The sequence below is a fragment of the Sphaeramia orbicularis genome, chromosome 19 (genome assembly GCF_902148855.1).
Source record: "Sphaeramia orbicularis chromosome 19, fSphaOr1.1, whole genome shotgun sequence".
NCBI lineage: Eukaryota > Metazoa > Chordata > Actinopteri > Kurtiformes > Apogonidae > Sphaeramia > Sphaeramia orbicularis.
The window spans coordinates 3,154,493-3,226,581 of record NC_043975.1 but is presented as its reverse complement, the minus strand read 5'-3'; the positions used below and the strand labels follow the sequence as shown (position 1 = coordinate 3,226,581).

At 37.5% G+C, this 72,089-nt stretch overlaps 3 protein-coding genes across 4 annotated transcripts; 1 reads left to right on the top strand and 2 right to left on the bottom strand.

The window, feature by feature from the left end:
- Nucleotides 1-22,094: 22,094 nt before the first annotated feature.
- LOC115439277 (adhesion G protein-coupled receptor A1-like) lies at nucleotides 22,095-58,114 on the bottom strand. The gene is made up of 9 exons (XM_030163096.1): nucleotides 58,103-58,114; nucleotides 48,532-48,546; nucleotides 47,977-48,195; nucleotides 32,858-32,985; nucleotides 31,962-32,085; nucleotides 27,825-27,976; nucleotides 25,828-25,923; nucleotides 22,995-24,648; nucleotides 22,095-22,572 (listed from the first exon to the last, which is right to left on the bottom strand). Exons 3-8 carry the CDS (start codon nucleotides 47,977-47,979, stop codon nucleotides 23,205-23,207), a joined length of 1,947 nt encoding a protein of 648 aa, XP_030018956.1. The 5' UTR covers nucleotides 47,980-48,195; nucleotides 48,532-48,546; nucleotides 58,103-58,114; the 3' UTR covers nucleotides 22,095-22,572; nucleotides 22,995-23,204.
- Nucleotides 50,514-58,457, bottom strand: LOC115439280 (transmembrane protein 26-like). 2 transcript variants are annotated; one of them, XM_030163103.1, is made up of 7 exons: nucleotides 58,174-58,457; nucleotides 56,912-57,008; nucleotides 56,723-56,806; nucleotides 55,309-55,344; nucleotides 52,657-52,862; nucleotides 52,360-52,439; nucleotides 50,514-51,160 (listed from the first exon to the last, which is right to left on the bottom strand). In XM_030163103.1, the coding sequence occupies exons 1-7, from the start codon at nucleotides 58,359-58,361 to the stop codon at nucleotides 50,901-50,903; spliced, it is 951 nt and encodes a 316-aa protein (XP_030018963.1). In that variant the 5' UTR covers nucleotides 58,362-58,457; the 3' UTR covers nucleotides 50,514-50,900. The 2 variants fall into 2 exon arrangements, with proteins under 2 accessions (XP_030018963.1, XP_030018964.1); XM_030163104.1 differs by lacking the exon at nucleotides 55,309-55,344 and having other exon boundaries at nucleotides 50,515-51,160.
- A 3,246-nt stretch (nucleotides 58,458-61,703) lies between these two features.
- LOC115439286 (uncharacterized) lies at nucleotides 61,704-68,571 on the top strand. Its single transcript, XM_030163111.1, has 6 exons — nucleotides 61,704-61,864; nucleotides 61,979-62,067; nucleotides 64,680-64,849; nucleotides 66,165-66,312; nucleotides 68,293-68,365; nucleotides 68,443-68,571. Exons 1-6 carry the CDS (start codon nucleotides 61,799-61,801, stop codon nucleotides 68,557-68,559), a joined length of 663 nt encoding a protein of 220 aa, XP_030018971.1. The 5' UTR covers nucleotides 61,704-61,798; the 3' UTR covers nucleotides 68,560-68,571.
- The last annotated feature ends 3,518 nt before the right edge of the window (nucleotides 68,572-72,089 follow it).

Below are 72,089 nucleotides of genomic sequence, written 5' to 3'. Positions count from 1 at the left end.
AGACCCTAGCTAACATTAGCTAGTTTAACACACCCTTGCTAGCAAAGAATGAAAAAAATGTCTGAAAGCAATCTTGTCAGTGTTTTATTTTTTAAACAATTTACAATATTTATTCAGCATCAAATGACTCACAAACACCTAACATCAAGTTAACATTATTAACATTAAAAAATAAAAATCCAGCCATCTTTGTTTGCTAGCAATGGATTCTAAACAAGCTAACGTTATTTAGCTTCTTAGAAATATTGATATTTGTAAACTATATGGACATAAATATTGGGACACATCATGTCTACAGCTGTCAGATGTCCTGTTCATGAGGATCTGAGATAAAAACATCAATATTTCCTTAAAGTTTAATGGTAGATTTTTCTTCCTCAGTCAGATGTGATGAAAGTAGATGGTTAGTTGTGGTAGAAAATTATTATTTACAGTCAGAGCAGGAAAAATATTTTAGAAATTTAGAGGTTCAAACATGTAAAATCATAGTCACGGATAAAAAAAAAAACCCTAAGCTAAATCAGCGTTGAGAGAATTTAAGTCCAGACCATCTGTGAAACATTTTAGAAGCAAAGATAATTAAACCAAACTAACCAATGCAGAAATATTTATCCCAGAATATAAAACTATATTCTGACATTAGTCATTATTGTTTTGTATCCCAGATGCCTTTTAGAAAACAAACAGCTGAATTCAACATGTCCACGTACTTTTGTCCACATGGTGTAAATCTGGACTTTAGAACCTGATGCTGGGCCTTTAACGTCTCCCTGTAGGAAGTGTTTTCCTTTGAGCCGCTCAGACTCCGACACCTCTTTGTTATAGAACAATGTGTTTCCTGTTGGTTCAACCTGTTGCTGCTGCTAACACTGCGTAGAAAAGGCTGGGTTTGTTTTCTGTTGGGATGGGGTTGGCTGGATCACCCCACAAATCTCACATTTATCGAAAAAAAAACAAACATTCTTTTGGTGTGAATATCGAATCACCTTCTGGACTTTTGTGGATTTGCTGTTCAACAAAATGGATCAAAAACCCAGGAATGAAAAACCCAGGATCAATATTTCCATGCCAATAAATGTACTTTTTATAATATATTAGTCAGGATAAGACTTTATAATAAAGGTACACTGATTAATATTAGTTAATACAACTATATGGTTAATTAACAGTGAACTAATGTGTTGTCATCATTTACTAAAGGTGTTCATGTTAACTTCAGTATTTATGTATTTAATATTTTATAAAGATGCTGTTAATCCCTTAAAAAGTGCAACAAACACTGGATTTAGTGACAGAAGAGGATTAGGGCCACAGAAAAAAAAACAATTAAGGTCCAATAAGCCTATATTTTTAAATTATTCTAAGAAATAAGTCGGAATTCCGAGAAAAAAGTCAGAATTCAGAGATTAAAGTCAGAATTCTGACTTTAATCTCAGAAAAATAATAATTTTAAATAAATTAATTAATTAAAAAGCCAGAATTCTGAGAAAAAGTCAAATTGTGAGAAAAAAAATCAGAATTCCAGGATTAAAGTCAGAATTCTGAGATTAACGTCAGAATTCAGACTTTTTTTTCCCTCAGAATCTGACTTGAATCTCAGGAAAATAATAATAAAAAAATATTTAAAACAGTCAGAATTCTGAGAAAAAAGCCAGAATTCTAAGATTAAAGTCAAGTTTCTGACTTTTTTTCTCAGAATAATAAAAAAATATATGGGACCTTATTATTTATTTTTTTCCAGCGGCCCTAATTCTCTTCCGTACTTAGTGATGTGTTCATTAACATGTCTATCAAGATTTATTAATATTTATAAAAACTGGTTAATACATAAACCTTTACTTTAAAAATCTGTTACTTTAAAAATGATGTAATATTATATCATTGGATTTAAAGTTGAAAAATATTTGTTTATTTAAAAATCAGAGACTAATGAAATGTATTTAAACTTAAATATTTAATTCAACCAAACTCATTTTGCTAAAAAATAGACTGAGATTTGTGAAATATTTGTCACATATTTAATTGGAATCACTAAATATTAAAATTAACACCTGGATTTTTAGGTTTTTGACAAACGGAAGCTCTACATTTAATCATTTTACCAAAAAAAAAAATTAGATCTGTTCAATATTAAGTGTCACTTTGTTGTTCTAGTTGATTCAATCATATTTCATTATTGATAAAGTTTAAATGAATGGTGTGAATAGTTTTTAAAAATGAAGATAAACTTTATTTACTTAGCAAATATTTTCTAAATTAAAGGTATTTTGATTGAAGTTGGTTGATTTAGGGACACTTAATCTGTTTTTAAAGTGAAGTATCATTTATGGTTCTTAACAGTAAATGTTTATTCATGTTAGTGTACTGTAGTAAGTGTCTTTAGAAACTGTTAAAGTAGAATTTCCAACCGTAGTGAACATGAACAGTGTTGGTAAATATTTACAACACATTTACTTTAACTGTTCCTGAATAGACTCGTGTACCTTTTTTGTAAAGTTTTTTTTCTTTGTTGATATTAAAAGTGATTTAATATTTACTTTCCGGTTTGTTTTCCATTCTGTCTCCTTTTCAGATTCAGCACAAACCCTAAATAAAACCTGTGTGTTTGTTTTCATGTTCACTTTCACAGTTTGCTGCACCTTTGGTTTACTGTAAAAAACACTCACATCATCTGCAAAGCGTGTGATACTGTAAATACATTTACTTCAATGTTACATTTGACTTTTTCTTTCTTCTCAACGGGTTGGACTTGGATCTCCTCTGTGGGTTGATGATTGTAGAACATGATGATGGAGCCGTGGAAGTGAATGTGTGTTTTTTTGTTTTGTTTTGTTGTTTTTTTTTTCCATTATTCAAATATGACTGAACAATGCAAACCATGCTAATGTTTTTATACTGTGTTTAAGACTCAGTTACTACAGCTCCGTCTAAGGTTATTTTATTAAAATGATTTAAAGAAAAAAAAATACACAGCATGGCAGTTTAATTTACATATGATAAAATTCTGTGGTCATTTTGCTTAAAAAAATCATCATTCATTGATGTTTCGAGTCAAATCTGACATGAAAACTTTATTTAAAAAAGAAGCATCAGTATTAGGAAAAAAAGTTGATATATGGTCAATTCAGTCTCCAAGTCACAGCCTTTGATTTTCAGTCAAAATTTCCAAAAACAAAAATGGAAAAACTAATGGGTTTACAAGAAAGAAAAAAAAAACTGAAAAATTGGAAGCCATGTTTGAATTAAATACAAGTAAATATGAATCCGTTACTTTCACACAAAAAAAAAACACGCAAAGATTTGATCATGAAACAGTGACAAAGGTTAAAATAATTACATAATGTTGAAGTTACTGATCATATACTGACAAGATTACTTTGTGTTTTTAAAAATACAATCATAATAACCTACAAATACTGACAAATACAGGTTATTCTCTTTGTTTTAGTGTAAAACAGTGAAATTACATGAAAATATCGACATTTACAAACTATCCTTTTAACAAAAAATGTGAATAACCTGAACAAATATGAACAACCTGACATGTCTAAAGAAAATTAAGTACAATTTTAACAATATTCTGCCTGTTATGAAATGTTTTGTGTATTTAATGTACATGTGTAAATGAGAATCTGAGATAAAATATTGTTAAAATTGCACTAATGATGTAATTTTACTTTCGCGCACTATAATGAAGACAGAAAAACTGGAGTTGACATTATTATTATTATTATTATTATTATTATTATTATACTTTACTGGTCCGTCCCACTGGAGATCATATTCCCCTGAACTAAAGTAAGTTTTAATAAGTTACATTTTCTCCATCTGATCCAGGAATGAAGCTGTGATGGTAAATGTATCCACTAGGGGGCAGCACAGCACCACATTATAGCACATTTATAACCTGAACTACACTCTAATCTACTTTATTTATAAAACAGTTTTAAACATTTCCAAACAGCTACACATCATAAAAACAATTAAAAGAAATGAAGTAAAAACAATAAGTACATAAAACTACAACAGTGCTACACATAAAACAATACAATCAAATAGTTAAAAGTGGTAATATAAAATAATAAATAAATAAAAAACACAAAGGACCACGTGTTAAAAGCCAGAGAATAAAAGTGGGTCTAAAGATGAGACTTAAAACATTCCACTTTAAGAGATATTTTAACACAAAAAGACTAAATATTACATCATGTTATTAACTGAACCTTAGGAGGTGAAAGTTCACATGTGAAATAACAGATTAGAACCACAAAATTCAACAGACTAACATTAATATTAACCAGAATATTCAGAGTTTGTCATAATTTTGTTAATTCAAGCAGCATTTTAGTATAAAAACCCCACCTCCTATAAAAGAACATGTAAATAACAGTAACCGTTCATACAAATACATGAAAATTAACATTAATGTTAACAGGATTATTGATAATGTCTCATAATAATTTAATTTTGATTAAAAAAAAAAAAAAAGCAGCATTTTATCATTAAAACAAACACCTCCCACACAAGAACAAGAAAACAGTGAAACAATAACAAAGCTACAGATAAATGATTATTCCAGAAACACACACTATCAGCTCAGAACAAACAATCTGAATCTTTTTCAATCACTAAAATAATAATAATTAAATTTTAAAACAGCTAGCATTTTCAACAATTCCCCAAGTAATGAAATGATAATTTGTCTGATTCTCTTCAAAATCCCATAATTCAAGTCTTCTTACATTAAAATTCAGGGTAAATGTGACAAACAGAAGCAGCTAAAACTGAACAAACGTGTGTATTTTTGTGTTCAGATCAATAATAATCAGGAAAATCAACCACAGACTGAACTAGAACCTTCTGTGATTTGATAAATAACAGATTAGAACCACAATATTCAACAAACTAACATTAATATTAACCAGAATATTCAGAATTTGTCATAATTTTGTCAATTCAAGCAACATTTTAGTATAAAAAAAAAAACACCTCCTATAAAAGAACATGAAAATAACAGTAACAGTTCATGCAAATACATGAAAATTAATATTAATATTAACAGGAATGTGGAAAATGTCTCATAATAATTTAATTTTGATTTAAAAAAAAGCAGCAGTTTATCATTAAAATAGATCAAACCAACACCTCCCACACAAGAACAAGAAAAACTACAGATAAATGATTATTCCAGAAACACACACCATCAGCTCAGAACAAACAATCTGAATCATTTCCAATCACTAATATAATAAAAACTAGCATTTTCAACGATTCCCCAAGAAATAAAATGATAATTTGTCTGATTCTCTTCAAAATCCCATAATTCAAGTCTTCTTACATTAAAATTCAGGGTAAATGTGACAAACAAAAGCAGCTAAAACTGAACAAACGTGTGTATTTTTGTGTTCAGATCAATAATAATCAGGAAAATCAACCACAGACTGAACTAGAACCTTCTGTGATTTGATAAATAACAGATTAGAACCACAAAATCCAACAAACTAACATTAATATTAACCAGAATACTCAGAATTTGTCATTTTTTCAATTGAAGCAGCATTTTAGTATAAAAAACCCCCACCTCCTATAAAAGAACATGAAAATAACTAACAGTTCATACAAATACATGAAAATTAATATTAATATTAACAGGAATGTTGAAAATGTCTCAATTTAATTTTGATTAAAAAAAATCAGCATTTTATCATTAAAAATAGATAAAACCAACACCTCCCACACAAGAACAAGAAAAGCTACAGATAAATGATTATTCCAGAAACACACACTATCAGCTCAGAACAAACAATCTGAATCATTTCCAATCACTAATATAATAAAAACTAGCATTTTCAACGATTCCCCAAGAAATAAAATGATAATTTGTCTGATTCTCTTCAAAATCCCATAATTCAAGTCTTCTTACATTAAAATTCAGGGTAAATGTGACAAACAGAAGCAGCTAAAACTGAACAAACGTGTGTATTTTTGTGTTCAGATCAATAATAATCAGGAAAATCAACCACAGACTGAACTAGAACCTTCTGTGATTTGACGCAGATGGATCCAGACGTTGCAGAATCTGACGTAAACATCCGTCGTGTGAATAAATCGGTGTTTCCCTTTGTCATGAACCTTAAATGAAATCGTTCTAAACGGCGTTTGGAGGCTGTGCGGCGTACAGACGCTCCGTCCCGTGGCGGTGCTGTGGATGAACGTGGTCATGTGACTGGTGCACGTCCATGTGCGGTGGGCAGGTGCAGCAGGAAGTGGGCCAGGACTGCAGGCCTGTGTAGGACTTCACAAATAGGTCATGTTCACATCAGGGACGTCTGCCTGATTTTTCTGACTTCTGCTGAAGCGGTGCAGGCCAGCGGCCCGTGGGGGTGGGGGAGGGGACGCCGTCCACCTCAGCGCCGACGCCACGGAGGACGGGTATGCGATGAGGACGGACGGAGAAGAACCCAGGAGGGGTAGGGTTTAGGAGAGGAGATCTGAAGACCAGGACCAGGGTTGTGGGTCTTCATGACATTTAACAAGATCATCTTTAATCTCTTTACTTTTGAAATAATGTCAGGTCCTAACGCTGAGCCCTGGGGTACCCCGAAACATCTGACTGATGCAGTGGTTCCCAAACATGTTCAAGACCCAAATCAACCAAAAGACATGATGACTTAAACCATCAGTTCCATGTTTTTGTCGACTCTTTCATCCTTTATGCATTCATATAGGTTCATTTGTATCTTTTACTCGTTTAATTTTTATTTTGTCGCGTATTCACATGTAGGTCAAGATTTATAACACCTTCCAGAAAACACTTTTTTACTGATTTAATTCACAAAATTATTTCACATATGTTCTTGATGATATTTGCGTCTGTGATGCACATTTAGCCTTCGACTCTTTGGGTAAATTCAGCGCTGAAGGTTTAAAGGGTTCATATTTATTTAAACCCACTTTTCTTAGTCTGTGCTTCATTTCTTTGTGTATTTGGATCCTAATAGTTCCTACAGTTTGAATTTGAACCCTCCAGCTGCTGCTAAACTGTCTTTAGATTCATTTGGAAAAAAAATCCAGTGGATTTCTACGACCTGTTTGAATTCCTGCTTCATTTGTTACGTTTTATAACTAGTTACATCACGACATTTGCACATATAAGGTCCAGACTTCAGACCAACATTTCTCTGAGTATGACATAATTGTTTAGGCAATGTCTGCTGCCACAGTACTGGGCACAACATATGGGTTTGTCTATAGCCACAGAACCAATCAGATGTTAGCATTAGGACTAGAGCCAGTCAGGGGTACTGTCACATGACCTCATTCGCCTCTTCTTTTTTTTTTTTTTAACTCATTCTCCTCTTGTTGCCACAGTACTGTGGTCATATATGACGTATACTTCAGTTCATTATTTTGTGCATTTTGCTACCACAGTACTGTGGCAAATGATGGAAGAAAGGACAAATTAGTGTCAGTGTGTACCACAGGTGTCAAACGTGTCCCTGTTGAGCCGCATTCTGTAATAAATTCCCATTATGTAATAAAAGTTCAAAATGTAATAAGAATGTCACGTCATCTGGTAATAAAGCCGCATTATGTAATAAACCGACACATTTTGTAATAAACTACGTCAACGCATTATGTAGTAAATTTTTTTACATTATGTAGTAGGTTATTACAATTTGAGAAATTTATTACAAAATGCACTTGACACATTTTTATTTTCAGGAAAATGTAATAACATGGTTCATTACGTAATAACGACACAAGTAGATTTTTTTTCCTCTCTTTAACTGAAGGAGCCCTGCAGATTAGTAGTTGTCGTAGTGCTAATGATAACACTGGTCAACAACAAATGTATTGTTTAAGTTTTTGGAGCTGATTTAGGATCATTTTGGTGCTGAATCCAAAATCACAGTAATTTTGCTCAATCAGGTCAACTTTCTGAACTATGCTACATATTGGCTTTTGAACATTTTTGCTTACATTTATGGGCATTTTCACATCATATGATACAAAATTCTTTCATATTTCTTGCAGTAAACGAGTTCTGAAGATTTGACTTTTGCCAATTTATCATTAATGTTTTTTTTAATATTACAGGTGAATGAAATGGCTTCGACTAGAAGATCTTGCAAAAATAAGCCTGACGTATTCTGCTACAGTTTGTAACACTTAATGAATACATCCTGTTAGAAAATGATTTTTTTTTCTCTTAAAACCTATTTTGGGTGAGAACTATATAAAAAATCAACTGATAAAGTCACAAAAATGTAATCAGTTTTGTGAGAAGATCAAATTTTTCAAAATCAAATTAGCAAAAAAAACCTGACCTGATTGAGAAAAACAGACGTCATTTTTGGATTTAGCGGTGCAAAATGGTCCGAATTCAGTTGAAAAAACCTACACAACTTGCAAAAAACATTTTTTTTTGTAAGCCAGTGTAGCCTACCTGTTCCCACTACATTCACAGTTAGTGCACACACTCCAACATGCACACACAAAGTAGAAAATGCTGATGTTGAACAATAAATGGCTTTATTTCTAAACAGAACCTTTTTAAGGCAAATTAAAATATTTTGATCAATATAAGGTGTCTATGCCAGTTGAAAAAAAAAAAAAAAACTCAGGAAAGTGTCTTTAACAATGTAAACAACATTTCTGGATATTAAAAAACAGCTGAACCGTCACACGCCTTTGGTGGCTAACTTGTAACTAAAATGTATTTTGCCGATAAACACACACTAATCAGTGCCAAACACGTGTCTAAATGACTAAATGTGTCAAGTGCATTTTGTAATAAATTTCTTAAATTGTCATAACTTAATACGTAATGCGAAAAAATTTACTACATAATGCACTGAGGTAGTTTATTACAAAATGCGTCAGTTTATTACATAATGCGGCTTTATTACAAGATGACGTGACATTCTTATTACATTTTGAACTTTTATTACATAACGGGAATTTATTACAGAATGCGGCTCAACACTGGCCCGTCATAGGGTCCGGTCTGACCTTTGGGATGAATTTGTGAAAAATTACACTAAGAAATGAACAATCCTTTTAGCTCAGGTTCCACATTCAGACCAGTTCAATCTCCAGTGGGCAGGAGCAGTCAAATACTGTCATAAAAACAGAGAAATAATGACAACTCCAAATGTTTCTCTTTGTAAATGTAAATATTTTCATATTTACACAAAAAAAGTATAATTTCTCCAAAAATGTGAATAACCTGACCAAATATGAACAACCTGAAATGTCTGAAGAGAAGTAAGTACAATTTTAACAATATTCCACCTGTTATTAAATGTTCTGTGTGTTTGTAGATCCACTGTGATCTGTACGTTCTAATGTACATGAATGTAAATGATAAACTGAGGCAGAATAGTGTTAAAATTCCATTTATTTTTTCAGTTTGTTCATGTTCTTCACATCTTTTGAAAGGATAGTTTGTAGATGGAAACCTTTTCACCATGTAAATTTACTCTTTTCGCTCTAAAACAGAGGAAAGTTTGGAGTTGACATTATTTATATATTATTCTGTTATTATTTCAGTGGTTGGGCCCACTGCAGATCAAATTTAGCTGAATATAGAACTGAACTGAAATGAGTCTGACAGCCCTGGTCTGTACTGTAGAACAGGATTGTTGTAAAAACTCTGTTGTTTTCTGGTGTTCTTTGCTCTGGAGGAGGTGGGCGGAGCTACATGTTCGATAGATGCAGTAGTGTGAAAATATTTAGAAAACAAAAGAGAGAGAGAAAAAAAAAAAGCTACTTCGATCAGAAATGGAAGCCGGGTCTTTAACTTTCTAGTCCCATTCATTAAATCCATGTTTAACCCTTTCATGCACAAATTATTAGAACCTGAATCAAAATTTTTTCCTGAGTGTTTTTATTCGTCTTTAGGCATGAAAAAACAATGTGATTGAAAATTTTCTTCAGAAAAATAAAAAATAAATAAAATAAAAATAATTAAAAAATTTAAAAAATAATAAATAAATAATAATGATTTGAAAAATTCTTATGAACCTATTTTTCATGAAGTTGCAAAAATGTCCACTCAGCTGGACACCACACGTTTAATTTTTGACGCACAGAAACATGTATTTACTGATAAACTGTGTGAAAACTATGGGGAGGGCTTATGATTCTGGGGGTTTATGCTCAGGAAAGATCCACACAATGTCACCAATTCATGTCAGAAAAGATATGTAGTGTCTTAAAACTTTAATAAAGATATGTGTAAAAAAAAATAAAAATAAAAACAAAACAAAACGCATGAATATACAAGAGAACAGCTGTAGAAGAGCTGTCCGCTGTTGTGACCAGTATGCATGAAAGGGTTAACGCAGCCTGCAGCGCCCCCTTCTGACCACACGATGCAGCCCAGTTCATCCAGTTCATCCAGTTCATCTAAAACCAGAGCAGCGTCGTCAGATCACAGCCGTTCATATTCAGAATACCAGTGTGAGCTCCATGTAAACACTGAATCAGTATTTACTGTCAGATGTAAATGACAGGAGGACGTGTGTTCAGTTCGGATCAGATGGAAAACATTTACATTTTAGTCACAAACAGCGGTTCTAAAGCAGGACCAGACCTGACCTGGTGGACTAGAACACTCATGGAGTTAAAAGCTGCTGTCTGTGCATTTGTTTCCAGGAGTAAATAGTCTCGGTCCCAGTGCAATGCATTCTGGGTCTATATTTAACCCGTGTCGGATCCGCTGGAGTTTCCGGAGTCGTCCGTTGTAAATAAATAACGAGTGCTGTTGTGTTCCAGGGCTGATAGTTCCTCCAGTAAACAAAGATACTGTCTGTGTTTGTCTGCACTTATGGACCATAGAACGTGTCCAGAGGGTGGAGAGCAAAGGATTGTGGGTCAAATGGAACTCTGTCAAACTGAAGCTGTGGATTAATAGTAGCCCTCCAGTATCCCGTCCACCAAGAGTACCAAAAAGGCACTCATACAGTTTGTTTTGAATTCTTTTACACTTTTTTCTATTTCATCAACTTGAGCTGTAAATAAAAATACCAAATACTCAATAATTGTGACATTTTTTAACCCGTTAAATGCTGTGTTTGTAATGTAAACAAACCATTTTTTTAGATGCAAAAAACTCAAAAAAAATAATTTTTTTCAATATACTCCATAAAAAGTGAATCACATATTATTGGATTTTTTCATCCTGGCATATGTCAGTGATTAACTCGAACATCGGTTAATTTGCATGATTATTTTTGGCGTTTGGTCAAATGTTCAAAAATACGAGCATCTGTCACCAAGTGTGCGTAAAAGGCACACCTATAAATCAAACTATTAAATATTATATATTGATTTATTTTTCTGCTCTAATTTGATTTTATTTTTGTAAATCCAGGTCAGCCCTAATCATACAGATCAAATAATCGTTCATTTTAGATTTTTTTTAACCCTTTAAACCAGGGCAGTCAAACTCTTTTTAGTTCAGTTCCATATTCCGCTAAATTTGAATCTGCAGTGGGCCGGACCAGAAAAATAAGAACAGAATAACCAATAAATAATGACAACTCCCAATTTGTGTCTTTGTTTTAGTGTAAAAAAAAACAAAACAAAACATTAAATTATGAAAATATTTACTTTTATAAACTACCCCTCCACCCCCACCCCCCCAAAAAAAACAAAAACAAAAACTGAAATTTAAATTAAAAAACATAAGAAAATTTAGTGCAGTTTTAACAATATTATTCCTCAGCTTATCATTTCTACATGTGCATTCTGGATCAGATCTACGAAGACACTAAACACTGAGGAACAGGAAGAAAAGAGTTCAAATTGTGCTGAATTTTCTTTAGACATTTCAGGTTGTTCATATTTGTTCAGGTTATTCACATTTTATTGTTACAGGATAGTTGGTAAATGTCAGTATTTTCATAATTTAATATTTTTTGCACTAAAACAAAGAAAAAAAATTAAATTGTTAATTCTAGATTTTTTTGTGGCTTAATTCAAGATTTTTTTACTTAGCTGAAGAATTTTTTTTTTTTTTTTTTTGCTTAATTGAAGATTTTTTTCTACTTAATTGAAGGTTTTTTTCTACTTAATTGAAGTTTTTTTTTTTTTTTTTGGCTTAATTCAAGATTTTTTCCTTAATTCAAGCTAAATATTTTTTGCTTAATTCAATTCAAGACTGGGATTTTTGCACATGGCAAAAACGTCCCAGGGGCCGAACTGGACCCTTTGGGGGCCGCATTTGGCCCCCGGGCCGCATGTTTGACACCCCTGATTTAAACGATCTCTTTTCATCATGATGTCACTACATTATTTGATGCAAAAAACACAAAATATGTTGTTTTTTTTTTTTGTTTTTTTTTCCAAAATACTACATAAAAATTGGATCACATATTATTAGATTTCTGCAGCCTGGCATATGCCAACGATGAACAGCATCATTAACAACGTTAATAAATTCATGTAGACCCTCCCCTCTTAAATGAAGCCCAGATATCAGTGAAAGCAGGATTTCTGCCTTAATGACTTTGGATCAGAAACAGAGGTTCTAATGGAAGAACTAGTGCGTTTTATGCACACTTGGCAGGCAGATGCTAGTCTGGTCATTTTCTTTTGTTTACATTGTGCACATTTGAGTTACTGGACAGAATTTTAAAGATCATGCACAAATGATCAGCTTTTGAATTCTAACTTTATTTAAATCATGAAAAATAATCTGAAGTTTTTTAACATGAAGTGCAAAGTGTGCATAAAAAGCGCACCCGGATACCAGAGGGTTAAAGACAGAAAGCGACCCACTGAAATAATGAATAAAGGGTTAATTCTGGACTCGTTAAAACGCAACACCTGCAGTAATTCTGACATTTGAACATTTCTATGGTACAGGATATTTGCTGGACATATACTTGGACATGTCCATTGGTCTGTTACGCTGAAACACTGACAGTATTTCAAAAACACGTTCACTCCAGGATGGTTTTAACATCGAAGGTTAAATGAAATCTGTCATTAACTGAACATAAACCCCAGGTTCCTACATTATTTTTTCTCTTTTTTTAAAAAAACTTTTCTTAAGTGATTTATCTCTATTTTTTCTAATATTATGTCCAGTGTTTTTGCATTCCTAAGTGAAAATCAGGTATTTTTTGACTGTATATTTAATTTACTGATTATGATGTCCATAAAAGCTCAAATTAAAGTTAAGAGTTATTATATTTAAAACAAAGAAAATGGAAGAAAACTTGACTTTTTCATTAAGATTTCTCTTTAACTGAACATAACAGTGTGTGAATCAACGTTGTAGAAGATGATGGTGTTTCCATGGTAACTACGGAGCCTCTGAACATCCAAATGGGTTACATATCTTGTACATTTTTTATTAATTTTGTTCATTTTTATTCATTTTATTTATTATTTTATTTGCTTTTGTTAATTTTATTACTTATTTTATTTATTTTTCTATATTTTCTTTCCTATTTTGTTATTTTTCTCTTCAGTTTTGTTCAATTTGTGGCTTATTTTGTCAATATCACTCATTACTTTGTTGATTTATTATTCATTTTTGTTCATTTTGTTGCTTATTTTATAAATTTTTCTTCATTTTAGTAATTTTTTGGCTAATTTTTCAAGTTGTTTGCTAGATTGTAATTTCTTATTCTTTTTTCCCCCGTTGTGTTTCTAACTTAATTATTGGTTGATTTATTATTAATTTTGTTCATTTTGTTGATCACTTTGACTTTTTTGTTCATTTTGTTGCTTATTTTGTTCTTTTTAACTCTGTTTTTTGCTCATTTTTTTCCCACCTTCTTTATTATTTTGTTAAGTTTTTAGCCATTGTTGTTAATTTTGTTTATTGTTTAATATATATAAACCCAGTGTGTCATCCACTGTCATTGATCCGACTCCATGGGTTTTACTGGTGAATCAATGTTGTAGAAGATGAAAGTGTTTCCATGGTAACTACGGAGCCTCTGAACGTCCAAATGGGTCATATCTGATGACCATGAAAAGATGAAGAACTGTATTTTACACCAATTATTGACATGGATTGATAGAATTAATGGATCAGCAGGTATTAAACTGTTTAGATCAGTAGATGGTTTGGGTCTCCAGTGGACGTTTGTGTTTTTAAGGGTTAAAAGTGTTGAACTGGTTTTAACTAAAGTGTAAAATACAGAAAGTAACTAAATAGACATAGACTGTAAGCTGGTTTAAGTCTTAAAGCAGAGGTGTTCAGTGGTGTTCAGAAAGAAGACCAGCTGGTCCAGAAGGTCACAGTACATGTTTATTGTAGTGCAGACGACACAGTGCTCCAGTTCTTCCAGTCCTTGGTCTTTACTGGGTGGGCTTCGTCCATCCCCACCCCGTCCAGGAAGTCCACACAAGCAGCAGGAAATGGAACATGACACAAAAACCCTACGCCGGCGTCGGAGCCCGTCGATCGCCGTGACGACCGAGCTCTGTTTCCCCCGCGTCCACTTTCCGACGTCTGTGTTGAATCTACAGAACGGATCGAACGCTAACGGGAAGAAAAACGTAGACGGATGTGGGCGGAGTTTGTACGACTTTTGTCTGTGTGGTTTCAAATGGGCTGAAAATGGACCTGAAGGGTGTTTCATAAAGGAGGAACCAGAACCAGAACCAGGACCAGGACCAGCGCAAAGACGGACACATACTAAGAACTGAGGGACTGGATCTGTTCATGACAACGAAGATCTTTTGATTTCACCTTCTGATCGACCCTGAGTTACGATGAAAGCACCGTGTCCTTCGTCTTCGTTAAGAACTTCTTCAAACATCTGCTCTGACGAAACTATTGGTTGAATGAATTGAAAATTTTAAATGTATCTTCTTTGAGAGAATGTCGAAAAAGTTAGTTCACAGTTTTGAGAAATTTCGATTTTTGAATTTTTGACAAATTTTTGAAATGGAAAAAATCAGCATTTTCTGATAATGCTCCGTATTTTGATGGTTTTAATATCGTAACAATATCAACATAGTTCCTGTTGATCACTGATAGAAGTCATATATGGACTTTCATTTGGGTTCATGACCTTTGACCTTGGACGACCTTAAAGGGTCAAACACAAGGTCAACATTTTTGAGATTTCGACAGTCTTCTCCAAAACTACTGGTTGGATTCATTTTAAATTTTCTATGCATCTTCCTTGACACAAAGTCTACAAAGACTGTTGGCAGTTTTGAGAAATTTAGATTTTTGAATTTTTGGCGAATTTTTGAATTATTAAAAATTTGTCTTTCCTTCTACTCATCCATATTCTGATGGTTTAGAACATGTACATGGTTCCAGATATCAGTCTAGTTCCTATTGGTCACTGATAGAAGTCAGATATGGACTGTGATTGGATGAGTTGAGTTCTCCTCCAGTGAAAGTCCCGCCCACTTCTATAGTTAGATTGATCTGCATCCAGAACCAGGACTGGAACACAGAACAGAACCAGGACTGGAACAGAACAGAACCAGGACTGGAACAGAACAGAACCAGGACTAGAACACAGAACAGAACCAGGACTGGAACTCAGAACAGAACCAGGACTGGAACATAGAACAGAACCAGGAGTGGAACATAGAACAGAACCAGGACTGGAACTCAGAACAAAACCAGGACTGGAACATAGAACAGAACCAGGACTGGAACTCAGAACAGAACCAGGACTGGAACACAGAACAGAACCAGGACTGGAACAGAACAGAACCAGGACTAGAACACAGAACAGAACCAGGACTGGAACTCAGAACAGAACCAGGACTGGAACATAGAACAGAACCAGGACTGGAACAGAACAGAACCAGGACTAGAACATAGAACAGAACCAGGACTGGAACATAGAACAGAACCAGGACTGGAACAGAACAGAACCAGGACTGGAACACAGAACAGAACCAGGACTGGAACTCAGAACAGAACCAGGACTGGAAGTCAGAACAGAACCAGGACTAGAACACAGAACAGAACCAGGACTGGAACACAGAACAGAACCAGGACTGGAACAGAACAGAACCAGGACTAGAACATAGAACAGAACCAGGACTGGAACTCAGAACAGAACCAGGACTGGAACAGAACAGAACCAGGACTGGAACAGAACAGAACCAGGACTGGAACATAGAACAGAACCAGGACTGGAACACAGAACAGAACCAGGACTGGAACATAGAACAGAACCAGGACTGGAACAGAACAGAACCAGGACTGGAACACAGAACAGAACCAGGACTGGAACAGAACAGAACCAGGACTGGAACATAGAACAGAACCAGGACTGGAACAGAACAAAACCAGGACTGGAACATAGAACAGAACCAGGACTGGAACATAGAACAGAACCAGGAATGGAACATAGAACAGAACCAGGACTGGAACAGAGAACAGAACCAGGACTGGAACAGAGAACAGAACCAGGACTAGAACAGAACAGAACCAGGACTAGAACATAGAACAGAACCAGGACTGGAACAGAGAACAGAACCAGGACTGGAACATAGAACAGAACCAGGACTAGAACAGAACAGAACCAGGACTAGAACAGAACAGAACCAGAACACCCTCACACATTCAGCTGTTAGTTGATTCTAATAGAACATGACGCTGTCGTACAGGGACGTTGGAACTATTTTTCCAGTTCCGCTGGTCGCTGCTTTATGAAACACCTCCTGACGAACACGTACGAAGCTTCGGGAAACGACTGGCGAGCTGCTGATGATCGATTAAAACCTGAGTTCGAGTTTGTACGATGCTACAAACTGTGTGATCTCTGAAAGGAGCGGCGGGTCGTTTGGCATCACAGTGAAAACTGGCACATCATTTTGGCACGATACAAGGTTTGTGCTCCGACGCACGATTTGGACTCTTCATCATCATCATCATCATCATCATCCCAGCGGGTGAGGGGTCACTATAGTACAGAATAGTGCAATATTTGTCACAGAAGAGTCTGTTTATGACTCATTTTGGCAGCATACATAAAGTGTCATTAGAAAATACTTATCTTCATAAATGAATCTGTATTAAGATCTCCTTAAACCAGGGCTCTCAGACTTATGTTCTTTCAAGTTCCACACTCAGCCTGATCTGATCTGCAGTGGACCGGACAGTGAAATAAGAACAGAAGAACCGATAAATAATGACAACTGCACATTTTCGTCTGTTTTTTAGTGCAAAAAATCCCATTAAATAATGAAAAAACTTACTTTTATAAACTATTCAAACAAAAAAGATCTGAATAAACTTAAAAAACTGAAATTTCTTAAGAAAAATCAGTGTAATTTTAACAATATTCTGCCTCAACTTATTTCTACATGTGCATTCTGGATCAGATCTACAAAGACACTGAACACTTTAGACATTTCAGGTGGTCATACTTTTTACTCCTTATTTTACAAGTTAGAATTTTTTTCCACTATTTTACAGCTGATTTTACTCTGATTTATGTGATTAATGTTGTAAGTTAATGTTAGTAAGGCAAAAACCTTGGAAAATTCTTTCAAATTAGGGGGAAAAAAGTCATACAGGCAGAAAAGAGTTCAAATTGTGCTGAATTTTCTTTAGACATTTCAGGTTGTTCATATTTGTTCAGGTTATTATCATTTTATTGTTACAGGATAGTTTGTAAAAGTAAGTATTTTCATAATTTAATGATATTTTTGCACTAAAACAGTGTTACACCTTATTTTATGAATATTTCCTTTTTGTCATTTTTTTAATCTAACGTCCATTATTCTTCCAGGCCTATTATACAAAACTCATACTTTTTACTCCTTATTTTACAAGTTACAATTTTTTTCCCACTATTTTACAGCTGATTTTACTCTGATGTACATGATTAATGTTGTAAGTTAATGTTAGTAAGGCAAAAACCTTGGAAAATTCTTTGAGATTAGGGGGAAAAAGTCATACAGGCAGAAAAGAGTTCAAATTGTGCTGAATTTTCTTTAGACATTTCAGGTTGTTCAGATTTTTTCAGGTTATTATCATTTTATTGTTACAGGATAGTTTGTAAATGTAAGTATTTTCATAATTTAATGTTATTTTTTGCACTAAAACAGACAAAAATTTGAAGTTTATCGGCATAATGTAATATTTTTTTTCCACATCAAACCCAGAACAAAATATGGAGTCATTTCTTTTGTCGGTTATTATGTTATTATTTGACTTGACATCATATTGGTCTGTACGTGGAACCTGAACTAAAATGAGTTCCACAGCCTTGACGGTGGAACTCAAATTCATCCCAGGGGCCGGTTTGGAGCCTTTAGCGGGCCACATTTGGCCCCCGGGCCGCATGTTTGAGACCCCTGATTTAAACGGTGTGGGATCAGAATAATAAACACATTTAACACAAACACACCACGGCTGAATGTACCTACTCATGCACTGTTCACACGTAAACACACACATGCTCACACCGACTCCAAAGTGTCATCACATGTGTCACCACTCATAGTAAAATGATAGTGTCGAGCAACTGGTAAAGATAAAAACATTAACAAATATAGATGTTTTTTCAAAGGGTTCGTCGTCATGGAGTTAAAGGTGCAATCAGTGAGATTATTCTACTGCCTCTTTGCATAATTCTGCGCCGCCTGCTTTTCTCCCAGGCTCCTTGAACTACCCACCGTGCCCTTTTTACGGTGGTGGTGGTGGAGGGGGGGTGTTTTTTTTTTTTTTTTTTTTTTTTTTTTTTTTTTTCCAAGACTCCGAGGAGTGCGTCTCCTATTTTGGTTTGGTACTAAGTGCAGCAAAGCAAAGTGCAAAAAGCCTGGAAGAAATGGCACAGGGAAACAGCAGGGATTGGATGGCCGAGGCTGAAGCTCAGTGCATTTCAGAACAAAAGCCTGAACCAGACGCTCAGGATCACTTTAGGACGCACCGGCCCGCTTCGACCTGCACGCTCCGACCACTTATTTACAATGTTTCAAAGTACACGATATGGACAAAAGTATGTGGACACGCTAAAGTCAGGTGTTTGTTTTCTAACAGGGGGCTAGGATACAAAACAATAAGGACTAATGACAGAATAGAGTTTTATAGTATGCGATTAATATTAATAATTAATATGTAATAATATTGGGATTAACCTGTTTTTTTATTTTATAATTTAATCACGCTTTTAGGTGTAAAGCACTTTGGGCTTTGTTACGTTGCTGTAAAGTACTATAGAAACAAACTTTGATTTGATTTGATTTTGGGATAAATATCATCGCATTTGTTAGTTTGGTTTAAATTGTTATCGTTTCCAAAATGCCTCAGAGATGGTTTGGACTCATTTCCCATTAAACCTTAAGGAAATATTGATGTTTTTATCTCAAATCTTATCCTAATATTTTTGTCCATATGGTTAAAAAACATCAATATTTCTAAGAAGCTAAATAACGTTAGCGTGTTTAGCACCCATTGCTAGCAAACAAAGATGGCAGGATTTTTTTTTTTTATGTTAATAATGTTAACTTGATGTTAGGTGTTTGTGAGTCATTTGATGCTGAATAAATACTGTAAATCATTAAAAACAAACAAACAAATAAAAACAGTAATAAGATTGCTTTCAGACATTTTTTTTCATTCTTAGCTAGCAAGGGTGTGCTAAACTAATGATAGCTAGCGTGTTTCATTTACTCAAAGCTAAAATGCTAGCCAACATTAGCTCGTTTAGCACACCCTTGTTAGCTAAGAATGAAAAAAAATGTTTGAAAACAATTTTATCAGTGTTTCATTTTTTTAACAGTTTACAATATTTACTCAGCATCAATTGACACACAAACACCAAACGTCATGTTTACATTATTAACATTTTAAAATGAAAATCTAGCCATCTTTGTTTGCTAGCAACGGGTGCTAAACAAGCTAACGTTATTTAGCTTCTTAGAAATATTGATGGTTTCATCTCAAATCTTATCCTAATCCTAATATTTTGGTCCATATGGTTTATAAACATCAATATTTCTAAGAAGCTAAATAACGTTAGCTTGTTTAGCACTCATTGCTAGCAAACAAAGATGGCTGGATTTTTAATTTTTTTTTTTTAATGTTACTAATGTTAACTTGACGTTAGGTGTTTGTGTGTCATTTGATGCTAAATAAATTTTGTAAATAGTTTAAAAAAAAAACAGTAATAAGATTGCTTTCAGACATTTTTTTCATTCTTAGCTAGCAAGGGTGTGCTAAACTAGCTAATGTTAGCTAGCATCTTTCATTTACTCAAAGCTGAGATGCTAGCTAACATTAGCTAGTTTAAATCACATCAAATTTTATTTATATAGTGCCAAATCATTGCAAAATTTATCTCATGACGCTTTACATATCGAGTTGGTCAAAAACAGACTCTAAGTTTAGCACACCCTTGCTAGCTAAGAATGAAAAAAATGTCTAAAAGCAATCTTATTAGTGTTTTATTTTTAACCATTTACAATATTTATTCAGCATCAAATGACTCACAAACACCTAACGTCAAGTTAACATTAACATAAAAATTAAAAATCCAGCCATCTTTGTTTGCTAGCAAGGGGTGCTAAACAAGCTAATGTTATTTAGCTTCTTAGAAATATTGATGTTTATAAACCATATGGACATAAATATTGGGACACATCATGTCTACAGCTGTCAGATGTCCTGTTCATGAGGATTTAAGATAAAAACATCAATATTTCCTTAAAGTTTAATGGTGGATTTTTCTTCCTCAGTCAGATGTGATAAAAGTAGACAGTTAGATGTGGTAGAAAAGTATTATTTACAGTCAAAGCAGGAAAAATATTATAGAAATTTAGAGGTAGAACATTTAAAATTAGAGTCATGGATAAACAAACAAATAAATAAATAAATAAATGTTGAGAGAAATTAAATCCAAACCATCTCTGAGGCATTTTAGAAACAAAAATAACAATTTAAACCAAACTAACTAATGATATTTATCCCAAAATAAAACTATACTCTGACAATCATCATTACTGTTTTGTATCCCAGACCCCTGTTAGAAAACAAACACCTGAATCCAACGTGTCCACATACTTTTGTCCACATACTTTATATTTCGTCACAGAATGATCGATGATGTGTCTCTCAGGGCGACTTTGAACACAAAATAGGAACAACATTAAAACCACCAATAAGATCCTTTTTAACTCAGGGAAACAGCTGACATGGCTGGTGGTTTTTGTTGGGACCAGATGAATCCAGCTGGACTCCATCTGGACCCGATCCATCTGGACCCGATCCGTCACTGAGTCCGAAGTGACTGATTGCAACTTTAAACTGCACAGAGAAACGTGTTTGGCATCGGTATTATTTAGAAAAACAGATTCAGTGTCCTCAGGTTAAATACGATACTGTCGTCCTAAAGGGGGCGTTGGTTTTCCTCAGACCACGTCCACGTTAAACCGGGTCCATGTGGGCTCACATTATGAACCTTTGACATCAACAGAGGCTAATTCTAATGTTATATGTATTTATATTTAACCTGTTTTTGGATTAATGGAGTTTTAACCCCATGATAAACACAAAAAGTAGACGATGTTTGCTTGAACTGAGGTCGAACACATGCATTTGGTTCCAAGTAAAAATTAGTTCTTTAAAACTAGTTCATTTAACGTTAACCCTTAATGTCCCATTGGACCATTTGTGTACATTTTTATCATTTTTTCTTTCTATATTTTCTGATTATTATGTCTGTGTTACACCTTATGTTATGAGTATTTCCTTTTTGTCATTTTTTTTTCATCTAATGTCAGTTATTCTTCCATTCCTATTTTACAAAACTCATACTTTTTACTCCTTGTTTTACAAGTTAGAATTTTTTTTTTCACTATTTTACAACTGATTTTACTCTGATTTACTTGATTCATGTTGTTACTTATGGCTCTGTTGGAATTATTTCGTGAGGTGCAAATGTTAGTAGTGCAAAAAATGTAGAAAATTCTTTCAAATTAGGAGAAAAATGATTTTTGTGTCCAATACTGTGACTTTGATTGATGTCGACGTGCATAATTATCAAAGGAAATTCACTGGTTTCTACATTTTTATTCATCTATTTAGTACAAAAATAGTATCTCTTACATTGTATTTTATTTAACTGTATTTATTTCCATTGTTTTATTAATAATTTGTATTATTTGTGATGTTTTCTTTCTTTTCTAGATTGTCTCTGTTCAGTTAAACCAGGGACAGTAGATGATAATTAGCTCTTTTGGCTAAAACTTTAGCTCAATTTTTTTATATTTCTGTTGATTTATGAGCTCTTTTCTTTTCTAATAAAGCAATAAATTCCATTAAGTCAACCTTATAATAACTTAAAATAGCATAAAAAAAATAGAAAAGCTTGTATCGGTGACACTAAATCCACAATATCATCATAAAATACAGATTTCTACTGTTAGACCAGTGTGAATCCTCCTGAATCTGACCTTTAAATTACAGTTTTTTTGTAAATATAAAACCACACAGGCTGATGTTATGATTGTAATTGGATTACTTGTGCAGCCCTGGTTCTAAGATGGTACGTTTAGCTAATGTATTTATATTATTCTGTTTGTAGGAAATGGATTAATGATACTGTTTGTTGCCTGTTAACCCTGTAACGCCAAACGTATCATATCTGATACATGAGTTTTGAAGCCCTCTACATGATCAGTGTGATATTTTTGTTCTTGAAAAACCTGATGTATACAATTAGATACATGCAATACACAGATAATCCACCAGGGGGAGGAGTTCATTCACCAGAGGCCTTTCCAGTGACACTACAAGACTGACATTAATGAGGAAGGAGGAAGAACTGGGACCATTTAGAAAAGGAATTAACAATTTGTTAGACATGTTTGTGTTATATTCTGTTTTTGTTTGTTCAAAAATAATAATATTTGAGAATTAAGACCCAATGTATCAAATATGATACAAAATTGAAACTGATATTTGAAAAAAATAAAGGCTCCAATTTCAAAGAACTGGAATTTTCTGTCAATGATTCAGTGGTTCAGGCTTTACAGGGTTAAACTGAAAAAGTGAACAGTGTTGTAACATCAGCGCTGGTGTGGACGTGAATCGTTTCCACATAAATACAGTAGTTTTAATGAACCCGGTTCAACGTCTACGAGGTCTGAACGTATGTTTTCAGGTCGAACCGAAGGAGTGGAGGCCCAAACACTTACAGGGTGAATCAGTGACTGGACCGGTCGCGGGTCGGGCAGGTTGAAGGATATTCAAACTATACAGTGGTTTCGTTTTTCCACGGTCCAGTCCGGATGTTTCCCGTGGCGTCCGAGCCGAACAAGCCGTCCTCCTGCAAGCTCCGGTTCCGGCCGATGGCGGCGCGGCGGCTCATGGTGGCGTGTTGCCGAGGCAGAGTGTTCCTGGGAAACCCTTTAGACTCCGCCTCCGAGTCCCTGTCTTTGTCGGCCGTCTTTGACGTGACGCTGTACATGTCCGAGTCCTGCTGGTACTGCGCGGCGTACGGGTCCGGTTTGTCGCAGCAGGCGTGGTCCACCGAGCTGTAGACGTGCCACTGGCAGGGGTGCATCCCGTGGGAAGGGAGGAGGAGGCTGTGACAGGAAGTGATGCTGTCGTGCATATTGTGGGCGTGGCTGTGGCAGGAAGTCATTGAGTCCTGCACGCTGTGGCAGGAGGTCTGGCGCTGGAGGCTGTTGCAGGACGCCAGCTGTTTGTCCAACAGGGGGCTGGGGCAGGGCAGCTGGAGGTCAGGGTGGGGGCTGTTGGAGGTCAGCGGCGAGCCCTCCAGGTGGGAACTGTGGACGCTCCCGTCCATGCTGGTGGAGGTCATGTGGGCGCGGTAGTCCTGGAGGCAGGGCCGAGGCCGGTTGAAGGAGCGGGACTTGGTTCTGTCCGTAAGGCAGCTCTGGAGAGGCAGGACGGGACGAGGGAGCTCATCGGGAAGAGACTGAGGACGCGGCGACGACACCGGGTCGGCGTGAGGCGACAAAGGGGCCGCGATGACGGGACTCATCACCGCCACGCAACACGGACCCGTGTGATTGGGCGTGGGGCTCTGGGAAGGCGGAGTCATCTTGTGGTAGGAGGTCTGGAGGAGGTGCGGCGACAGGAGCGGCTGTTTTCCCGAACACGGCGAGTTGAGGCGGCAGTGAGGCTGATGGACGTCCTGTCTCTGAGCCGCGGCGTTCCCGTCCTCCGTCTTGGACTTGGACGGACAACAGGCCCACCAGCGATGCCAGACGTCGTCGCGTTTGGCGCAGTGTTGAATGAGGAGGAAGAGTCCTAGCGTGACGCAAAACGCCCCATACAAGCAGCTGAAGATCATGTCCAGGAAGTGGCCCAGCGACACCGCCAGCGCCCCCAGCGCCCACGTGGACAGGAACAGGAACAGGGTGAACGCCGTGGCCCGGAGCTGGGACTTAAACGAGTGCTCGTTGGCCAACACAGATATGCCCGTGGCGAACGGCAGCGAGTCGCCGGCGGCTCCGGCGGCTCCTCCTCCGTCGGCGTGGCCGGGGTGATGGGAGTCGCCGGAGGACAACTGCTGCTGCTCCTCGCTCAGCACTCGCAGCTCGTACTTGCGCTCCGGGTGGCGTTTGAGCTGGATGTACGTGCACAGGAAGTACACGGACATGACTAAGACCAGGAGGGACATGGGGGCGTAGAAACCCCCCAGGCTGGGCTCCCACGCCATCCAGCAGCTGCAGGAGATGAAACATGAGAGCGTCAACAGAGAAAAAAACAAACAGCCCAACAGAAACACAGGAAAAAGATCACCTGACGCCTAGATTAAGCCCCTCCCACAAACAGCTGCTATAGCGACCGTTACTAGGCAGCAGATGCTAAAACACATCATATATTTGACTTTTCTGAAGCCAAAACATGAACCCATAAAGACCCAGGACTACTTATGGCAGTTCCTAAATTATTTTTTCTCTATTTTTAACTTTTTTCTGAAGTGATTTATAAGGGTGTAAGAAAATATCGCTTCTGCAGTATATCATGATATTTCATTTCACAATACTGCATCGATATTAAAACATACTGTATCAAGATATTCAGGTGTTTATTCAAATGTAGATTTTATGGAGGTTCCGTTTTGTTTTTCTTTTTTGTTTATATTCTATTTATTATTATTGAACACTTATTAAATAATGTTGGTTCCTTTCTTGGGATTGAACTAAAATAATGTTCTGATGTTAGTTCTGAACGAATAGAATATGAACATTTGAACAGGATCTGAAACTGTAATGTCTGTAAAACAGGATTTAATGTTGTGACTAAAAACACTTTTGGTCTGGAATATTTCTCTCTGGATTTAAGAGTAAAAGTTCAGAAAAAATACTGAAGTTCAAGGTTGGATTAAAAAGCTTCATAACAGGTTAGATTCACAATGTGGGAAAGGCGAGATTTTCCACTTTAAACGTCAAATAAAACTGTTGACGTGCCCCAAAAATGTTTCAGAAGGAGGCCAACCATTTTTAACCCTATTTTATCAGGATTATACGTTAAAATCCTGCAGTAAAATTGGACCAAGATCCAAGATTTTGATGAAACAGACTGATGTCATGAAATCACATTGTATGTCACGCCAGTTCGTATTGTATTTGGCGTGGTATATGTTCGCATTTTCATCCTTTTGCGTGTTATTCAACGCCATTTGATCGCGTGTCAATGTACACCAAGATCTCCGGTTTACATATCTGTAACTGCTAACCGCTAATCATGCTAATCGTGTGTGAACATACACACGGAAAGCTTATAATGTGTACATATAACACTCCAGTTAAAAGCGGTGTGTTATCTGTACGCAATTCATGATGTCATGTTGGATGAAAATAACTTACAAAATCAAACTTTGCGAATAAACGTGTACTCACTACAAAGCGTCGTCCCTGCTGCCGTAGTTATCCAGACCAAAGGCTGCAGTGACGCCAACGATAATGAGAGGGATTCCATCACTAACGATGTAGAACCTGCAAAGAAAGACAAAAAAAGAATGAAAAATCCAACAAAAATTGGATGTTTGTGATATTTGTATTGGAGCACATATGTAGAAGTATGACTATAAATAAGAATATAACAACTCCGATTCCATTATTGATTTTGCTTATCGATCCGATTCCTTATCGATTCTCACTGGGTGAGGGAATAAAAGAGTACAAACAGGTGTGTTTACATTAACTGTCTTTTATATTTCCATCTGCACAGAAAATAGAACATATACAGTATGAACAAATAATACGAACAGATGGTGGTGGTGGGGGGGGGGGTCACTGTACTTAAGACACTTTACTAATTCCTCTGTCTCCTGTTGTTGTGCACCTCATTTCCTTTCCCCTACCTTTGGACACTTTTATTTGAGGAGGCAGGACATGTGTTGCCCAAACCAGAACCGGCCCGGATAACGGTCTGGTGTTCACTGTGCCGCTAGATTCACAAGCAACGCTAAGCATCGAATCAAATATGTGACATTCCTGTAAATGAGTCACATGTGGACGAATGTTTGAACAGACTGGAGGGATTCCACCTTTAGAAGAAATGGAAGCTTTGACAGAGTTCAGCTGGACCTGGTGTGGTCTGTTTAGACCTGGTGTGGTCTGTGTGGACCTGGTGTGGTCTGTTTGGACCTGGTGTGGTCTGTGTGGTCTGTTTGGACCTGGTGTGGTCTGTTTGGACCTGGTGTGGTCTGTGTGGACCTGGTGTGGTATGTGTGGTCTGTCTGGACCTGGTGTGGTCTGTTTGGACCTGGTGTGGTCTGTGTGGACCTGGTGTGGTCTGTGTGGTCTGTCTGGACCTGGTGTGGTCTGTGTGGACCTGGTGTGGTCTGTTTGGACCTGGTGTGGTCTATGTGGACCTGGTGTGGTCTGTTTGGACCTGGTGTGGTCTGTGTGGTCTGTTTGGACCTGGTGTGGTCTGTTTGGACCTGGTGTGGTCTGTGTGGACCTGGTGTGGTATGTGTGGTCTGTCTGGACCTGGTGTGGTCTGTTTGGACCTGGTGTGGTCTGTGTGGACCTGGTGTGGTCTGTGTGGTCTGTCTGGACCTGGTGTGGTCTGTGTGGACCTGGTGTGGTCTATGTGGACCTGGTGTGGTCTATGTGGACCTGGTGTGGTCTGTTTAGACCTGGTGTGGTCTGTTTGGACCTGGTGTGGTCTGTGTGGACCTGGTGTGGTCTGTGTGGACCTGGTGTGGTCTGTGTGGTCTGTCTGGACCTGGTGTGGTCTGTTTGGACCTGGTGTGGTCTATGTGGACCTGGTGTGGTCTATGTGGACCTGGTGTGGTCTGTGTGGACTGTTTCTGCATCAACACCATGTTGTCTACGTTCTGACCAAAACAATGCAGTGTATACGTGATGTCATCGCGGATGTGCAACGAAGGCAGAATCGAGAAACGGAATCGTTAAGCAGGCAAACGATTCCAAGGAATTGAGCTACTGGGATCCGGTTCTCAAAAAGAACCAGTTTTCGATTCCCATCCCTGTTTATAGCCCATGTTTATGTCTAACACCCGTCCACGTCGGTCTGGTCTTGTCACCAGGTGACTCCTTTAAAACCTTTGGAGCTGACTGGTCAACAGCTCCACCTCAGATGATGTTCTTGTACGGTAGGATACTGCTTGTTGACAAAATTCAGCGAAGAAGTTATGATTTATTTACGTGCAGTGGATTAATTATTGAAGGGCTCCGTCTCCACCTTGTGGAGCATGTTGTGTAAGCGCAGACTGGAGTCCACCTACCTGAGGATGGTGGGTTTGGACCGGGTCTGGGACTGGGGTCCACCTACCTGAGGATGGTGGGTTTGGACCGGGTCTGGGACTGGGGTCCACCTACCTGAGGATGGTGGGTTTGGACCGGGTCTGGGACTGGGGTCCACCTACCTGAGGATGGTGGGTTTGGACCGGGTCTGGGCCGGGCCCTTGCGCTCCTTGGTCCTCAGAGGGTCTTTGGACACGTCTTTACAGATGTTTCTGGCCGTAAACATCAACCACAACATGGTGGACAGAGACGCGTAGTGGAGCACGATGCCCACCTGGAAAACACAACAGAGGCAACCGTTCAGCTCAGGTGGACAGCAGGTTACTACGGCAACCAGCTGTTCAACATGTAACTACGGTGACCAGGTGTTCAACACATCTCTATAACAACCAGGTGTTCATCATGTAACTATAGCAACCAGGTCTTCATCGTGTGAGTACAGCAAATAGATGTTCAGCATGTTTCTACGGTGACCAGGTGTTCAACATGTAACTATGGCGACCAGGTGTTCAACGTGTGAGTACAGCGAACAGCTCTCCACCATTTTTTATTTTTTTTTTGTTGATTATTTTGTTGAATTTTTTAGTTCATTTTAGTTCATGATTATATTCGGTTTTAAATTTTCATTCATTACTGGATCCATTTTAATGTTTTGTTAATTCTGTCAGTTATTTTGGTCAGTTTTGTTCATGTTGTTCAATATTTTGTTCATTTTTTGCCACTTAGTGGGTAATTTTTTTTTTCATTTAAATCTTTTAAAGAAATTCTCTTCCTTTTTTAGTGATTATTTCATCAACTATAACTAAATCACCTCCTCTTCATCCTCCAAACGTTTTCATTTTCACATCAGTCGGATCAGACATCCAGTCATGTGAAGTCAGTCTGTGGAGATAAAAATATCTGTTTTTGATCAATCCTATTGTTTATTTATTTAGTCCTTACACATTTGTCTCATCGGGGCCTGGTCTCTAAACTTATCACATATGTTTTGCTTCATTATTTTCGCATCGTGTCGCTAACTGAACCATGCTAATGTTATATTAAATACAGAGCTAATGTGCTAATAAACCAACGCAGACATGAAGTGGACTGGACAGGAGTCAGGAGTGGGTGACGTCCACTGAACCGTGGGACGTCACGCAGGCGGACGCTTATCGGGTGGAAATCAGTAACTGTGGAAACGTTGAGGTCGGATGGAGCTGTGGATGCGCTCTGTCCTGCAGCGCTTTCACTTTGGATTAAAACCATTAGCATATTTCTAGTAACTGTTTGTGCATCATAAAACTCACTGTCATCGGCTACATTACCATTAGTGTCCCTGTAATGAAACCGAGCAGAATGGACTAAACACACACTGGATCAGTGGTTTTCAACCGTGGAGTCGCCTGGAATTCTAGTAATTGATAGAATGTTTTTTTAAAAATTACGAACAAAAAATATCTTTTAATGATTCAATATACAGGGTGGGGAAGCAAAATGTACAATATTTTGAGGCAGGGGTTGAAAGACAGTGTATGACCAGTTAGTTTACTGAAAGTCATGAGAATTTATTTGCCACAAGAAAATGTCCATAATAGAAAATGTTTTTATTCTATGTGTCCTCCTTCTTTCTCAATAACTGCCTTCACACACTTCCTGAAACTTGTACAAGTGTTCCTCAAATATTGGGGTGACAGCTTCTCCCATTCTTCTTTAATAGTATCTTCCAGACTTTCTGGTAATAGTTTTGCTCATAGTCATTCTCTTCTTTCCATTATAAACAGTCTTTATGGACACTCCGACTATTTTTGAAATCTCCTTTGGTGTGACGAGTGCATTCAGCAAATCACACACTCTTTGACGTTTGCTTTCCTGATTACTCATATGGGCAAAAGTTTGTGAAAAGGTATGGATAATAGTGTTAGGTATGATTATGACATCAGTATATGTTTGGGTTCAAAACAACTGACGTAGTGCCTGCTGAGAAAAAACAACTAAATGTTCATTGTAAATTTTGCTTCCCCACCCTGTATATGTCATTATAAAAAAAACACCACACACTTTTCCTAATAAAAATAAAGTTCAAATAAAATGCAGGATATCTAGATTGACCTGATCATGTGACCACATGCGTTACTATACCTCAACCTGCCTGAACAGTCGCAGTCAGAAAACTGGACCGAACAGAGAATGATGGAAAGATTTCTTCGCCCGCCTGGACCCGCTAAGACACGTCTGAGAGAAAAATGTCTCTGTTTTGAATGTCTGGGGCCCCAAGAAATTTGTGATGTTAAAATGTGGTCAGGAGCCGAAAAAGGCTGGAACCACTCCTGTATCTAATGACGATCTTTAGTAATAATAATAATAATACATTTTATTTACAGGCGCCTTTCAGGACACTCAAGGTCACCGTACAAAGTTGTTAAAAATAAATATAACACAATTAAAATTACACATATTATATATAAAACACATAGGTACATAAAATGGCAGTAGATAAAAGTGAAATTATGGAATAGAGTCGGCCTGTCTGAATAAAGAAGTCTTACGCTGGGATTTGAAGGTGGTAATAGTCAGAGTTTTTATGTGTTCTGGGAGGGGCATTCCAGAGGCGGGGGGGCTGAGCAGCTGAAAGCTCTGGACCCCATGGTGGTCAAGCGGGCAGGTGGGAGGGTGAGCTGGACAGATGAAGATGACCTGAGACTGCGGGTGGGAATGTTTATGTGGAGGAGGTTCCTGAGGTCCTGAGGGTCCAGGTGGTTTATGGGCTTGAAGGTAAGAAGTAGAATTTTATATATGATGGAAGCCAGTGGAGCTGTTGCAGGACAGGTGTCATGTGACTCATGGAAGGGGTTCTGGTGATGATACGTACGGCAAAGTTTTGAACCAGTTGCAGTTTGTGAAGAGGTTTGTCCGGTAAACCAAATAAAAGGGCGTTGCAGTGATCTAGGTGGGTTGTGACCAGGCGACGGAGCAGAACTGCAGTAGTGTTGGGGGAGAGGGATGGACGGAGACGGGAGATATTGTGTAGGTGGAATTAGGCTAAACAGGTGATGTTATTAATATGAGATTGGAATGAGAGTGTGTTATCAAGGATGACACCCAGACTTTTAACCTGGGGGGAGGGAGGAACTGGGGAACTGTCAATATGAATGGAAAAGTTGTTTATTTTAGATAGGGTGGATTTAGTGCCAATGAGAAGAATTATTTTAATTTCGTGTTTTCCACATTTTTAATTCAGGGTTTTCTGAGGCTGATCTCATTAAATCACATTGTGTGTCACACCAGTTCTTATGGTATTTGCCGTCCTAGATGTTTGGGGCGGCCATGGCTCAGATGGTAGAGTGGGTCGTTAAATAACCGAAGGGTTGGCGGTTCAAATCCCTCTCTGTCCATGTGCTGGTGTGTCCTTCCCCCTCCTTGCCTCCAGTGCTGCTGCTCACACTGGTGGATGAATGTGTGTGAATGTTCGCTGGTGGTCGGAGGTAGGCGTGGATATTCAACCACACTTCTGTCAGTCTGCGCCCCCCCCAGGACAGCTGTGGATACAGATGTAGTTTACCACCACTAGAGGGAGGATGTGAGAGCGAATGAATAATAGATCATCTGTACGCACTTTGAGTATGCGTTCATAGTAAAGCACTATAGAAATCTAATCCATTATATGTACGTATTTTCATCCTTTCACGTGTCATTCAACGCCATTTGATCACATGTCAGTGTATGCTCAGATCTCCGGGTCACCTAACACTGTATGCTTCAATGTTGTAGAAGATGACAGTGTTTCCATGGTAACTACGGCGCCTCTGAACGTCCATATGGGTCATATCTGATGACCATGAAAAGACGAAGACCTATTTTACACCAAATATTGACACGTACTGACAGGATGAGTGGATGAACAGCTATGAAACAGTTTAGATCAGTAGATGGTTCAGGTCATCTGTGGATGTTTGGGTCTGTAAGGGAAATGTTATTTTTTGTACTAAAACAAACAGAAAAATTTTGAAGTTGTCATTATTTATAGGCTATTAGATTATTATTTTACAACAACCCCCCCCCACCACCACCACCACCGTTTAAAGCTAAAACTAACGTAACTTTTCATGACCATGAAAAGATGAAGAACTGTATTTTACACCAGTTTATTTCAACGTATTGATCAGATTAATGGATCAGCAGTTATTAAATATTTTCGACCACCAGGTGCTTTGGGTCAGCGGTGGATGTTTGTGTCTTTAAGGGTTCAAGTCTCAGCTCTGACGAGTGAAAATACTCACAATCTGACAAACAAAAGGCAGGTTGATCTGGTTGATTCCTCCAGCGAAAACGCCGAACGTCAGCCCAGTGTGGAACAGGAAGTTTAGGAGCATGTGCCACCCGTTCCTGCTGATCCGGATCACACTGCGAACAGTGAGGAGCGTTCAGTTACAACCACAGTAAATATTACAATATTCATAGGAGTACTATTGTCATTGTAGGGGAGGCAACTTTACTAATAGTTCAAACCAACTCTGTTTCTAACCCAGCGAGAAAAAGCAGTTTTTGTGATGTTTTCAACACATGTATGAAAATACATTCCTGTTTGGTAGATGATCTGGTGGAGGTCTCTTATTGGTTGATTTTTACAGTATATGATTGGTCCTGTGCCACTTATTGTCTTAATTTGATTCATTTTTGTTTGTGTTATTGATCATTTTGTTAATTTGATTGGTTATTTTGCCAGTTTTTTTTATGTAATTCATTAATTCGTTTGTGTTATTGGTTATTTTTGGGAAAGTTTTTTTGCTGTTTTATTGCTTATTTGATTCATTCTTGTTCAAGTTATTCCATATTTTGTTCAGTCTCACCAATATTGTTGCTTTTTTGTTTAATTTCCGTTAGTGCTAGTGATTATTTTTATTGTTACTTTTCAGATCTAAGCTAACAGAGCGATAATGTAAACTATCAGCTGAGGTTGATTATATTAACAGACTGAGTTACTATTTGAAGGATGAATCTTTAACATACATTTGTAAATACATTTAATTTTTACATTTAATTTAATTTTGTTAATACATTTTTTAACGTTCATGTGTCGGCTTCAGTTGGATTAATTCCTGAATACCGTAGTACATACAGTATAATCCTTTCTAACAGGTCGTAGGTTTGGTTCCAGACGGTCGGCGGTTCTCACCTGTGATGGACGATGTAGGTCATGATGGACACGAGCAGACAGAGCAGCATGACGGCGGTGCAGGCGTAAACCACCGGATGCAGGTAATCCCCGGGATACGGCGGGAAAGACAGGACACGCTTCAGATCCTGCAGAAAGTTGGGATACATGTCTGAGAACGAGCTGACGAATGAGACCGACGAGCAAAGCCAGAGGCATTTGAAGAACCCACAGGCGTGCATCATTAAAAAAAAAAAAAAAAACAGTTTTTAGTAGATGAAAAAAACCAACACAAACGGTTTAAAACTGGTTAAATGTTGCCAAAGTTCTTACAAAACTGTCCAGATGGTGCTGTACTGATCTCCACCAACTCACTCCTGATTTGCACATTTTTCTGCCTACATTGTTCGCTTTCATAAAGGACAAGTTTGCCCTGAAACTCCTCTCTGGCTTGGACTCAAGTTGAAGACAACACACACAGGGCAGGGTGTATTCAAATGTGAACCGGATTATAGAGACGATGCATTCACTGCCACATGGACACACCAAGAATTTAAAATAAAACCATGAAAGCAGCAACAAAAAGGATTACAGCTTCGATTGGACCGAGAAACTGACCCGAAAATATGAAGGATGATGTCAGACAGGTATATTTTTATTTTCCAGTCATATAAAACACAATCTGTACAAACCAGAGTCACTGAAACAAACACTATCATGAGTGAAATGACAATAATTGTACATTTTCTGCAGTTAAATGTAGATTTACAGTGGGTTTTTTTTTTTTTTTCGGTGGAGGTTTGGAAAAGGTACATATATATAAGTGTGTATGTGTGTGTGTGGTCTGGTTTTTACATCCCTACTTCTGCTCACTGAATTTCATCCTCAGGGGGAGGGGGAGGGGGAGGGGGGAGGGGGAGGGGGAGGGGGAGGGGGAGGGGGAGGGGGGGGGCAACCAACCGATGTAAATCCCATCAGGTTGTCAGTTTTCTTCCACCTGTATCCTGCATCACTGACACCAACGTTCACCTGAACTGAACTGTCAACAGACTCAGAATTCACAAACGTCCCCATGCACTGGGGTGGGGGGGGGGGTAAACATGACAAATTAATGGGGCCCAGCATTTGGGGAGGGGGGGTCCAGTAGATACAGGTTAGAAGTTGTGAAAATTTCATGTAAAATCTGCTGAATAATAGAGGAATACAACCTGGAGCTGGACGTTGAACGTATGTGAAGTTTCACACCAGCGTTAGTTATGGACCACACCCCCACCTACATAACAGACAAAAAAAACATAACACCCCCCCTCTGTTTTTTGACAAATCACGCCCGTGTGTATGTATATATGTGTGTGTATGTGTATATATGTATGTATGTATATGTGTGTGTATGTGTATATATGTGTATATGTATGTGTGTATCTATGTATATATGTGTGTGTGTGTTTGTATGTATGTATATATGTATGTGTATATATGATTGTATGTATGTATATATGTATGTGTATATATGATTGTATGTATGTATATATGTGTGTGTATGTGTATATACAGTATGTGTGTATGTATATATGTGTGTGTGTATGTATGTGTATATATGCGTATGTGTATATATATATATATATATATATATATATATGTATGTGTGTGTGTAAGTGTATATATGTATGTGTACATGTTTATGTGTATGTGTATATATGTATGCATATATGTGTGTGTGTATATATGTATGTGTGTGTAAATATACACACATTAGGTCTGTCAAAATTGATACATTAATGCAGATGAATCCATCCTCCTGATTAATCTAATTAATTAATCTGATCTGATTAAAAAATCTAATCATCTGACATTAATAATCCGAGGATAACAGTTCTAAAGGGACAACACTGATAGTCGTAGTTTATTATTACATTAGGATTTTATTTCTAAATATAAAATCCTACTGTAATAATCAGTGTAATTAAATGATCATAAACAGAAAAATTCCGTCCTAATCGTTACCGTTATTGTTTTACCACCAGCCCTATTTTCTCGTATCTTAAATAAACCTGGTCATCTGTGACCCTGAACGCATCACGTCCACCCTGCTTCGTCAGTGTTCTGTATGTCGGACATTAACCCAGCCGTCTTCAGACCGTTTTTTTTTTTTTTTTTTTTTTTCGCTCTCCATGACCACATGAAGCCTGGAGAATCGCTGCTGGACGCTGGAATGTGCTGCCTGTTTCCGAAGCCCTGCACAATTACCCAGCATGCCCCGGTACGAGCGCATTAATGAAATGTTCTGACATGGCATCAAGAGTCCGAAACAGACACCGAGACCAGCCACTGGAAGGACTGAGCGCAGAAGAATGGACGCAATACTGAAGAGGACGCAGAAATATGAGAAAAAACAACAAATACAAGGTGTGAAACAAACGACTGGATGGAAAAGACAATTCAGACAAAAGAAACCAGATGGAAACCATGCAACATGATCAAAACAACAAAAAACACATGCAACAAGACACAAAATAATTAAAATATGTAACAAGATGAAAAAAACAAAGTAACAAGTTGCAACAAGAGGAAAATATAAGAATAAAACGACATAAAAGACAAAAAGTCTGTAACAGGAAATGAAATGAAAGCACGATAAAAATAATAATAAAGATACAACACAATGCAAAATATGGAAAATTCTGCAAAAAGATGAAAGCAACAGAAAAGACGGAGCAACAAAAATGACAGAAAAGTTGCAACAAGATGAAAACTAAAGCAACGTAATAAAACGAAAACAACATAAGACGACAAAAGTAACCTACAAGATGAAAAAGATGAAAATACAGTAAAAGACGCAAAAACCAACGTGACGTAACACGACAAAAACAACACGTAATAAACAACGCAACGAGATAGAAACAAGTTTACAACGATGTAAAAGATGCAACAAAATGAAAATGACCTAAAATCTACCAGTTAACCAAGAAAGACAGAAGAACTGCTTTACCTGCGTTTGTTTGTGGACGGTAACGTCGACTGAGAAAACACAAAACAAACAAACAAACTGAGGAGGGACAGACCAGCATGTGTGAAGAAAGAATGAAGAAAAAAGAGTGGAAGGGTTACACGGAGGTTCAAGGCTGAGCAAGATGAGGTGAGGAAAGTGATCGCACCAAATAGTGTCGTATGTCACCCCAGTTCTTCTGGAGTCTGGTGTGACGTCCACATTGACCTTTAACGTATTCGCCAACACCATCTGATCACTGGTCATTTTACACTCAGACCTCCAGTTGAAATAAGCCCCGCCCACAGAGCGTTCAGACGTGGAACTGGGTTCAACTGTGGAAGGAAGTCGATCACATGAAGATCTGCCAGCAAGTGACTGAAGTCAGCCTTTGATCCAGTAAGAACGGGCAACAGAAGAAGAGCCCAGAGGGAGCAGACCTCCACCAGGACAGACCTGCCCCCCCACCACCACCAGGACAGACCTGCCCCCCCCACCTCCACCAGGACAGACCTGCCCCCCCCCACCTCCACCAGGACAGACCTGCCCCCCCACCACCACCAGGACAGACCTGCCCCCCCACCTCCACCAGGACAGACCTGCCCCCCCACCACCTCCACCAGGACAGACCTGCCCCCCCACCACCTCCACCAGGACAGACCTGCCCCCCCACCTCCACCAGGACAGACCTGCCCCCCCCCACCACCAGGACAGACCTGCCCCCCCACCACCTCCACCAGGACAGACCTGCCCCCCCCACCTCCACCAGGACAGACCTGCCCCCCCACCACCTCCACCAGGACAGACCTGCCCCCCCACCTCCACCAGGACAGACCTGCCCCCCCCACCTCCACCAGGACAGACCTGCCCCCCCCACCACCACCAGGACAGACCTGCCCCCCCACCATCAGGATAGACCTGCCCCCCCCCCCACCACCAGGACAGACCTGCCCCCCCACCACCACCAGGACAGACCTGCCCCCCCCCATCACCACCAGGACAGACCTGCCCCCCCACCTCCACCAGGACAGACCTGCCCCCCCCACCACCACCAGGACAGACCTGCCCCCCCACCACCAGGATAGACCTGCCCCCCCACCTCCACCAGGACAGACCTGCCCCCCCACCACCAGGATAGACCTGCCCCCCCACCTCCACCAGGACAGACCTGCCCCCCCACCACCAGGATAGACCTGCCCCCCCACCACCACCAGGACAGACCTGCCCCCCCACCTCCACCAGGACAGACCTGCCCCCCCACCACCAGGATAGACCTGCCCCCCCCACCTCCACCAGGACAGACCTGCCCCCCCACCACCTCCACCAGGACAGACCTGCCCCCCCCCCCACCAGGACAGACCTGCCCCCCACCACCACCAGGACAGACCTGCCCCCCCCACCACCTCCACCAGGACAGACCTGCCCCCCCCCCCACCTCCACCAGGACAGACCTGCCCCCCCCCACCACCACCAAAATTTAATCATTTCTTCCTTGTGCCAGTATCAGCACTTCCTGAAATTCTCATGAAAATCCATCCATAACTTTTTTAGTTATCCTGCTAACAAACACACACAAACAAACACAAACACACACAAACAAACACACACAAACAAACACACACAAACAAACACACAAACAAACAAACACACACACAAACACACACACACACACAAACAAACACACAAACAAACACACAAACACACACACAAACAAACACACACAAACAAACACACACACAAACAAACACACACAAACAAACACACAAACAAACACACACACAAACAAACACACACAAACAAACACACACACAAACAAACACACACAAACAAACACACACACAAACAAACACACACAAACAAACACACACACAAACAAACACACACAAACAAACACACACACAAACAAACACACACACAAACAACACACACAAACAAACACACAAACAAACACACACACAAACACACACAAACACACAAACAAACACACAAACACACACAGTGATCCCAGTCCCTCCTGGCAGATGTAATAAAAATGAGAATTTTTGGAGCTGAGACATTTATCAGACCTTTAAACAAAATCCAAACTTTTGTCATGTCATTTTGTTTATGATATATTTTTGTATCACATTTGATACATTGGGTGTTTGTATAAAGTACCGTATTTACCTGCAGTATCACATCTGATACGCACATATTTAAGACAATTTAACAGAACTATAAAGAATCTGTTCAAAACTAACTGCACTGGTTCAGGACATGAGGGTCTGTATGAACGACTGAAAACAGGAACGACTGAAAACAGGAACGACTGAAAACAGGAACGACTGAAAACAGGAACGACTGAAAACAAGAACGACTGAAAACAGGAACGACTGAAAACAGGAACGACTGAAAACAAGAACGACTGAAAACAGGAACGACTGAAAACAAGAACGACTGAAAACAGGAACGACTGAAAACAGGAACGACTGAAAACAGGAACGACTGAAAACAAGAACGACTGAAAACAGGAACGACTGAAAACAGGAACGACTGAAAACAGGAACGACTGAAAACAGGAACGACTGAAAACAAGAACGACTGAAAACAGGAACGACTGAAAACAGGAACGACTGAAAACAGGAACGACTGAACCTTCTGGACAAACACCAGAGTGGAAACAGTCTGAGGAGCAGACCTCAGTCTGTGCTCCTGCTCCTCCTCCTCCTCTTCTTCCTCCTCCTCTTCCTCTTCTTCCTCTTCCTCCTCTTCCTCCTCCTCTTCTTCCTCCTCCTCCTCTTCCTCCTCCTTCTCCTCTTCTTCCTCCTCCTCTTCCTCCTCCTCTTCTTCCCCCTCCTCCTCCTCCTTTTCCTCCTCCTCCTCCTCTTCCTCCTCCTTCTCCTTCTCCTCTTCCTCCTCCTCCTCCTCCTCTTCTTCCTCCTCCTCCTCCTTCACCTCCTCCTCCTCTTCCTCCTCCTCCTCCTCTCTGTAGTGGTAGTGCTTGCTGAACTGCTCTGACATCACAGTCTTAAAATAACTCGGTGCACATCATTAAACATGTAAAACATGGAAACAGGGATTTCACAGCCTCAGAAACATGAAATCAGATCAACCATCCACACAATCTGACCTCAGACACCGATGCATTCAGACAAGAGCCTTTCCTCTGATGGAAGCTGCAGCAGCATTCATCTGCCCTGGAATTAAACACAACTGCAACAAACACACGTTTATCATGTTTATGTTTATGTTTATGCATTTGGCAGACGCTTTTTTCCAAAGCGACTTACAGGGGAAAACCAATTAAATCACTCAATCAATCAAATTTTTTTTATATAGCGCCAGATCGCAACAAAAAACTTACCTCCTGACACTTTATATATAGAGTTGGTCCAAACCAGACTCTAAGCCCATTTACAGAAACCCAACAGAATCCTCCAGGAGCAAACACTGGTGACTGGTGACAGTGGAAGGAAAAACTACCTTTAACAGCAGAAACCTGGAGCAGACGCATATTGTCCATGAATCTGTGGAATTCACAGGAAACACCTCCCTGAGACCAGAGAAAAGCCACACATTTGTTTTTGCTGCGTTTCTTGAGATTCCTTACATTTAGACAACTGTTTTGGTTTTTACTTTCTATAAACTGACAAAAATCAGCCATCATCCTCTTATTAACCCTTAACGTTTTGCATTTCACACATTCATTCCAAGGACCAGATCAGACCCTTTGGTGAGCCGGACTGGACCGAGGTTATTACCGTTAACGAAAACTAACAAAATGACGAAAACTAGAACTGAAAAAACCTTTTTGTTAACTGAAATAAATAAAAACTACAATTAAAAGAAAAAAACAATAACTAACTGAAACTGTACTGTGTGTTTACAAAACTAAAACATAAAAATTATGGATAAAATTCCCTTCATTTTCATCTTTGTCAATGTCGGAATGATATGAAAGTGATTTATTTCGCTTAAGCAATTTTAGCTAGCGGCACCATACGACACTTAACAGTTCGTCACTTGTGTTCACTTGTGGTTTCCAGTCGTCTTCTGGTCCAAACTCTACCTGGAAACATGGAGACTAAAGTTGGGAGAAAGCAGCAGAGTCCTTTTCTGGGATTTATTTGAATACGACGACAGAGAAGAAGAGAAAAGACACGACTGAACTAAAACTAAACTAAAACTAAACTAAAACTACCCAGATAGCAAAATCATTATGGCTCAAATTCGGCCCAAAACTGGTTTTCCATTTTGTCATAGTTCTGGGTGGATGTATGGGCCCTAAATGGCCCAAATTAGGCCAGCCAAACTCAAACCATTAGGGAGCCAACTTTCACCCAGAAGGAATTGGGGACTTCCAAAACAGCCATAATTGTCCCAGAAAAGCCTCAAATCCACACAATCCAGCCAAAAAGTATCCAAAACTGACCCAAAGACAGGCCAAAAGAAGGCCAACGTCCACCCAAAACTAGAAATGTGGACTTCCAAAACATAGTCATAAGTGTCCCAGAAGAGCCCCAAATCCAGAATCCAACCAAAAAGCCAACAGCTAAAACTGACCCAAAGACAGGCCATAATGCTGCTCCTACCCCCCCGCTCTAAAATAAGACATGCATTTAGAAAAAAGAAAACAAATAAAAACTAACAAACCTGCTGTCAAAACAAATTCAAACTAACTGAATCAGAGAAAAAAAGTCAAACTAAATAAAACTAAACTAGAACGAAAAATCCAAAACTATAGAGGGTCTGCACATACGCCCCCCACCCCCCAGGCCACGCCCCTCTCAGTCAGTCAGACTGTCTTAAACCAACCTGCTCAACATGACGGAGTATAGCAGTAAACACAGCCAGAGCAAAGGACCATGGGAAATCTGAAATTAAATGAAGGACAGTTGGACTGGACATGGATCTGTACGAGCGACCAAAGAACAAGTGGTCCATGAACACTGACATGTGGACCCACATGGAGGATCCAGACCTGATCCAGGGGGGAGGGGGTCAGCGCTATTTGGACCTGAAACTAATATACAAGGTTTCATCAGGACTGACAACCAGGGTCCAAAACTAGGACCAGAACCAGCTGATCCAAAGGATCCAAAACTAGGGCCCAGAACCAGCTGATCCAAAGGGTCCAAAACTAGGACCAGAACCAGCTGATCCAAAGGATCCAAAACTAGGGCCCAGAACCAGCTGATCCAAAGGGTCCAAAACTAGGACCAGAACCAGCTGATCCAAAGGCTCCAAAACTAGGGCCCAGAACCAGCTGATCCAAAGGCTCCAAAACTAGGGCCCAGAACCAGCTGATCCAAAGGGTTCAAAACTAGGGCCCAGAACCAGCTGATCCAAAGGGTCCAAAACTAGGGTCCAGAACCAGCTGATCCAAAGGCTCCAAAACTAGGGCCCAGAACCAGCTGATCCAAAGGATCCAAAACTAGGACCAGAACCAGCTGATCCAAAGGTCATTTCCAGTCCAGCGTGGACTGACCCCAGTGAATATACACATGATCTACTGGGACTGAGCAGATTTACTGAGTCCAGTTCAGATCCAGTCCTTTATCCAACACAGATACTACTGCTGTGGACCAGCAGGGCCCCACTGGATTCTGGGAAATTAGCAGATTTACACCACCTGGTTTAAATGAACACATTATTCTGATAATATTATGGTTTTACTGTCAGAATATGACGACTTTAATCTCATAATCGAATGACATTTTTGTTAAATTGAGTTTTTTTATAACTACGACTTTATTCTCATAACATTGTGATTCTTTTTGTATTCGACTTTATTCTCATAAAATTACAGGTTTTATCTCCATATTTTATGACTTTATTCTGGTAGTGCCCAGTGTTTTTCTTTTCTTCTGTGGTCCTAATACTCTGTCATAGTTTTATTCTCCAGTTCCTCCGTATTTGAATAAAAATCAGACCAGTGGCCCTGTATCTTACCGGCCAAATGAAAAGCTTTGGGAAATGTGTCCAGATCCATTTATTCTCCCCCAGTTCTGTGTATTTATTCTATTACAGAAATAGTCCATGTTTTGCTCATATTCCAATCAGATCTGTAAAAAATTCCAATTCACACTTGATATCATTGATACTGATTTATTGCATCCATCCACTTCCTATCTGTTAAAATGGGAACATTATTAAAGTCGCACCAAATCCAGAATCAGATCTGGATCCAAATAATTTTAATCCCTTGTGTTGCCATCATCATACAGAAGCGGTATACCAAGTTTGAAGTCAATCAGAACTGGAGTTTGGGAGAAAAAGACGATTGAAAGTTTTGTAACGGACGACAGACGATAATAGCTTATGTTCTGTCGGCCGTAAGCTAACTAGGTTAGCCTCAGTTTCAGTTAGTTTACTAATCATGTAGGAGCACAAGGTTCACAATCACAAAATGAGACAAAAACCATGAAAGATCTGATCATGAAACCAAGAGCTGCACTAAGAAGGACCGTTAGCCAGAACAATCGGTCATTTCAGGTCTGATTGGACCCAAAAATACAGCATCAGTGAATGTTAGCTGACCCCAAACAGGACCCACAGATCTGGGTTTGGTTTCCTGGATTTGTGGATCCATGTCCTTCTGTGTTCTTTGTCTTTCAGTGTCTGTAAACGATAGCTCCCACTGCTTTAAGAACCTGAAAAGACAATCAGTCTCACAACAGCTCTGCCCCATTTTTGATGATTTTGAAATATTGTTCTTCAGTTTAGACAGTACTGAAGCCATCGCTGTCACTCATCTTCCTCTTTCTTCCTCTCAGTGGGCGGAGCCACAGTGACTTCCACCAGCGCTGACATCACCTGCAGACCCTCTATTATAACCTCAGTGTGAAGACCTGATGTCCCCCCCCACCCCACCCCCCAAACTAAATAAAACTAAACTACAATAAAAAATCCAAAACTATTATAACCTCAGTGTGAAGACTTGACCCCCCCGACCCCCTCCCCCCCCCCCCCCCACCCCCACCCCCAGAATATCTGCAGAACTCCGGCCTCAGATTCACCGATCAGGAGCTAAGTGGTCTCCGTCTTTACGACAGCGTCAACTCTCCTTTCCTCTGTGTTCTCAGGCTTTGTATTTTGGAGACGCTGTCACATCTTCATCTTCATCGTCATCTTCCTCTTCGTCTCTCTCTCTTCTCTCTCTCTCTCTCTCTCTCTCTCTCTCTCTCTCTCTCTCTCTCTCTCTCTCTCTCTCTCTGCTCTCGCTCGGCTGAACAAACCCGTCTATTAGACCCAGCGTGACTGATTTAAATCCTTCGCAGATCCGTTCAGATGAAAAACTACAGCAGCACACATCCCAGTGCAGGCCGCGGTGCATTCACTGCCCACGGTTTTACAGGGAAAAACCAGCATCAAAGACCAAATATCAGTGTTTTACGGCTTTTCGCCGCCTTCATTATTCACTGCAGTGTTTCCTCTGGGACAGTTTTAGCTCCAGACGGGAAGGCTTTGATAAATGATTGAAGTATTTATACATTTTTCACTAGATTGACATTAAATTATTCCTTGTTTCTCTCTTTAATATCTTTATTTAACTCATAAAGACCCAGGACTACTTCAGCAGCAGTTCCCAATTCTACTATATTTAACCTGTCTTAAGTGTTTTATCCCCATTTTTTGTAATTTTATCCTCTTTATTTGGAGTTTTTCAGTGTAAATCATGTATTTTCTTATATTTAATTCACTGATCATGCTGATATTCATTAAAGCTCAGAGTAAATTCAAAGGTTATGTTATCAAAACTAACTCTAACCCTAATAGAATTCAACATGTCCACATACTTTTGTCCATATAGTGTATATTTTGTCACAGAATAAATATTGTAAATTGTTAAAAAAAAACAACATTTTAATCATTAAAAAAAAGCACTAATAAGATTGTTTTCAGACTTTTTTTTTCATTCTTTGCTAGCGAGGATGCGCTAAACTAGCTAATGTTAGCTAGCGTTTAGCTTTGAGTAAATGAACGATATAGACAAAACTATTGGGACACATCATGGCTATAACTGTAAGATATCCTGTTCATGAGTCGAGGTAAAAACATCAATATTTCCTTAAAATATAATGGGAAATTAGTTTTAAAAAATCATCCATGAGCCATTTTGGAAGCAAAGATAACAATTTAAACCAAACTAAGCAATGCAATGATATTTATCCCATAATATAAAACTATATTCTGACATCAGTCATTATTGTTTTGTACACTGTAAAAAAAAAACAGCCAAAAACGTTATTATTCCGGCAGCAGGGGTGCCGAAAAAATACTGTTAAATAACAGAAAATAACCATCTCATAAAAATACAGTAATTTTCCATAATTAAAATAAATTTTTTTGCCCTAACTTTACATGAGATTTTTATTTTATTTTTTTTACTTTTTAATGTTTAATAAAGAATATTTTCATGTATTAAAACAATCAAATTACCTATAAATATATATGTAAATAATTTTCAGTGAGACTCAGTTGTCCAATCCACTGATAAAAACTGTATTTGGACAGTTTATCAGTGCTTATACATGTTCTACATTCACAAAAATACTTTTATTCAACAGTTTTGTTGTGAAACCTCCTGTAATTACACAAGATATTTGTCAATTAACAAACAAGTCTGGTTCAACTGACAGAACAAATACTTCTGTTATGGTTAATTTTCAGTAATTTTATCTCGTTTTATTTATTTATTTATTTATTTATTTATTATTTTTATTTATTTATTTTTTTACACTATTAAACTTTAAATTAACAGTTTAACCTCACAAATAGAAAAGAAGTATTTGTGAAATTACGATACATTTGCAAATGTATTATAACTGTATTTTTCTGTGAAAAAAGAAAAAAATTCTTTAAAAAAATATAAATTTTCTGGTTATTCACAGTTACAGTTTTTTCATGTTATTTTACATTTGACATGTAAAATCACAGTCTGTTTTTGTCATTTCATCAATATTTTCCTGTATCTTAAAAATACAGGAAAAATCTGTAAAATAAACGGTAAAAATTCTGTTAAATTACAGATTTTTTTTTACAGTGTATCCCAGACCCCTGCTAGAAAAGAAACACCTGAAGTCAACGTGTCCACATACTTTTGTCCACATAGTTTATATGTGTTGTTATGGAATGGAACCCAGTGGTGTTCTGTTCTTCCAGTGACTGCTTTGGCACATTACAGTCTAACAAACGCTCACATATGGAAAAGATGCAAAAAAAAAAAAAAAAAAAGCCTGAGGTGTTTGTGTAAAACAGGAAGTGGGTTATCGAGGATTATCACAGTAAAGGTCAGAGGACGATTCTGAGGTTTAAGTGGAAACTGAAGGAAGCACAAGGTTCACTGGAGCTGGAAAATGCAGTAAAAGATGCAAAACCAAAGCATACATATGGATTTAGCTTTTATTTTTGTTCATTTTCTTATAATATTTATTTATTTATTTATTTATTTATTTTCATTCCAAATATGGAAATGGTACAAGCTTCCTGATTGCTACTAATGACTTCTTTGCACAAAATTATATAGAAATGCAAATTCAAGAAGGCAAAAAATAATAATACATATAAAAAAACAGTCGGAACCATCTCTGAGGCATTTTGGAAACAAAGAAAACACTTTCAACCAAACTAACCAATGCAATGATATTTATCCCAATAGAGTTGAACTTTAATCATGCGCTTGTTTTTTGAGTGACAACATGATGCGTTCAGGTGTAATAAGACAGAAAATTAAATAAGTTTAACACTTTTCAGACGTAAAATCAGTGTTTTTGTGCCGTAAAAATCTAATTAGGTTTTTTCCTAGTATAATTAAGGACAATTATACAGTTTTCATGAAATGTTTTCTGGCTCCGTGAACTTAAAAATTCTACCTTTGCTAAAATTATACACCACCTGTGACCGAAGAGACACGTTCACAGTTACTATTTTACAAGAGAAAAACAGGCTGCATTCTGAACAGACTTCAAATAGTCACCAGAATAATCTCAATTTTGCAATTTTACAAAATTAATTGCATTAATTTAATATATTTTCCTGAGCTTGGCTTCAAGTTTGTCAAATTACAATAATAATTCCAGCCTGAGCAGTTGGATAGTCACAAAAACTGCAGATATATGGAGATTTTATGTGATTTTATGGCAGAAATAGACAAAAATCAACACAATCTCTGTTTTTTTTGGTGAATATTGGGAACCAGCAGCACTGAACACAACTAGATACTGATGAAAACATGCAGCACCAATGAATTTTAGCATTTTGTGCAGGTTTGAATCCCTGACTTCATCTATAATCTGCTCGAGTCGACTAAAATCCCAAATCACACAGGTTATAATCACAATAATCAGGTCTTCACTGGACCCTGCGGCCCTAAAACCGTTTCCCAAAGCCAACATAATAACAGCAGCTCCATACGATAACACGTGATATCTAATTATAACAGTTTAAGTGCTTTTGTGTGATTTTTTTTTGTGTTTTCGTGACTAAAACTGCAGATGCAGAGACAGAACTGAGGATAAAACATGGATTCATGGCGTCTCCATCTCACATTTGTTACTTTGGGGGAACCGCCCCTTTAATCATCTGGTTGATGATGTCACTGATGACATCACTATCATTGTGAGTGTCTTCATCAGAGGTGGAAACATAGTCTATGAGAGTGTTTAGTTTTTACATTTACATTTCAGTAGTGTCATCATTTTGTGTTATTATTAGTCATGTTCGATACCACGGATTTCTTTTCTGATCCGATACCGAGTAAAATTCAGGCTGATATCGACGATACCGGTCCGATACCGATACTTTGTACAAACATACTTAATATCAGAAAAACATTTTTTTAAAAGTAGTGTATTTCAAATCATGACTTTATAAAGAATACAAGACATGAGAGTAATTACTGTTTAATTAATAAGAACTCTTATAAAAATGAAGACTTTCATATTAATCGTCTACTCGGCGGTTTGGAGCTAAAAGAGTTCCACACACGAGTCCTGTTCTGTTCTGCCTTTGTTTTTGTTTTTTCACAGACTGAGTCAGAGTTATCTGACTGAGAAGCGTGACGCAGTACACACTTACCCAGGCGGAAGAAGAAGTAGTTCCAAAAAAAAATCGCGCATCATTTCGACAAATTCGCAGTAGTTTAGCTGTTTCTGATCTACGCTACCTCAAATGACTGAAGTATCAAAAGGATCGATATTTTGATTTGTGAACAGGGATGTAACCATATGAAAACTTCATATCACGGTTATTGTGACCAAAATTATCACGGTTATCATTATTATCACAGTATTTTTATTTCCACCAAGAAGGTTATGTTTTTGCCAGGGTTTGTTTGTTGGTTTGTTTGTTTGTTTGTTTGTTTGTTTGTTAGCAAGATAACTCAAAAAGCTCTGGACGGATTTTCATGACATTTTCAGGAAATGTTGATACTGGCACAAGGAAGAAATGATTACATTTTGGTGGTGATGGGGTGGGGGTGGGGGTCTGCGCTCTCCGAGTGCTTTTCTAGTTCTTATATTTTTTCTGTTTTGATACAATAACCTTTCAATGAATTCTGAGTTTTAATGAACATCTAAATCAAATATAAGAAATTAAATATAGGAAAGTACAATTTCCAGTGAAAAATGCAAAATATAGAGGATCATTTTATAATAAATGGTGATAAATCACTTATATAGAGAGAAATTAATCTGGGAACTGACACAAAAGTAGCACTGGGTCTGTATGGGTTAAGTGGAGAATCTCAAGGTTTTTTTTTTTGGTACATTTGGGTTCTGAAAGGCAGCTTATAGAGACATTAACCTTTATAAAAACCTTTGAATGAATTCTGAGTTTTTATGAACGTCTAAATCAAATATAGGAAATTAAATACAGGAAAGTACATGATTTCCAGTGAAAAATGCAAAATATAGAGGATAATTTTATAATAAATGGTGATAAATCACTTATATAGAGAGAAAAATTAATCTTGGAACTGTCACAAAAGTAGCGCTGGGTCTGTATGGGTTAAGTGGGAAACCTCAAGGTTTTGTTTTGTTTTTTGTTTTTTTTACTATATATTTATATATTTTAAAGTCTGAAAGGCATCTTCTGGTGACCTTAACCCATAAAAATGTGACTGCAGCTCATATCCGCTGTTTTCCTCCGGCAGAACTCGGTAGAAGTGTCTTACCATGAGCCTTGGTGCAGTTTCTCTTCAGTCGTGATCTTCGGAACCCTTCGTCCTCCGGGTCCATGTAGCGGTACAAGCTTGGATCCGTATCCGCTTTGCGCGTCTCTTTTCCGGGTGCGCTCCTGGTCTACAGGCCGGTGGGGCTCCGGCTCCACGGTTGCTCCATCCCCTGCATCCTCCCCCATCCTCCACGGCCTCCACCCGGTACCGGCTCCATGACTGAGGACCAGGACAGGGAGGACAAAAGCCGGATCATGTGGCCCGGAGCCGGATCAGTGGGTCTGGTGACAGGTCTGGGTCTGACACATAAGAGTGGGAGGATGAGGAGGAGGAGGATGAAGATGAGGAGGAGGATGAGGATGGTCACGTTTCTGACATTTTTACGCACTGATGACACTAGTTGGGTTTAATTAACACCAGAAATGACAGAAAGGCTGAAATGAGCTGAATTGCGCGTGTGTGGATGGAGGCGGATGCGCGTGTCCGTGCGCGCGTCCACCAAACCCAGAATAAATGAGTGTGATGTGTGATGAGGAGCACGCGCAGCTGACTTACCTGTGACGGGCTCCTCTCAGACCCGTTCCGATCCGGTCCGATCCGATCCAGGTCAGCGCGCTGAGTGGCTGCGCTCCATTTGCGCGCAGGGATGTGCCGCATGTTACGTACGCACGCAGAGAGGGGCGGGGAGAACGGGGCGCGCATGAGGCACGTGAGGCAGCGGAGGCGGGGATAGGGATGGGGGTGGGGTTTAACCCGAGGAGCAGAGAGAGAGAGAGAGAGTTGCGTCACGTCACTACGGTGATCACGTGGTTCGTGTCAAGCCTCAATAGTTCCAAAACAAAGCACACGCTGTCGAAGATTGTTTTTTTCTTTTTTTTTTCCCAACCTTTGTTTATTTGAAGTTTCACAGGAATTGAGCAATAAAAATACTGTATCATATGAGACAAATCAATTGAAAATGATTTTTTTTTTTTTTTTTTACATATATACAAAAACAAAAAAAAAACAAACAAACCCAACTACAACTACCAACTTTCTCCATTAACAAAAACAAAAAACCAAACCAAAACAAAAGGTTCATTTTTAAAATATTGATGCATTATGTGTTACACAATGGAAATGACCGAATAGAAAGTTTATTTCTGAAAAACTATATGTTGACTTGAACCAATCCTATGAACATGTCATTTCGGGGTTTTTTCTAATACACTGTAAAAAAAAAACAACAACAACAAAAAAACAACAGTAATATTCAAGCAGCAGGGGTGCCAAAAAATATTGGAAAATAATGGAAAATAACCATCTCATAAAAATATGGTAATTTGAAAAAAAGGTGATTTTTACACGTCAAATGTAAAATAACATGAAAAAACTGTAACTGTGAATAACAATAAAAATTTCCATTTTTAAAAGTTTTTTTTTTTTTTTCATAGAAAAATACAGTTAAAATACAGGGTGGGGAAGCCAAATTTACAATGAACATTTTTTTGTTTTTTTCTCAGCAGGCACTACGTCAGTTGTTTTGAACCCAAACATATACTGATGTCATAATCATACCTAACACTATTATCCATACCTTTTCACAAACTTTTGCCCATATGAGTAATCAGGAAAGCAAACGTCAAAGAGTGTGTGATTTGCTGAATGCACTCGTCACACCAAAGGAGATTTCAAAAATAGTTGGAGTGTCCATAAAGACTGTTTATAATGGAAAGAAGAGAATGACTATGAGCAAAACTATTACCAGAAAGTCTGGAAGATACTATTAAAGAAGAATGGGAGAAGTTGTCACCCCAATATTTGAGGAACACTTGCGCAAGTTTCAGGAAGCGTGTGAAGGCAGTTATTAAGAAAGAAGGAGGACACATAGAATAAAAACATTTTCTATTATGGACATTTTTTTGTGGCAAATAAATTCTCATGACTTTCAATAAACTAATTGGTCATACACTGTCTTTCAATCCCTGCCTCAAAATAGTGTACATTTTGCTTCCCCACCCTATACATTTGCAAATGTATCATAATTTCACAAATATTTCTCTTCTATTTATGAAATTTAAACTGTTAATTTAAAGTTTAATACTGTAAAAAAAAATTAAAACCAGATAAAATTACTGACAGTTAACGGTAACAGAAGTATTAGTTCTGTCAGTTGAACCAGACTTGTTTGTTAATTGACAAATATCTTGTGTAATTACAGGAGGTTTCACAACAAAACTGTTGAATAAATGTATTTTTGTGAATGTATAACATGTATAAGCACTGATAAACTGTCCAAATACAGTTTTTATCAGTGGATTATACAATTTAGTCTCATTGAAAATTATTTATATATATATTTACAGGTAATTTGATTGTTTTAATACATGAAAATATTCTTTATTAAACATTAAAAAGTAAAAAAAAAAAAAAAAAAAAGCAAAATCTCATGTAAAGTTAGGGCAAAAAACTGTATTTTAATTACGGAAAATTACCATATTTTTATGAGATGGTTATTTTCCATTATGTAACAGTATTTTTCGGCACCCCTGCTGCCAGAATAATACTGGGGGGGTTTTTTTGTTTTTTTTTTTATGGGTTTTTGTTTTTACAGTGCATGTGGAGATTCTTTCCCCAAACAGAGGACTTCCTGACTCAGACATGTGAGGTACACTGATTTTATTTCAGTTTTATGAACACTGACAGGAGTTGAAACTCTGTTCTGACATTAGTCATTATTATTTTGTATCCTGGACCCCTGTTAGAAAAGAAACACCTGGATTCAACGTGTCCACATACTTTTGTCCACATAGTGTTGGTGTTTCATATTTTTTGTTTCAAAGTCTGTGTGATTGAATGAACGTCTGTTTTCCAGAAAACCTGGACCTGATGGTGCAGTGGCCCCTCCCTCAGTGACCCCTGCACCCCCAGGGCAGATGTTCACATCAGGAGGCCTTGGTGTCGCAGATGAGGACCGACAGCCGGTAGATGTTCAGAATGACCACCAGGAAGTTCTTAATGGCGAAGAAGATGAGCATCTGGTGGACCACGTTGAAGTAGATCATGACGGTGAGTCGCACCAGCAGGAAGGGCCCGTCCTGGATGAACAGAGCCTCCGCCGTGCTCCAGATGTCCGCCCGCAGGTTGGACAGGACGGACGGGGAGGAGGCGGGTTCGGACAGGTCATCTGAGGACGCCTCCATCACTGCATGGATGACCGGACACATGGGTGACCGTCAGCAAGGTCCTCCACAGACACTTATGGACATGATTCTAAATGATTATCCCCCCCCCCCCCCCCCCCCCCCCCCGAAGAGAAGGACAGGGGTACTGTTTTTGGTTCAGTTTGGTTGTTTGTTTACACTTTAGCAGCAAAACTATTGGTTGAAATCAGACCAAACTGGGTTTATAGATTACCAGTGACCCAGAGCAGATCTGATTACATTTTGGGAAAAGTAGGTCAAAGTTCAAATTTTTATGAATTTTTTAAAATCTTTTTTTTCCCCATTTACTTATAATCAGCAAAATTTCACATGTCTGTAGCAGAAAAACTATTTCATACCACATTTGGTTTATAGATTGCCAGTGACCCAGAATAGATTTCATTACATTTTGGGGAAAGTAGGTCAAAGTTCTTTTTTAATTTTTTTAATTTTTACATTTTTTTCTTCTCCCATTTACTTATAATGGGTGAAATTTCAAATGTCTGTAAAAACATTAATTTTGTTTCATTTTACTTCAAACTTGTCACATATATAGAGGCAATTTATATGTTGACATCAGCACATGCATAGACATGATGACATCAGCTGGATCGATGACAAAATAAGATACAATATGTGTGAAGGGGCGGGGCTTGTTGTGTGTGGAACCACTTGTTTGTTTGTTTGATTGTTTACACTTTAGCAGCAAAACTATTGGTTGAATTCATACCAGATTGGGTATAGATTATCAGTGACAAAGAATAGATGTGATTACATTTTTGTAAAAGTAGGTCAAAGTTAAAATTTTAATGAATTTTTTAAAATCTTTTTTTTCCCCATTCACTTATAATGGGCAAAAAACATAAAAACATCAATTTTGGTTCAATTCACTTCAGACTTGTCACATATATAGAGGCAGTTGATATTCTGACATCAGCACATGCATAGACATGATGACATCAGCAGGATCGATGACAAAAAAAGCTACGATATGTGTGAGGGGCGGAGTTTGTTGTGTGTGGAACCACTTGTTTTTTTTGTTTGGTGGGTTTCATTTTGTTGCAGGTTTTAGCATGAAATTTGGCGAGAACTTTTCTTTTTATGTCTATTCTTCAAATCCAGAGTCTTTCCATCGTCCATCCGTTGACACATTCCCACCCTCCTCTTCCCTTCGTGGTAAACATAGACTGTTGTACTGTACCTGAGAAGTGCAGTGGAAACTGAAGCATACTCCAGGTCCACACGGCCAGGATGATGTAGACCATGGACGGACTACTGTCCCTGTTCCACACAAACATCAGTTTGTCCACATTTAACACCACTGCTTCACATTTAAATCAAAATTTTATTGTAAAAAGTTGGTTTCAGTTCGGTATTGGATCAGTATCGGCAAAACTAATAAAAAAAAAACGGATTGGAAGCAAAACCATCCAGATTTTTGGATCACTAGTGTATAACATGGTAATGCAGTTCTTTTTCTCCTTGTGTTCGTACTCACTTGATGTCCGACAGCGTTTCCGAGGTGAACTCCAGAATGTCGGCCGCCGTCCCCACGAAGATGAGCAGTAACTGGGAGAGCTGGTTCCTGGTCAGGACCCCCGAGGCCGGAAGGAGCCACTTCCCCAGGATCAGTAGGATCAGTAGGATCTGGTGCAGAGCCAGGATCCAGTCGTTGGCACAGACCAGGGACAGTGAAGGTACACCCTGGACCAGTGAAGACACAGAGGAAACACTGGTGTACTCTGAACGGTGGGATCACAAGTGAAGGTATTAGTGTCATATGGGGAACGTACTCTACTGTAGGAGTTATGTTACCGTTAGCTTTTTACTCCTTAGGTTTGAACACTGAGGAATGAACTGTCCACTCCTTACATTTTGAAAACAGGATCATTACTTCATTTCTAAAGCATTTCAGAGGGGTATTTAAGTAGTTTGTTTCTGCTTCATAGTGTAATTTCCGAACATCAGTCCAAAGTTCAAGCCAGGACATTAGCATATGTAGATCAGCGATTATCCACAGAAGTAACAGCATTACAGATGTAGCTGCAAAACTGATCTAACTGGTGTTTAATGGGAGCTGGACGTGATGGGAGTCTATATTTTTATGCTACACCAGGGTTTCCCATAGACCAGGGGTGTCCAGTCCTGGTCCTCAAGGGCCGGTGTCCTGCATGTTTTAGATGTAGCCCTCTTCCAACACACCTGATTCAAATGATCAGCCTGTCATCCAGCTGTGCAGAAGCCTGACAACGACCGTCAGGTGGACTGGAAGAGGGAAACATCTAAAACATGCAGGATAGCGGCCATCGAGGACCAGCGTTGGACATCCCTGCCATAGACCATGTTATAACATAAAATGGGGGCTCGTCCGGGATCAGTAGTATTATTATTTTTATACACAAATATCAGTACTTCACCTAAAAGATGTGTGTACTTTGCCATCTCTGGTAAACAATAACCTCACAAAATATACATTTATATGAAACTACCTACAAAGGAGCTTTTTACCTCCGCCAGGAGGTATTGTGATCGCTTTGCTTTGTGTGTGTGCATGCATGTTTGTTTGTTTGTTTGTTTGTTAGCAAGATAACTCAAAGTTATGGCCCCGTGGGCCCCCGTGCCCCCCCCCCCCCGATCACCACCAAAATTTAATAATTTCTTCCTTGTGCCAGTATCAACATGTCCTGAAAATTTCATGAAAATTCCTCCATAACTTTTTGAGTTATCTTGCTGACAAACAAACAAACAAACACGCACACACACACACAAAGCAAAGTGATCATCACATCACCTCCTGGCGGAGGTAAAAACAAATGCATAAGAAGACTGCATGTTACTGCTCTGGAAAATTCTGAGTCACTAGTCGCTTTTCCATTGACCCTCAAATTGTGCAAAAATAACTTGCAAATAAAAATACCCCCTGCTGCACACAGAATTTCCTTTCCTAAGGATAAATGAAGTTGAAAGTTGAAATTTACCCAATGGAAAAATGACAATTTAAACTCTTGTTTTTCGATTAAAAGTTTTTATGCCGGCAAGAGGGTTTTTTTTTGCCTAGTGGTGTAGCGCGATTGGTATATCAAGCAAAACTACAATGGAAAGACCTTTTTCCACAACTAGAGTCACATGAACAAAAAAAAGGATGTTGACGGACATTACAACAAGCAAAGAAGAAGAGTTTTAACAGAAACATGTCGCGGTATGTGTGGACACACCAGGAAACCAAATAATTTTTAATTTAGTACGAGATAGAGGGGTAATATATAATAATAATAATGAATATAATGTATGTAAATCAACACCATATTTACGTTTGTTGCCATGTTTATGGAATGACTTCACATGTCGTCTCGCGATAATAAATAAACAAATCATCGCATTTGTGCTTTAATGGAAAAAAACGACATTACGCACTTTTTTTTCGACATTTAGTAAATATCGGTAAAGTTTTGCGCAGATGTCCAATGGAAAAGCGACTAGTGCCTGATATAAACTTAACAATTCCATCACCACATTTAATGCGACTTCTTTTTCTTCCCAAGAAAAACAACTAACGATGAACCTTACAAGTATTACAGCAGGTTTCAGACAGTAGCTAGTGTTGTTCTTTTCCTGTAGTTTTCATCATGTTCTAGTGTTAAATATGGAGTCACTGTTTCCAAAGTGAGAAACATCAGTATTTATTAAACACAGTTGACATTCATTTCTAACATATGTAACAGGTTATAAACGTGACTTTACACTGACTTTAATCTCACAAATTATATCTTTAAATAGGTGAACGGAGTAAAAAACAACAACTGTCGCCTTTTAGTGAAAATAGGGTTGAATATAGAGCCTGTTTCAGACACACATACCAGTAAATAAAAGCCGTTTTATGTCGGGCTTGTAATTGTTTTTATTGAGGGTGGGCCGTTTCATTAAAGGCGGCCGTCTCTGTGAATGCGTTTGGGTTATATGGGGAAAAAAAACAAACACCCGCAGCCTTACAACGGATCCTTTGAGGTGAACCAGCGTTAACGGAGGAAAGAGGCCTCCGTCTAGACGAGTGAGGCCACGGAACGGCAACAGGACAGAAGACAGGAGCAGTCAGTCAAACAGAAACGAGCATACGTTCAAATAATCTGAACTCACAACAGGAGTTACTGACCATATGAATGGGATTTTTAGTATTTACGTCCTGAACCTGTAAAGACCCAAAAAATGAACAAAATTAATAAAAAATGTATAAGATATGACCCATTTGAACATTCAGAGGCTCCGTAGTTACCGTGGAAACACCGTCATCTTCTACAACATTGATTCACCAGTAAAACCCATGGAGTTGGATCAGTGACAGTGGATGGACACACTGGGTTTATACATATATATATTAAACAATAAATACAATGAAAAAAAATTATGTAGAAATTACAAAATAATAAATAACTTTAAAAAAATAAGCAATTTAATAAGAAATTTACTGAAATGAAGTGAAAAAGAATCAAATAAGCAACAAAAAAACCCCAAAACAATCAATGAGATCAATAAAATGATCAAAAATAAATAATAAATTAACAGAAGTAATGAGTAATATTGACAAAATAAGCTACAAATGGAACAAAACTGAAGATAAAAATAATAAAATAGGCAACAAAATGTTGAAAAATAAACAGAATAAGTAACAAAATTAACAAAAACAAATAAAATAATAAATAAAATGAATAAAAATGAACAAAATTAAAAAAAAAATGTACAAGATATGTAAGCCATTTGGACGATCAGAGGCTCTGTAGTTACCATGGAAACACCGTCATCTTCTACTACATTGATTCACCAGTGAAACCCATGGAGTTGGATCAATGACAGTGGATGGACACACTGGGTTTATGAATATAAAATAATAAAGAAAATGAATAAAAACTTTACAAAATAATAAAGGAGGTGGAAAAAATGGAGTTAAAAAGAACAAAATAAGCAACAAAATGAACAAAAATGAATAATACATTTATGAAATAATGAGTAATATTGACAAAATAAGCCACAAATTGATCAAAACTGAAGAGAAAAATAATAAAACAGGCAAGAAAATGTAGAAAGATAAACAAATTAAGTAACAAAATTAACAAAAACAAATAAAATAATAAATAAAATGAATAAAAATGAACAAAATTAATTAAAAAAATGTACAAGATATGTAACCCATTTAGACGATCAGAGGCTCCATAGTTACCATGGAAACACCGTCATCTTCTACAACATTGATTCCCCAGTAAAACCCATGGAGTTGGATCAGTGACAGTGGATGGACACACTGGGTTTGTGTTCAGTTCATGAGAGATTGGACTGAAAACGTGACTTTTTCTTCAGTTTTCTCTGTTTTTGATCTAACAATCCTCAACTTTAATCTGAGCTTTAATCAAAATGTACTTGATCTGTGAATTAAATACAGGAAAAGATATGATTTCCACTGAAAAAATGCAAAATACAGATGATAGTATTAAAATAAATGACTTCAGAAAGGTTACATGAAGAGAAAAACCTCATTGTGGAGCTGCTCTGGGTGTTCATGGGTTAAAACTTACCCGGATCTGTTCAGTATTATTGGCCGAGTTGTTCCAGAATCTGAAAAGTCTCGTAAAAGTTTCTGTCGAATCCAGTTTCACACACTAAAAAAAAAAAAAAAAAAAAAAAAAAAAAAGAATAAGTAGAGCTGAGTGTTTTGTGTGCAGATGTCAGATCATTTAAAGGCTAAATATAAAAGTGCTGTGTACTCTGGGGTTGGCTCCTTTATTCTCCTGGTGGTGAAGTTCCAGAATCCACAGAGATGGGATGATACTGATGAGGAAGAGGAAGATGGCCGGAGAAAACCTGCAGGGAAATCAGATGGACCTTCAGTTCCATGAACCCTCACACAGGCACCTCCAAATATGTGCAAGAAGGTGTGCAGTAATCCACTGTTTCGCAAAAGTAATGTAATATTTACTCAATATTTATCCAAATATAAATGCATTATTTGTGTACAGACCTGAGATATACAGACTGTTAACACTGTGAACATTCATATTATTTTACTTAGTTTTATTCTTAGCTTTGGTAAAATTGTGTTTTCTATTTTCTTATCATATTTTTATTTTTTGTAATTTTATATTTACTCTTGTTTTCTGAAGTATTGGTGTTTTTATTAATATTGTTATTCTATTGTATTCTGGTCTATATTATTCTATTCTATTCTATTCTATTCTACTGTTTGTGCCCGGTTGGTGTAGTGTGTACCATTTGCAGTCTTTTCTACTCTACTCTTCTCTGTTCTACTCTACTCTTTTTTACTCTACTCTTTTCGACTCTAATATGTTTGTGTTCTGTTAGTATAGACTGTACCATTTGCAGTCTTTTCTACTCTACTCTGTTCTTTTCTACTCTATTCTTTTCTACTCTGTTCTTTTCTACTCTATTCTGTTCTTTTCTACTCTACTCTTTTCTACTCTGTTCTTTTCTACTCTATTCTGTTCTTTTCTACTCTACTCTTTTCTACTCTACTCTGTTCTTTTCTACTCTACTCTTTTCTACTCTGTTCTTTTCTACTCTATTCTGTTCTTTTCTACTCTACTCTTTTCTACTCTACTCTGTTCTTTTCTACTCTACTCTGTTCTTTTCTACTCTACTCTGTTCTTTTCTACTCTACTTTTTTCTACTCTACTCTTTTCTACTCTACTCTGTTCTTTTCTACTCTTTTCTACTCTACTTTGTTCTTTTCTACTCTACTCTGTTCTTTTCTACTCTTTTCTACTCTACTCTTTTCTACTCTACTCTGCTCCTTTCTACTCTACTCTTTCCTCCTCTAACATGTTTGTGTCCCGTTCGTATAAACTGTACCATTTGCAGCCTTTTCTACTCTATTCTACTCTGTTCTTTTCTACTCTACTCTGTTCTTTTCTACTCTTTTCTACTCTACTCTTTTCTACTCTACTCTGCTCCTTTCTACTCTACTCTTTCCTCCTCTAACATGTTTGTGTCCCGTTCGTATAAACTGTACCATTTGCAGTCGTGTCCTCGTCGTCTCCTCAGGGTCAGGATCATCTCCACCACCAGGGGCAGGTACAGGATGGTCAGACACCAGTACAGTCCGTTCTCCTTGACCCGGACCACCCTCCAGACCCCGATGAGCGACACCAGGATGAACAGCAACCTGGTCACCACGGCGCAGATGAACTTGAAGAACATGATGCCTTTGAGGAGCGAGGCTGAAGCTGAAGCTGAAGCTGAGGCTGAGGACGGCGTCCCAGAGGCCCGTGCTGCCTTCAGGGACACAGGACTTCTAGTGTGTGTGGAGGGTCTGAAGGAGGAGGTTGTTGTTTCAGAAACCAGGGGGAAAAAAACGGAGCCGGGGCAGGACACGCCTCCACAAACCAGCCAGACGACTACGCTGAGGCTGTGAACCTTCATGAGAAAACAGTGTTTTACAGGCAGAGACATGCAGCAGACGGGCATCATGGCATTCTTCAGTGGAACGAAAACCATCCCACACATTAAACGACACAAAACCACCTGATGTGACCTGAACCAGGACTGACTCAAAGCTCAAGCAAATCATAGTTTTACAAAAGTCAGTGTGTATCCAGTAGCACACAGGTGTCAAACACGCGGCCCAGGGGCCAAAACCGGCCCACCAAAGGGTCCAATCTGGCCCCTGGGATGAATTGGTGAAATGCAAAAATTACACTCAAGATATTAACTTATTAGTAAATCCTTTGCCTTTAGGGGGCATATAAAGCCCTACTTTAGTCTGAAGTGGGTCCAATCAGTAAAATACTATCATAAAAACCTACAAATATTGACATTTCCAAATTTTTCCTCGGTTTTAGTGTAAAAAAAGAAAAAGTTAAATTACATGAAATTGTGTAAATTTACAAACTAGCCTTTCACCAAAAAATATGAAAAATTAGAAATGTCCTAAGAGAAGTAAGTGTCATTTTACCGATATTCTGCCAGTTACTAAAATATTTGGTGTATTTTGCAGATCCATTGTGATCTGTAAGTTGTAATGCACACTTACAAATGATAGGCAGAGGCATGATATAGTTAAAATTGCACTTATTGTTCTTGATAAGTTTCAGGTGTTTTTTCATGGTTGTTTTCGTGTTATTCACATTTTTAAAAGGACACTTTATAGATGTAAATGTTTCCATACTGTAATTTTACTTTATTCACTATAAAACACATTGAAATGTTTGGAGTTGGCATTATTGATATATTATTATGTTATTAATTTACTGGTCCGGCCCACTTCACATCATATTGGGAGGATATGGCCCCTGAACTAAAATGAGTCTGACACCCCTGCAGTAGCAGCCAGTGTTGTGCAAGTCACTTCCAAACTGTAATCCATTCCAGATTATTTATTTTTTTATTTATTTAAAGGGCTCACATTTCTGTAAACCCACTTTTCTGAGTCTGTGGTTCAGTTATTTGTGTATTTGGACCCTAGTAGTTCAGACAGTTTGAATTTGAACCCTCCAGCTGCTGCAAAACTATATTTATATTCATTTGGGCAAAAATCCAGTGGATTTCTACAACCTGTTTGAATTCCTGCTTAATTTATTACGTTTTATAACTAGTTCCATCCCGACATTCACTCATATCAGGTCCAGACTTCAGACCAACATTTCTCCAGTATTTCTCCATAATTGTTTGTCAGCAGCAGTGGTTGTAGTCCAGACTGAAATATGTCCAAACTTGGAGCCCATTACCTCAAATGTTCAGCTGTTGGTTGAACGGGACAGAGCAGCGCAGCCAATAACCTGGAGGGGGCGGGGCCTGAAGTGGCTCATGTGCATTTAAAGGGCCAGCGCTCCAAACCACCTTTCTGGTGTCATTACTCTGAAATAGAGTTGAAGATGGACCTGTGGAGTTGAATGAAGGAAGAATTCAGACCCAAGCAGAGCATTTACAGATTATGGAGACCACAGGGAAATGTGGGAAAATGAAGAATTCCATTTAAAAAAAGCAAAATATCAGTGCTTTAACACAGTTGTACATAAAAATATCAGGAGAAAACCACCTGATTTGATCTGAACCAGGACTGATTCAAAGCTCAAGCAAATCATGGTTTTACAAAAGTCAATGTGTATCCAGTAGCAACCAATGTTGTGCAAGTCACTTCCAAACTGTAATCCATTACAGATTATTTCTTTCTTTATCTAAAGGGCTCATATTTCTGTAAACCCACTTTTCTTAGTCTGTGCTTCATTTCTTTGTGTATTTGGACCCTAATAGTTCATACAGTTTGAGTTTGAACCCTCCAGCTGCTGCAAAACTATCTTTAGATTCATTTATCATTATATTAATCCAGTGGATTTCTACAACCTGTTTGAATTCCTGCTTAATTTGTTACGTTTTATAACTAGTTCCATCCCGACATTCGCACATATAAGGTCCAGACTTCAGACCAACATTTCTCCGAGTACGACATAATTACCTCGAATGTTCAGTTGTTGGTTGAACGGGACAGAGCAGCACAGCCAATAACCTGGAGGGGGCGGGGCCTGAAGTGGCTCATGTGCATTTAAAGGGCCAGCGCTCCAAACCACCTTTCTGGTGTATTACTCAGAAATAGGGGTGAAGATGGACCTGTGGAGTTGAATGAATGAAGAATTCAGAGCCAAGCAGAGCATTTACAGTTTATGGAGACCACAGGGAAATGTGGGAAAATGAAGAATTCCATTTAAAAAAGCAAAATATCAGTGCTTTAAAGGCAAAAAATACATTTAACAAAACTTTTATTAACTACAGCTCATTTACACTTTGACCCAAATGTGGAGCAAAACGGTTTATTAACCCATAAAGACCCAGTGATACTTTGTCTCAGTTCCCAAATGAGTTTTCCCCTATATTTTACTTTTCTTAAGTGATAAATTACCATTTATTATAATATTATTTTCTGTATTTTGCTCTTTTTTTCAGTGAAAGTCAAGTATTTTCCTGTATTTAATTCACTGATTGTGTAGATGTTCATAAAGCTCAGATTAAAGGTAAGGGTTATTATATTGGAAACAGAGAAAACTGAAGAAAAATACCCAACATAAAATTATTTATCTTTCGTGTAATAATTTGAACACATGTTAATTAATTTTCAACAAATTTATATCACATCAAGCATCATCTTGCTGCATCATGAATCAAGAGCATTAAATAAACAGCAAATTAATGTGTATTATTCATTACAGATGGAATTTCTCAGTCATGTGAGTATCATTAAGCTTTATTTACTGGTCAAATCTTATCAGATTATGTGGAGAATTAAAAATCAACGAGTTTATATTATCTAAAGTTGTGTATTTTACTTCTCGGAAATTGTCTTTATTCGTCAGTGGGAGTATTAAAGCCATTTTAGTACTCAATTACATTATTTTTTTGAGCTGAAATAGTTAATATGTAATTAGTAAGTGACATAGTGCACATATTTATAATTTCCTTTAATATTTAATCATTTTCATTTTCATTTTATTGTTTTATTTTAGTTTTTAGTATATGTTGCATTCATTTGTTGAATATTAAGTAATAATTCAAGGTAGTCTTACTCCTATTCTATTCTATTCATAGAGAGTTGCTATGGATTCCTGCGGTGTCGGCGTTGTCATGGTAACACCCGGAGCGTCAATATGTCTGGCGGAGGGAGACGCCGTGAGAGGAAAGAAAGGCCAAAAGTAGACGACAGTAAACCACCGGTAATGACTCGGTAGTAACGGGTTTTTTTTGGTGACAGTGTTTTGGTTGTATCTGCTGTTTTTTTTACGCTTCTGTGATGTTTTTTTTGTTTGTTTTAAAACTCTGTTTAAAAGCCAGAGGTCGTTGTTTTCCTCCAGTGGGAACCTGTCCCGCTCGAACAGATTAAAGTCCTGTTGAAGAAAACTGCGGACGAGATTCAGTCGTAAGTAGAGCTCAGATAAGGTCAAAGTTTGGTTAAAGTCTAAGGAGGCAAAAATAAATCAATAAATAAAAATAAAAACAACGGTTCAGTGGAGAGCGACTTCCTGTTTCCGTCACGTGGTTTACAAAGCTCCGCCCACTCTAACGGGAGACACGAACGTGATTTACAGAATTGAGCTGACACTTAAAAATGTACTCATTTTACACGAGTCACATATATTCCGAATTTTCTGATACTGAAATTACATTTTAAGACGGGCAGGTATGAAAGCATGGTGTTTTGTCTGTATCAGGAATGAAGTCTCGCGAGATGTCGCAACAGAATCTCGTCATGAGGAAGTGAAATGAGCGGGGAACTGAAACTACTGGTATTTATGAAAAAAATACTTTAGTTTCCAGTTTTATTAATGTATTATAAATTTATGTATCCCTCATCAATATAATTAACACAATATTCTCATAAGGCTCATTAATGAGGAAAAAGCACTCTAACTAATAGTCTCTGTATAAAATTAGCTTAACCAGTTAGCTAAACTGGCTGTCTAAAGATACAGCAGGTGATAGAAGAAGAATTTATATAAAGTATGGATGAAATATATTATGAAATGTAATATGAATACTTGAATTTTGCCAAAACGTGATGCAGAGATCCTGCTGAAACCTGTAGGAGTTATAATTTGTAAAATATTTGATGGTGTACTCAGTGCCAGAAAGAGTGTGAGATTCTGTTTTATATGTTAAAATGTCACCTGGTGCTTTAATTTAGTTTTTTCTCTAATCCAGTTTACTGGCATGAGGAAACTCAGTTTCGGGTTAGTACAAAATGGATTGTATCTCGGCTAAAATTTCCTTAGGGGGTCAAGTGAGTGGCCATTTTTGTCCAAAAAAAAAAAAAGTTGTAAGGAATGCATAGAAGTGTGTAAATAATGCTAATCCATTTGTGCACAGACTACTGATATTCTTTGACAGTGGAAGCTGTATTTTCTTAAATATTGGATTTGGAATAGCACGTGTATGTGAAAACTTTTGCTGGTGGACAGACGTGACATTACCCATGATGCTCTGGTCAGTCCCAGTACTTTATTAGGAATAAACTTATAGACTTACTATTGCTAATTCTGCTCTTCTTCATAAATGTTAGTATTGTGGATCTAAAACAATACCAGCTGACACAAAAACACTAAATGTGTCAGTGGACGGATGTGACATGGTTGTTGTGGATCCCATCATACTGATGCTCGGCAGCTATGTCACCATTTACACTAATGATCCCTGTGCAAAAACTAGGATCAGAATTATTTATTGTATAGTTATCATCAGACTAAGAGTAAATAACAATATAGAATTCTTATTTCTTTATAAAAATGCTTATTATTACAAAACTGTTGATTTAAAAAGTGACGTGTGGCATTCTTCATGTATGTTTTGGCGTAACATAAGCACCATACTCCATATTGCAACCTGTAAAAATAAAACATGTGATATGTAGTATAGAATCTGGTAAGAAAAACTGGGGAATCTAAAAGAATAGAATATTTGTTTTTCAGGTAAATTCAGTTAAAATAGAACTTGGCCATTTGTGACATGAAAATCTAGCATTAATTGTGATGAAACTGGACATTTTTGAGCTGAAAACATAGTTCATATGAGCATCAACATGTTGAACAGAACTGAAATCCTGTAAATTTGCATAACTTGCATTTACCAACACAAAGTTCCTTTGGGGATTCACTTATATTGATTTTTTTATGCACAAAGACAGAAATAAGACCTCTAAGCAAATTTTAGCTGATCTACATATTTTGTATTTATGATACAATTAGAATGAAAAACCATACTGCACAAAGTAACTGCTGGAGAAATTAAAATAACGTCATGTATGATAGGTCACATTTGCTATACTGTCTTTTGACTTAATATAAAGATGCACATATCATGCATTACATAAGTAAAAAAAAAAAAAAAAAAAAGAATCACAACATGAACAATCATGTCTGGGAAAACTTCCATTTTGTGCAATTCTGTGACAAATAAATACCGGCAGCGCTTTCCATCTCAGTTACATCCTGCACAGAATCACTCGTCATTACTCATTAACGTAAAGTAAAGTGCTTCACAGCAGTATGGAGGATTCATGTCACTGTGCATGTACAGTCATATCTGTCACTGGTAATCTGCTAGCTGTGTTAGAAACAGAAAGAAAAAGAAAAACCCCTGTGGCTGTTTTTGTCGTGACTTGTATTTTCTTTAAATGTTCCCCTGTGACATTAGTTTGGAACACACTTGGTGGAAGGAGGTGTAAATTTCAGCAGTGTTTAAACTTGTTGCCGCTCAACGCCCACTTCCCAGCCTGCATCTGATCCTACACATGCATAGATTGTACAACAGGCTGTTGGCAGGCGCTGTAGCCCTTATGTATCTGTTATTTTGTTGGACTAAATAATGCACCATATGGGTCAAAATACAAAGAAGTAACAAAATTTCAGCTCAGTGTCTCCATTTTTTGCTCATAATGTTCATCCTTACAGCTGTGAGTGAAGTGTAAGTAGAAAATACTGCACCGAGGGCACTTCATACCCAGATGTTTGTTGTGTCATGTTGTGTTGTGTGTAGGGAGCTGAATCAGGTTCTGGGCTTCTGGAACCATCAGGTGTGCATGAAAGAAGCTGCTCTGTTGGATTACTATGTCTGTGGTTTCTGCTGGGCCAAAGACGCCGACTTCAGTCCCACACAGACGTCCTTCATCATGGCTGTACTTCACATGCTGCTGGACAACATCAGAGGTGAGAATCAGAATCAGAAGACTTTATTAATCCCAGGGGAAGTTATTGTGTGTTACACCTGGTCCATGCAAGATGGTTGTGTCACCGATGCCACATGTTTACATTCACATTCATTCAATAGCTCATTAACCGTTTGTGCTGTGGAGGATATTTAAATGGCATCTGAAAGCTGAGAATCGGAGGTTTCAATTGCTCTGTAACACATTAGGGTAGAGGCCATTACATTGGCTGAGGGGAGGGGTGGAAGTGGGCAGAGCATAAAGTAACCGGAGCAGGGCAAAACAAACAGGTTATTACTTTTAACTGTATTTTAGTGAGGTTTTAGCTGTGTTTTTTTTATGGTGAAGTTTTGTAAATAATTGTATATAATAGTGATATTGCTGTTTTGGACTATTCTACAAGTGTGTTTTGCTGTGTTTTAGTGGAGTTTTGCCATTTTTTTCATGTTTTTTTATGTTTTTATCTGTATTTTTGCAATTTGTATAGTTCATTGATGGTTGTATTTTAGCTGTAAATATTATATAAATGTATGTATATTTTTATATATGTAAATCTATACGCAGAGTTATATATTTTTTATTGTTGGACTTTTCTACGTAGCACTTTGAGATTTTGTTGAATGAAAAGTGCTTTATAAGTGCAATTATTATTATTATTATTATTATTATTATTATTATTATTATTATTATTATTATTATTATTATTATTATCATCACTCCAGGGCATACACAGATGCAGTGTGTGTATTTGAATCAGATGATGGATGTTTTTGTCAGTGAAATGAGGGGCTCTGTCTACAACTAGACAGGAAGTGAGCGTAGACTATCACACAGGATAAAAATGACACCAAAGAACCAAAAAGAAGAAGAAGAACATGGACACACAATGATCTAGAACAAGTCACATGTATGAACACATGGGAAATAGTTGAAAGGTTATTTCTATAAACTTATAAAGTTTCATTGTGACCATTTACAGTTATTTTATAATAAATATGATTAAAAAATGCAAGTCTTTTTTTTTTTTTTTCTTTTTTGCTTTAACACACTGTTTTAAACATTTATTACATATAATAATGATAATTAATGGATAGATATTGAAAGTAAAGTTGTTCCTGAAAAAATGTGCAAAAGAATTGGGGAAAAAAGGTATTTTCTGACACTGTTATTGCAAAAAAAACTCATAAATACACTTAGGGCTGTTCTAATGGTTGTCCTTTTATGGTTAAAGGAAGATGTGACCAAATGTGTTCTCTAATGGAGGTGATTCCTTTAAATAGGTCTCAGCTCCATCGTGTCTCATCTCCATATTCCAGATAAACAGATGGCTTTGGTGGAGAACATGTTGGAGTTTACGAAGGCCTTAGCCGCCGCCTGCCACCGCTCCTCTACTGAAATGGAAAACGCCTCTCCACTTCTGAGCACAGACGAAGCCACGGCGCTCATCGGTCACATCGAAAACAGGTAACGGCGCGCCTTGACGTGGTCGAAGCAAATCCGATTATTTAAAGTACGGTTTACCGTGAGTCATTAAGACAAACCTGCGTGCTGTAAATGAAGATCTGAGGCAGCGGGTCCATGTGGGCCCCAGCATGCCTCAGAGATAAGCTGCCATAAAACTGTGTGCGTCCACATGGTGAGATCTACACACAAACAACAGACCCAGGTTCAAATGCAGGGCACGTGTTCCAGTCAGAGTGGGAACAGACCCTGGTCCTCAGACCACCTGTAGCCCCATGGACCAACTGGTGTCACATGTTGAAACGCTCGGAAAACATCTCAGAAAATCATGGTTTTGTGGTGGTTTAGGCTGAAAACCCAACAGTTTTAGGTCAGAATTCTAAAGTTATTCATCACGCCCATTCTGGCTTCTCTTCACTGGCATCCTGTTGATTTTAGGATACATTTCAAATTTAGCTTTTTATTTTTAAGTCCCTAAATGGTTCAGCACCTCAGTACATCTCTGACCTCTTAGAGTGGTCTGCTCCCTCCTGGGCACTGACGTCTGCAGATCAGCTTATCTTTGTCGTTCCTAAAACAAGGCAAAAAAGAGGTGAACGAGCTTTCTCAGTACTGCCAACTAAATTGTGGAATGAGTTCCACACCCATGTCAAAACGGGTTCTTCTCTGGAAACTTTTAAATCTTAAAGGTCACTTTTGTTCCTTGAGGTTTAACCCAGCGGGAGAATTGTGTGATCTTGCTTCTGTCTTCTAGTGTATTTTTGTTTTTTATCTCTTTTTGTATTGAACAGCACTTTAGCAACCTTATGTTTTTCTAAATGTGCTATTTAAATAAAGTGGATTGGATTGGATTTTTGCATTATTTTTAAATTCTGATCCATCCACTAAAATCAGCACATTATAAACAGTGTTAAATTCATAATAATAATAATAATAATAATAATAATAATAATAATAATAACAACAATAATAATAATACATTTTATTTATAAGCACCTTTCAGGACACCCAAGGACACTGTACAGCAGAGGATAAAACAGATAATGCATGAAATACAAAGAAGTAAACAAATAGATAAAAGAAACATTGTAATACATAGAAATGAGGAAGCAAAATGGAGGGTAAAACTTATGGATGGTAAGTTATTCTGAACACTAACTACACTACACTAACACCCTTCTACCAAGTGAGTACAAAATACACACTGACACATTTAAGCATTTAACATTTGACCTAGCACCAAAAATAATAATGATGTATATTAACCTTTGTAGATGTTAATCATTGACATATGACAGGATAAAAAAAAAAACACAAAACACAAGTAATCTGATTTTTATGTAGGATATTGGAAAAAAAAAAGATACATGATGAAATACAAACAATTGTAAAAAAGTTGAAAAAAACTGCATGGCAAATATTTTGACCTTATTGCAGCCCTGTGCAGATTATGTGCTTTTGGTGGTTAGAGGACCTCTATGGGCAGGATACTGAAGGTTGTCCTTTCACTAAAAATATAAATAACCTCAACAAATATGAACAATATGAAATGTCTTCAGAAAAACAAGTGTATTTGTACCAATATTCTGTCTGTTACTAAATGTTTGGTGTATTTGTAGATCCACTGTGATCTGTACGTTATAATGCACATTGGAAATGATAACTGAGGCAGAATATTGTTAAAATTACACTTATTTTTCCTTATAAATGTCAGGTTGTTCATATTATTCACATTTATTAATGGATAGTTTGTAGATGTAAACATTTTCATAATGTAATTTGACCTTTTTTCACATCAAAACATGAGAAAAGTTAGATTTTACATTATTTCTAGGTTCTTTCTGTTATTTGACTGGTTCTGACCCACTTTAGATCATATTGGTCTGAATGTGGAACCTGAACTATAATGGTTTTGACGCCTCTGGTCTCAGTTTGAATGTTGAGCGTCTTCTAGTCGTCTAACGCTGGGTTCTGTCGGTTCAGTTTGTTTCAGAAACACAGACTCTATGAGCTGCTGTTCACCTCAGACAGAGAAGAGAACCTGACGACTGCCGAGGTGAGGACGACGGCGACTGGTCACATGGTCGAATGTTTGTGTCTGAACGACATCTGACATCTGTTCTGTTTGTCCAGAGGACGCTGGAGGTGTTTGGGCGTCAGCATCCTCTCACCCCATTGGAGGAGGGAATCCCCGCCCACCTTCACCACGACTGGTCACCAAGACAACTGGACAGACACTGTGAGCTCTGACCTGTCATTCCCTTACTGTCCACTGGGGGGGGGGGGGGGGGGGGGGGAGGGAACTGTATCGACACAAATGTGGGATGTGTTACCAATACAGACATGTACACGGAAATTAAAATAAATATACTAATAAATAAACCACAGTATTGTCGATCAAAACTTGACTTCACAAGATCTGGCATTTTTGTCCTCCGGTTGATGAAAATGAAAAAAAAAAAGTAAGAAGACGAAAATTGAATGAGAATGATAATTGATTTAGTAGAAATGAAACAAATTAACCAGGAACAATCACAATTAACAAAATAATCAACAAAATTAAAGAAAATGTTCAAAATAATTAAGAACAATCAACAAAAGTGAATGAAATGATTATGGACAAAGTGACAAAATTGACAAAATAAACAATAAAAACAACAGAAATGGTATAAAAAACAAACAAAACAATAATAATCAACAGTATGACTATACGTCAACAACTCATCAAGAAATTGAACCAAAAAGATCAACAAAATGAACAAAATAATCAACAAAATTCAGAAAATTGACAATAATTCACAAATTAACAAAAGGTGAATGAATGATCATCGACAAAGTGACAAAAATTGACAAAAACAGAACAATAAAAAAAACCGAAAATTGTAAAAAAAAAAACAACACATAATAATCAACAGTATGAATATAAGTCAACCAAAATAATCAAGACTCAATTGAACCAAAAGATTCAACAAAATGAAACAACATAATAAAATAACAAAATTAAGGAAAATTTGACAAAATAATTAACAAAATCAACAAAAGTGAATGAGATGATCATTGACAAAAAGACAAAAATGATATAAAAGTTAAAAAAAAAAAACAGATGGAAAAAAAAAAATCTAATAATCAACAGTATGAATATGTCAGCAAAATAATAAAATGAACCAAGAAGATTCAACAAAATCGAAGAGAATGAACAAAATAATCAACAAAAGTGAACAAAATGACTCGCAACAAAGTGACAAAAATCGACAAAAATAAAATAATACTAATTTTATAATTGCTATTTTCTTTGTAACTGCACTTTTTCTGTTTTAAAAGCCTTTAAAGATTAGATTTTTGGTTGGTTTTTTTGGAGCTGGAATGGATTAATTATATTTCAGTTCATTTCAATGGGGAAAACTGATTTGTAAATGAGTAAAATCGCAAAACGAGCTCAGTCATGGAACACGTTAAACACTGACTTCGAAGTTCTACTGTAGTGGAGAAGAAAACTATTGGACTATCAGCGCAGATATTTGGCATTTTGACACAAATCGGCACCAGGCTTTTTTCCTCTAATCCGACAGCCAATAAGAGATCAGTTTCAAACTGGTTTATTTTGGCTCTAATGCAGCTGCGCCTCTAGGTCTGCAAAAGTGGAAGTGAAACTTAACGTTCTTTTATCTTTTCCCTACCTCTTGAATCTTTGCAAACTTACTGGTTTAGATTGTGACTAAGAGCGAATGCCAAGGTGTGACAGTGAAATAATCCTGGGGGGTGGGTGCACACGCGGTTCTTTTTTAAACAAAGATTTCTATTGTCCAAGATTTAAAAAAAAAAAAAAAAAAAAAAAAATTTAACATTTAGCAAATCTGAAAAGCTGTTTAATAAACATATGCTTAAATCACAGGTGTCAAACACGCGTCTCGGGGGCCAAATCTGGCCCCCCCGCCAAAGGTTCCATTCCAGCCCTGCAGGATGAAAGTACAAAAATGAACCTGAACAGTCCAGGTTATCAAAATCATTTTGGTTCAAGTTCCACATACAGACCAATGTGACCTACAGTCAAAATAACAACACAATAACCCATAAATAATGACAACCATTAATTTTCTTTATGAAAAATTATGTCGAAAAAATTTATTTGAAAAAAATAAGATTACACTGTGAAAATATTTACATTTACAAAACTATTCTTTCACAATAAAATGCAAATAAATACATAAATAAAAACAAAGATGAACAACCTGAAATGTGCAATTTTAACAATATTCTGCCTGTTACTAAATGTTTTGTGCCTTTATGGATCCACTGTGATCTGTAGTTGTGTTAATAATAAGAGATGGAATATTGTTGAAATTGTTCAAATTTTAGTTCCAAACTCCAAAATTTTAACAATATTCTGCCTGTTACCAAATGTTTACGGAACACTGTGTGTAATGTACATGTATAAATAATAAGTCGAGGTATAATTTTGTTAAAATTACACAAATTTTTCAAATGAAATTTCAGTTTTTTCAGGTTATTCACATCTTTTTTGTAAAGTGTAAATATTTTCATAATTTAATTGGGGTTTTTTTGTACTAAAACAAAAAGAAAAACTTGGATTTGTCATTATTTATAGGTTATTTAGTCATTATTTTACTGGTCTGGCCCACTTGAGATCAAATTGGGCTAAATATGGAACTGAACCAAAATGAGTTTGACACCCCTGACTTAAAGGCATTAAAAGTTTAAACAAAGTTAAGTGTTGGAGTTCGTATTGTACAAATTCTGACGCCAATATTTTCACTTTTACTACAAATGAATATCAGCTCCAAATATCAGTTATCGGCCTCTTTGAGTACTAATAATCGGTATCAGCCCTGAAAAAAAACCATATGGTTGATCTCTGACTTTAACACAAGAAATTATTGCTGTTATTTTCCACAAAATCATCATATACGTTTTCTATTTGAACCTTGAACACAAACGTTCCAGAACTTTAAACTGTACTGTTTGTTTTTGAGTCTTTCTTTAGTTACATCAGATATTTTTCAGTTCTGTCAATGGTATTCTGAACATATTTCATCCATGTTGGGTTTTGGAATAATCTTATGAGACACAGTGAACATGTACCGACTGAACCCTGGAGGTTTGACATGTTCAGACCAGAACGTGAACACATTAATAATTCAGACATAAATGCATGAATTCCAGATGGAACCTGAACATCTGTAAATAATCTATGATCTTATAAAGCCAACTCTGATTCTTACAGTGTTCAAGACACAAAACAGGTGACGTATGCAGAGTACTGTGTTAAAGTAACCACGATGAGCCGACGAAATCAAAGAGAATGAACAAATAATCAGCAAAATTAGCAACAAAATTAACAAAAACTGAGAAAAAAAGATCAAGATATTCAACAACGGTGAATATAAGTCGACAAAATAATCACGAAAATGAACAAAAAGATGAAAAATCAACAACAATGAACAAAATAATTAACAAAATTAAGAAAAACTTAGAAAAACAAAAATAAATAACAAAATAGCCAAAAAAGGAATGAGATGGTGAACAACAACGGACAAAAATATCAAAATAATCAGCAAAATTAACAAACACTGAGAAAAAAAAGATCAAGATAATCAACAACATGAACATAAGTCGACAAAGTAATCAAGAAACTGATCCAAAATGAACAAAATACTCAACAAAGTTAAGAATAACTAAAAAAAAATAAAAACAAAATAACTTAAAAGGAATGAAATGATGAACAACAATGGACAAAAATGTTAAAATAATTAGCAAAATGA

Excerpts from the sequence above, each read along its gene's own strand:
- LOC115439280 (XM_030163103.1), bottom strand. The coding sequence starts at position 58,361 with ATGTTCTTCAAGTTCATCTGCGCCGTGGTGACCAGGTTGCTGTTCATC. Across the intron at positions 56,807-56,911 it reads ATAAAGGAGCCAACCCCAGA|TGTGTGAAACTGGATTCGAC; the intron begins GTACACAGCACT and ends TTTTTTTTTTAG. Across the intron at positions 52,440-52,656 it reads GAAACGCTGTCGGACATCAA|GGACAGTAGTCCGTCCATGG; the intron begins GTGAGTACGAAC and ends TGTGTGGAACAG.
- LOC115439286 (XM_030163111.1), top strand. The coding sequence starts at position 61,799 with ATGTCTGGCGGAGGGAGACGCCGTGAGAGGAAAGAAAGGCCAAAAGTA. Across the intron at positions 64,850-66,164 it reads GCTGCTGGACAACATCAGAG|ATAAACAGATGGCTTTGGTG; the intron begins GTGAGAATCAGA and ends TCCATATTCCAG. Across the intron at positions 66,313-68,292 it reads ATCGGTCACATCGAAAACAG|TTTGTTTCAGAAACACAGAC; the intron begins GTAACGGCGCGC and ends CTGTCGGTTCAG.
- LOC115439277 (XM_030163096.1), bottom strand. Across the intron at positions 27,977-31,961 it reads TGCCTTTTGTTTGTCAGATT|GTGGGCATCGTGCTCCACTA; the intron begins GTGAGTATTTTC and ends TGTGTTTTCCAG. Across the intron at positions 25,924-27,824 it reads TCCAAACCCACCATCCTCAG|GTTCTACATCGTTAGTGATG; the intron begins GTAGGTGGACCC and ends CTTTCTTTGCAG.